This window comes from Callorhinus ursinus, unplaced genomic scaffold (genome assembly GCF_003265705.2).
Source record: "Callorhinus ursinus isolate GAN/ISIS: 27379988/994484 unplaced genomic scaffold, GSC_fseal_2.0 scaffold13, whole genome shotgun sequence".
Taxonomy (NCBI): Eukaryota; Metazoa; Chordata; class Mammalia; order Carnivora; family Otariidae; genus Callorhinus; species Callorhinus ursinus.
In genome coordinates this window covers 48,045,675-48,116,417 of record NW_027397075.1, presented here as the reverse complement: position 1 = coordinate 48,116,417, position 70,743 = coordinate 48,045,675, and the positions used below count along the sequence as shown (strand labels likewise).

The following is a 70,743-nucleotide window of genomic DNA, read 5'->3' as shown; positions in this document are numbered from 1 at the left end:
GTAGGGATAGGGCAGTCTCTGCCCTAAGCCAAACCACCAAAATCTCTTACTCAAAATACTGTAAGAACCATCTAAATGGGTTACCTGCTTCTGCTTTTACGCTTGTACAGTCCCTTCCCCACAAAACACAGCCATGTGATTTTTTAAAGATTTTATTTATTTATTTATTTGAGAGAAAGAATGAGATAGCATGAGAGGGGAGAGGGTCAGAGGGAGAAGCAGACTCCCCGCTGAGCAGGGAGCCCGATGCGGGACTCGATCCCGGAACTCCAGGATCATGACCTGAGCCGAAGGCAGTCGCTTAACCAACTGAGCCACCCAGGCGCCTGCCATATGATTTTTTAAAAAGACAAATCAGATTTTAATCAAATTTTAACACTGCCCACTTAAAACTCTCCAGTTGCTTCCCACTGTACTTAGTATGAAACCCCAAGTCCTTAAACATGAAGCTGGTTTTAAAGTTTTACACTGTCTGGTCCTTGCTTACTTGTTACCTCATTTCATACCACTCTCTCTTTGACTATGCTTGAGGTTTACCTACCTTCTTTCTGAACGTCAAAAATGCTGAACTTCTTCCTGTCTCAGGACCATTGAACTTGTGTTCCATCTGCCTGAAAGTTTTTTCCTACAAGTTTTCACATGGTTGGCTGATTTGCATCTTTCTTTCTTTCTTTCTTTCTTTCTTTCTTTCTTTCTTTCGTTCGTTCGTTCGTTCGTTCTTTCTTTCTTTCTTTCTTTCTTTCTTTCTTTCTCTTTTTTTTTTAGATTTTATTTATTTGAGAGAGCGTGTGTGCACGAGCTGGAGGAGGGGTAGAGGGAGAGGAGAAGCAGGCTCCCCGCTGAGCAGGGAGACCAGATTGTAGTCTCAAGCCTTCTTGAATCACTACATGTCTCCCTCCAGATCTTCTAAATGAAGATTTCTATGTGCAGAACATAGGAATTTGTTTTTTAACAAGGTCCTTGGTGTTTCTTATGTGTTCAGGAACCAATGGAATAGTGTATAGAGAGAAACGATCAAAAGACTCAGGATTGAGCCCTAAGATGGACTGTCTTTAAATGTGGGAGGAAAAAAGTGAAGTCCCAGATTGAGGTAGGGAATGCTATGCAGCAGGTATCAGGGAGACAATCTCAGTTTTGAAGGGGAGCCAAAATCACAGCTCTCCTTGACCGGTCCATTGCTCTACTCGGGCTGCCATAACAAAATACTACGGGTTACATCAACAGGAATTTCTTTTCCCATAGTTCTGTAGACGAGAAAGTCCAAGATCAAGGCTTCAGCAATGTTCGGTTTCCAGCGAGAACTCTTTTCCTGGCTTCAGATGGCCACATTCTTGCTACACCCTCACACCCTCACATGGCCTTTCCTTTGGGGTGCATGGGGAGGAGAGAGAGATCTCTCATTCTTCTTGTAAGGCCACCAGTCCTATCAGATTAGGACTCTACCCTTATGACTTCATTGAACTTCAATTACCTCCTAAAGATACTTTCTCCAAATACAGTTACATTGAGGATTTTGGGACAAAAGATATGGAAACTATGTTTTAATCAATAGAGGGGCGCCTGGGTGGCTCAGTCGTTGAGCATGTGTGTTTGGCTCAGGTTATGATCCCAGAGTCCTGGGATTGAGCCCCGCATCAGACTCCCTGCTCAGCCAGGAGCCTGCTTCTCCCTCTCCCACTCCTCCTGCTTGTGTTCCCTCTCTCGCTGTGTCTCTCTCTGTCAAATAAATAAATAAAAAATCTCTAAAAAAATAAATTCTGACTAGAAAGAGGGTCAGATATTAGTGACTCACAAATGGTTTTATATGTATAGTCCTATTAAATGGTAACCTTTTGTACACCTAATTTGAATATCTGTCCTCACAACAAAAACCAATTATGTATTTCTGTAACCTTGGTAAAAATCTCATGCGGATTCAATCAAACTAAGCACTCTGTTTCACCCTGAACTTTGTAGTCTAAAAGAACAAGAATTCAGTAGTGATGTGATGATACTCTTGGATCACATTACGTCAAACTGGTTTTCTTCACTGATCAAGGGAAACACCAATTGCTACAGACTGAAGTGTATTCCTCCAAAATTCATTTATTGAGACTCTAACTCTCAATGTAACTGTATTTAGGTCTCATTTTGCTTTTTAACTTCTCTAATAAACTCAGTATTTTGGTTTTATAGACAGGGAAGGCAAGGTGTATAGACATGGATAAGAAGCCCACACAAGGGGGCACCAGGGTGGCTCAGTCGGCTAAGCACCTGCCTTGGGCTTGAGTCCTGATCCCGGGGGCCTGGGATTGAACCCTGCGCCCAGATCCCTGCTGAGTGGGCAGTCTGCTTCTCCCTCTCCCCCTGCTCTTGCTCTCTCTCTCACTCATATAAATAAATAAATAAAATCTTAAAAAAAAAAAAAAGTCTGCACAAGTCCCAGAGATGCCTGGACCGCCCGAAACGGAGGAATTTTACTTGGTTTAATACCTTCTGAATATTTTCAGATGTATGTTTTAGAGATTACTGTGCTTCTCTTTCACTTGTTAATATTTGAGAGGATAATTGTGTTACATTTTATATCAATCAAAATCAACACAAAAGAAAAAAGAAAAGCAAAACCTAAGCCACCACTGATCCTAATATAGATCATCAACATCTTATTCTTCAGATGGCTATGTGTTTTCTTCTTCATCAAGATTTAAAGAAGCCATATGGATTCAAGTAGTGAAGAAGGTATGTTTAGTATCTTGTTAGGGTTTTTCCATTTATAAATTAGATAATTTAGAAAAATTCCTTAAAACTCCTCCATAACTTCTGTTTATTAACAAATTTCATTGAGAATACCCACTATGTACCAGGCATAATGGTAACCATGGTATAGTCCCTTCAGCCAAGGAAATTTTATTATATTGAGCAATAAAGACAAAGAAGTAGTCCACTACAATGCAAATGAATGCTATGACTTGGTATGCATGTGTTAGAGGACAAGGAAAGGCTTTGGAGAAGAAAATGATATCCAAATGATATCTAAATTGAAATCTGGAGGATGATTAGGCATTTTCCAGATAACCAGGAAAGTGGAATTCAGGAAGATTTGTTACAAGCTAAAGGAATTGCATGTGCTAACTACCGTTGACGTTTGGGTTTCTGATTCTTTCTCAGGTAATATGCTAACACTTGTATTTCTTGACTTATCAGTGGACTAATCAGAGTTCCTAGTTGTAAGCAAAGGAAACAGACTCTGGCTTATGTAAATAGGAAAGGGATATATTGAACGGCTACTGAGTAACTCACAGAAATGCCAAGAAACCCCGTGAATGAATCTCTGAATATAGACAGGAACAAAGTAAAAGTTGGCAGCTAGAGCCATAGGCAAAGGCATGCCACAGAGCCCAGCCTGGTAAGGGCACACCATCACCACTACCGAGGCTGACCGCCTCAGTCTGCATTGCCATGGTCACCAGTGCCCCACTTCGTCACCGCTGGCCACTGCTGCCACTAGACCACCTCCGCTGCAGAATGGACTCTTCACCATCTCTGCTTTTTTGTGTCACTAGCTCCTAGCAGTGGTTGACTGAGCCTCGATCACATGCCTGTGTCCTACCTGCTTAGGAAACTGGGAAAGCAAGCATTGGCCTTTTCAGCATTGATGGCAGGACGTGTGCAGAGGAATATTCACCAAACATAGAGAGAATCAGATACAGGGCAGGCAAAATAGTGAAAATAAAATAAATGTTGTTCACATTCAACTCTAGGCAATATCTATTGATTAGTTCACTTTAAATCGTTCCTTCGTCTCGCTTACTTTATCCTGTCAGTGTTTGTTACTTGTGTTATAATTACTTTTTCTTTTTGCTAATTTGGCATCACTAATATTATACTTGCAATTCTATTTTTTGTTCTGTCAACTATAGTCAGTTATTTTACTCTTTTTTTCTATAGATACCCCTACACTTTCCTCCATCTTTTTTTTAAAAGATTTTATTTATTTGAGAGGGAGAGAGAGCATGAGCCCGGGGGAGCTGCAGAGGGAGAGGGAGAAGCAGTCTCCCCGCTGAGCAGGGATCCTGAGGTGCGGCTGGAGCCCAGGACTCTGGGGTCATGACCTGAGCCAAAGCAGACGCTTAACTGACTGAGCCACCCAGGCGCCCCAGTTGGGCAGTTTTAACCTGGGGTCTTTCGTGGGACTGTAGTCATCTGAAGAGCACGAGCTCAAGGGCTGGATGACCAAGAGGGCTCCCCCCTGTGGATGGTAGTGGAAACTGACCAGCAGCTGGGAGCTCTTCTGGGGCTGTCAAGTCTACAGGTGCCCTGGCCAGGAGACTTGAGTTTTCAAGCCTGGTGGCTGAGTTCTGACTGGGGCGTTTCAAGAGCAAGCATTCCAGGCAGAAGCTGTAAGGCTTGCTTTGACCTTTGGAAGCTCCAGAATGTCACGTTTGCTTTGTTCTCTTGACCAAGGAAGTCACTCTAGTCAGCCTACTTTCAAGGGGAGGGGACTTAGACTCCATTTGTTGATGGGTTGTGACAAGAACACATTGTAAAAGGTGTTATGGCTGTGACCATCTTTGGAACATACAACCAAAAGATGTCGACCCCTGACCTTCTGCTTCCCATGTCCTCTTTCCTGCTTTGTTTTTTAACTCTCTAAGAGTACATAATCAATAGTACTGTATTTGTTGCCAATGATAAAAGTCGAGCTCTCAAGGAAAAATCAAAATTTTGGTAAATTTGTATACATTCCTCGTTTTCCTTCTTTTTCTTACATCAGGAATTTAACAGCTTCCCCAAACTTAATGACTTTTCTGATGAGATTAGTAGTGATGTTAATGAATATGAATTTTTTATATTGTATAATTAAGTGAGTTAACTTTTGGAAGATCTGCATAATTTAATAGACCAATATTTTTCAGATAATCAATGCATGATGTTACAAGATCAAGAATAGGTAAAAGCCATTTAAAGTGCAAGGCTGACTAATGGATTTTAGTGTAACAAAGTATGAAAATCATTGATATGATTTCAGATTCCACATTGCATCTAACTCTGTTTTGATCTCTGAATTGTCAGTAATTTATTTTTTTAAATTGTGGTAAAATGTACATAATGTGAAATTTACCATTTTAACCATTTTTTAAAGTGTGCAGTTGAGTGGCATTAGGTGTATTCATATTGTTGGGCAAGCATCACCCATTACATCTCCAGAACTTTTCATCATCCCCAACTGAATTTCTATATCTATTAAACAATAATTCCCATTTTCCTCTCCCAGCAGGATCTAAAAAAACTATTAAAATACTTTTCCCTTTTCTAAGTGCATATCTGTGTGAGGCTGGATTTTCTTTAGCTACTTCAGTTAAAACAACGTCACAACAGATTGAATGCAGAAGCAGATATAAGTGGTCATATGTATAGTTTCCCATTACTATATAGCAGATAACCACAACCATAGTAGCTTAACACAACTCCCATTTATATCAGTTTCTGTGGGTCAGGAGTCTGGATTCAGATGGGACCCTCGGGGTCTTTGCACAAGGTCTCACAGGCTAAAATTAAGATGTTGGCCAGGGGTTCAGTTTCACCTGAGGCTCAGGGGTCCTCGTCCAAGGGCATTGCTTGTTGGCAGAATTCAGTGCCTTGGAGTCATAGCACCAACATCCCTGTTTTCTGGCTAGCTGTTGGCCAGGGGCTGCTCTCAGCAACTCACGGGTCCCATCCCCGCCATACGACATCCTTGCTTTCCATCACATTGTAGCTTACTTCTCCAAAGCCAGCAGGAAAATCCCATTCTAGTCTGCTATGATGGAGTCATATAATATAACGTAATCCTAGGAGTGACTCTATCATCACCTTTGCCAGATTCTTTGGGCGAGAAGCAAGTCATGGGTTCTCCTTCACTCCCCAGACTCCCTGAGGTCATCTTAGGGTGTGTCCACTCCAGACATTATGGATGTACGAAAACATAAAACAGTGTCACTCTTCTAGCTATTCAATATATATAAATTAAGTAAATATATATAATTAAAAATATATTATTCATGTTCATGTGTAATGGGTTTCTAGCTATTATTTTAAATGAATTGGTAAAGATTGAATTTTCCAATTTTACTTTCTAATACAGTAAATATTGATAGTTATAAAGCTTATAAACAATAGTTCTTCGGGCTCCTTAATAAATTTTATGAGTACGAAGTGTCCTGAGACCAAAAATATGAGAATTGTTAATAAACCCCAATGGCAAACAGATTATAAATGACAAACAGTTGGCATTTTCCAAATGCTTTCTGTGACTCAAAGAAATACATTTTACATTGTGACCTAGTATACATATACATACGCACATACATATATTCATGGATATAGAACCAAGGCAAAAGTTTCCTGAAATAATACTTATTCTTATCTGCCATGCACATTGATATTTTCTACTCTATTGCTTTTCTTTTAAAAAATTCCTAGTCATAATCTGGGGTGCCTGGGTACTCAGTCGGTTAAGCTCCTGACTCTTATTTCGGCTCAAGTCATGATTTCAGGGTCCTAGGATTGAGCCCTGCATCAGGCTCTGTGCTCAGTGGGAAGTCTGCTTGAGATTCTCTCTCTCGCTCTGCCCCTCCCTACGCCCCCTCACGCTCTCTCTCTCTAAAATGAATAAATCTTGGGTGCCTGGGTGGCTCAGTTGGTTAAGCGACTGCCTTCGGCTCAGGTCATGATCCTGGAGTCCCGGGATCGAGTCCCACATCAGGCTCCCTGCTCAGCAGGGAGTCTGCTTCTCCCTCTGACCCTCTTCCCTCTCGTGCTCTCTCTCTCTCATTCTCTCCCTCTCAAATAAATAAATAAAATCTTTAAAAAAAAACATTAAAAAAAATAAAATAAAATGAATAAATCTTTAAAAAAAAATTCCTAGTCATAATCCAATACATGGATTTCATGAAGCACTCAATAGGTTAGGACCTGAAGTCTAAAAATCCTGGCCTATCATAGAGCTGCTTGAAAAACATTTAAAAATACAGTTTTTCAGGGCTAAGTACTATTTCCACCTAAGTGAACAGAAAAGGGAAAGAAAAGAGTGAATCTACATTTCTCCTCCCTTGAAGCACTCTTGTGATATTTATCTGGGGATTACCTGATTCTGGCCATGGAAGGACTGAGTCATGAGAGTACATATTCTGGGTTATTCCACACTAGACAATTAGTTATCCTAAGCAGAAATGTCTCCAAGCAAAGAGAAGGCATTACTGAAACGCCCAGCACGAAGCTTCTGGCAGCTGTGAGTGTGATAGGCTGTTCTTAGAGGACAGGATTTTTTTTTTTTAATTTTTATTTATTTTTGAGAGAGAGAGAATGACACAGAGAGAGAGATAATGAGAGGGCTGAGGGTCAGAGGGAGAAGCAGACTCCCCGCTAAGCAGGAAGCCCGATGTGGGACTCGATCCCGGGACTCCAGGATCATGACCTGAGCCGAAGGCAGTCGCTTAACCAACTGAGCCACCCAGGCGCCCCTTAGAGGACAGGATTTTATCGGAAGACAAGCAATTTTCCAGGAATCCAGAGAACTAGGTACAAGTCACTGCTTGGGAGGTGGGGAGGCCTTTGTAACTGATGAGAAAGAGGTTCAAATTCTAGTATACCAGTTACTTTCTTTATGACCTTAGAAAAGTCACCAACTACCTAAACCCCCACCTCTTTTTCTATAGAGTGGGGATAAAAATACCTGCTTTGCCATGTTGTTTGTGTGGGTAAAATGAGGTAATGTGTGCACCATGCTCAGCATGAGCCTGGCACACATAGTGAGTGTTCTAAGATGGCAGGTCCTTTTCTTGCCAGTGATTTGCTCTTTGATGTTGGGCACACTGGAAGAGGTGCTGCTGCCATCTACCTCCCAGGGTAAGTGTGGAGGTCAATGAAAAAAAATGGATCGCAGGACAAATGTGATGTGATATGCTGTTAGATGGGAAAGAGGTACCCAGAATGGGGCCTGGGGAAACAGCCTGCCCCATGGGGACAGCCACTGAGGACACAGGGCAGGTGAGCAGGTAGAAAGCAAGAGTGTGCGAAGCAAGGTGCCTCTGAGCATGAAGAGAGGGACTCAGAGTAATCCCCTTCTGGTTCCAGGAGCTGTATGTGCCTTAATCTCAGTGAATCCCCACAACACCAGCGTCAGGTAAATATTATTACTCAAATGAGAAAACTGAGACTCAACAAGCTTAAATAACTGGGCCCAGGTCACAGAAAAGGAGAGGATGCGATGTGGCAGTAGCAGCTGCTGCCTGGGCCAAGAGCCATCCTGGGCCGACATGTGGTTGGAGGGGAGAGGTGGGCTGGCTGTGGCTCGGAAGGCCAGCCTGCTGCACCTCACAGGGGGCGCACAGCCCACAGGACGACTCTCTGGCTGAGCCTCCCTTGACCACCAGGGGGCGCTCATGGGCCCTTCTGCAAAGGAGACCCCTCTTGGTTCTCAGGACTGGCTTTGATCTGAGGACTGCTTTAGGGCCCAGTGGATCAGAGTATCACCAGTGATGGCACCTCCACCTTCCCACTCACCTTTGCCAGCTGCCTCGTGGTCTTGCCTACCCCTCCACTTACTGGATTCCAACTCTGTCTCTCTCTCACACACACACACACACACACACACACACACACACACACACACACACGCATACTCAGCCTCATGAATAGTTTCTACAACAGATGCCAAATAATTGTCATCTACCGAATGGTATTCCTCCAGGTTTATACAAAACAGCTCAGAGTCCATCATTCTCTCCATCTTTCCAGTTGCTATAAAATGGTATTTTCAGCATTCTGTAAAAGATACATCTCATCTGCAAGCATCTCCTGAACACTGCTAAGCAAAGGTGATAAACATCTATGTGACAGTCTTGCAGTCATCCATCTCTAACATAAAATAAGGCCAATATAATAGCTCCAAAGTGCATTCATCTTCTATTGAAATGAAATTATTTAGTCACGTATTAGATTCAAATAGATTCAGATGTGACAAGAGAGAATTTCCTGAGTTCCCCCCCTCAAAGAGTAAATTAAAACAGTGGTTCTCAGCCTTGGCTGCACAATGGACTCACCTGGAGTGATTTAGAAAACCTATGCCTGAGACCCATCCTGAGTTTCTGATTTATTGAGTCTGGGATGCAGCTGGGCACTGGAATAAAAGCTCCCCCGATGATCTAATGTGCAGCCAAGGCTGAGAACCACAGATCTAAAATATTAGGGCAATCAGGTTCAAGAGCAATGATTAAAGAACTGGGTCTGGATATCCCAGAGGAAGGAAGGTGACAAATGATCTTCAGTGTGCCCTGTCGACTTTCCATTATCCGTACTAATTGAAAGGAAGACTGTCACGAGCAACTGTCAGATCTTAAATTTGAAAGTTCCTTTCTAGTTTGCAATGCATTTGATCTTATTTTAACCTCACCACAGCCTGGGAGGTAGACAGCATAGCTATACTTATCTGATAGATGAGGAACAGGAGCCTCAGAGAAGTGAGGGATTTGCAAAGTTGGAAGTGGGAGAACCATTTTGTGAAAACTATAACCCAGAATTTCCAGCAGCCCCAAAGTCCCAACAATTTTATCCACACTGTTAAACTCTCCTCCGCCCACCGAGGTAGAGCAAAATCTGTTCATGAGTCAAAGATAGGAAACCTTTTAAGAGCAGATGGAGTGGCAGAGAGAAAACCAACCAAAATGAAAAGTTCCTCAGCAGATAACAGTGAACATGGTTTCATCTCAGGGACTATGAGAAGCAGTTGCTGCTTTATTTTTTCCTCTGTATATCTACATCTAGGCTGAAGATTGATACGGCAACAGAAGGTTAGACTGTCAAGGGAACTTTCTAGGTTTCTCATCCATGTGACCTTCAGCTGGAGTCTTATATGTGGCCCGTGAAGCAAAAATAACGGGGGTCAGTCTCTGTGAATTACCTCAATGTGGAAGTGAAGGCGATATCAAGTTCTTTGAAAGAACTAAGATGATATTACAATAGTAATAGGGAGAACAATTTTAATATTAAGCTATTTAAATTTTCAAAGAATACATTCTTTGGAAACTTTGAGATTTTAGGTTGCTCTCTTATTCAGAGCTATTTGACAGCTGTTTTTTGTTTTGTTTTGTGGGGCCATGTGTGTATTTCCCATCCACTTTCCTCCTTCACTGCATGTGGTCCTAGTGGGGCCCCAGGCCCTTAGATGGGCTTCAGGTCCGCCAGCAGTAGTAACTGGTCCAAGGGTGCCTTGCATCCCATGTAGGGGTAATCACAGTATGTGTTGGGTACAGATCAGAAACCCTAGCATCTGCAAAGAGAACCCCCAGATCTCAATGGTTTTCCAAATAGAAGTGTATTTGTAATTCACTCTAAGTCCAATGTGGCCCTCCATGGAGTCATTCAGGGACCCAGGCTCCTTTCATGTTGTGGCTCCGTTCTCTTTCTGGACCTCAGAGTCTGTTCTATTCAGCCAGCAAATGGAGAAAGTGACTAGGAAAAGTACTTTTGGGAGGTTTCTATGAGCCAGGCCAGAAGCGGAGACTTTCATATCTGCTCACATTCCGCTGGCCAAACTCATTCACATGGCCACTCCAGAGGCAGGGGAGGCTGGAATGCCATCTAGTTGTGATCCCAAGAGAAGGAAGAAGCAGTTTTGGTGACTGACCAGGCAAACTCTGCCAAAAGGCCTTTCTCTGGGATTGGTATATGGATGTTGGGAGGGCCAACCTGGGGTCATACCAGCCTGCAGCACCAGTGGCCATCTGCCCCCCTCTAGAAGACAAGTAAACCACCACACAGACGGAGGCAGAGCCAGGAGCTGGAGCAAGAGAGAGAGAAGGGGAGAGAGAGAGAAAAGAAGGAGAAGGAAGAAAGGGGGGGGCATGGGTGGAGGAGGAGATGGGAAGGGGAGGAGAGAGCACATTCCACTGTATGAGAAGATTTGGGTAGTCACAACCCTGGACTCCCAACTAGGGGTGCCATCAGGACCAGCCATGTGAGTGCCAAAGTAAATCTGGAGCCCCTTGTTAAAAAGTTATTAAGAGTTTCAAGACAGGGGCGCCTGGTGGCTCATTCGGTTAAGCATCTGCCTTCAGCTCAGGTCATGATCCCAGGGTCCTGGGATCGAGTCCCACATCAGGCTCCCTGCTCAGTGGGGAGTCTGCTTCTCCCTCTCCTCCCTGCTTGTGATCTCTCTCACTATCTCTGTCTCTCTCTTTCTCTCAAATAAATAAATAAAACCTTGAAAAAAAAAAGTTTCGAGACAGCCATAGCAAAGCATTAAACCAAGTATGGGCCTTTCTGGGTGTGGGACCCTGTGTGACTTTAGAGGTAGTAAAGCTGACCCCAGGGGTCACAAATGCCCTTTGGTCTTTCTGCCAATCTGATCTGGGTTTCTCTCACCACCAGCTAAAACTCCTGATGAATACAACAACATTGCCCTAGACCCTGTCCCCAAGAGGTTGTAAACCCTCCACTTTTGTAAGTTATAATAAATCTGCGGTATGTTTACAAGTCCTGGCATGGAGTTCTGTATACAGTGGATGTCAATAAGGATTGATTAAGTCAGTTTTTCTTGGAGGCAGGAGTCAGGACCAGCCTGAGCTCTGGAGGTTTGTTCTGGTTGTAGGATCCTATGAATCGGCCTAGAGATGTACATGTCTTTTGGCAAGAGATAAGTCCCCCCAAGATTTCTCAGTATACTTTCGTTCTTTGTAAACTAAATCCTATTTTCAGTATTTACCCCTTAAGGAACTTCATGGGGAATTATTTTGTTGGGCCAAGAACTAACTGTTCCTTTCAAAAGTGCAGATTCTCTGAAATTGAATTTGCTTAAAGTGAGGTGTGTGCATGCTGTCCCCTAACCCCCTGCTCTCAGTTCCACGATAAATGCCCGCTCTGAGGAGCAGAAGCCTCCAACCCCTCTGCATACCACCGAGCCCTCACCTCCAGCAAAAGCAAGAAGCTTTCACAGAAAAAAGAGGTGAATCATCCACGTACCCCTATCTCTGGACCCTGACAGACTTGATTGGAGTTATGCGGCACTCTGTGGTTTACCTTAGGGAGAGCTTTCCCCTTGTTGGTTTCTGCGTCTTCTGAATCCCAGTAAGAATTAATTTAAGCATTTATCTGGTCTAGGCCTGAGCACTTAGGGAAGTACAGTCTTTCCAGAGTCCTTCTGGCTCTGTCTCTTCCCAGAGAACCTGTTTCTAGTAAGGTCAAAATGCTAAGTAGAAGTGTCTACCTCAGGGCCTACACTGAACAAGGAAAGGCATGGGCAGAAGAAGGGATGATAGCCATCTGGGTTCATTTCAAGACCATACACACTTGGGTCATTTTGACCAAACATGCCCTTGGGAAATCCTACCTCCTCCAGGAAGCCTTCCAGAGTAATTCAGAGAAGAGCCAAAAGCTCGGTTTTGTTTTATCCAGCTAGAACCCTTACAGGTAACCGCACCCCTGCCCCATCTCCTTTACAGTTACTACACGTACTTGATGAATAAATGAATGAATGAATTCTTAAGAAGTGTATTGACACGTACAACGTGCCAGGCATATTCTGGGAGATACACTCTCAAATCAGACATGGACCCTGGCCTCGTAGAACTGAATCCAATGAATGATGTGGATACATCCTAAATGCCTCAGTGTTCATTCGTTGGTGGTGACTTCCGCTCCACTGTGTCCCTGCCCTCTAAGTTGGTGTCCACATGTACCCATCCATTAAGCACATTTGTAAAGTGCCTCCTCTGTGCCCAGAAGGTAGAGACTCAGAGATGAAAGAGCTGGTTCCTGCGCTGAAGGATTTCACAGACCGTTGGAGGCAGCCGAATGGCCGGGAGGGGGAAGGAGTGACCAGAAACACCACCTAAGTTTACATCCCTGCGTGAGAGGTCCAGTGGTGAGGCTCAGCAGGGTGGTTCTGAGAGGGGATCCAGATCCTTATCTGGAACGCTGAGAAGCAGTGAGGCAAGTGAAAGGAGCCCTGACTTCCAGGTCTAGGCGGGCCCCTTGCTTGTCACCTGAGATGAAACAGACTGTGCCTTGCCTGAGGTCAGGATCACAAGGAGATCAAGTGGGTCAAGTGCAAAGGACCGTTCAAATGTTAATAAAGGAATTTTCTTTTTTTAAAGATTTTATTTATTTGTCAGAGAGAGAGTGAGCGAGCACAAGCAGGGGGGCGTCAGGCAGAGGGAGGAGACTCCCCACTGAGCAAGGAGCCCGATGCGGAACTCAGTCCCAGGACCCTGGGATCATGACCTGAGCCGAAGGCAGACGCTTAACCAACTGAGCCACCCAGGTGCCCCAATAAAGTAATTTCTTGAAGACAGAGCCATTTCTGTCCTTAGCAATATTGTTGGCCTGGCTTATGTGGATAAGAGACGTATTTCTCCAGTCCCTTTTACACTTCAGAGCAGTATCTTTGCCCAGCACCTTGATTTCTTTTCTACTAAGGACAGGAGAACCTCAACTAGATCTCCTCTGCCCTGTGTTCTGGAGCCTGGACACTTAGGGAGAGCCTAGCAGAGGCCCACAGCCCCGAGTAGGGGCCAGAAGTTGAATCTAAGCTGTGAACCTCAGGACTCAGCTACACAGAGGGGAATAGCTTGTTCCTGGAATGGAATTCTCAGCACACCAAATCCTAGCTGGGAGGGGAGACGGGGCTGGAGAACTTCCAAGTTTGCCTGGAGGGCTTTGGGAATGTTGCATTTGTTCCAGCAAGGTAATTGTAACTGGAATGCAGCACAATCAAATGTGCTAGAAAACACTCCGAAACACTCCTGTTGGCTTATGAATGCCTTTCTCAAGACTATAACAACTCTGGGGAATTTTTAGAAGCTTTAAAAAAATCATTCTGTTATTTTTGCCTTGAGTACGATAAAGTCCTGATTTTTAGTCCATATTTTTATTTTTAGATTAGCACCTGACTAAATATAATAATGCAAATTTAACACTCTATGTAATAACATTCATAAAAAGAAACAGATGCCAATTTCCCCATTTAACAAATGATGCAAGGTGTTAAACTGATTTAAAATAACTGTCTAAAAATGATTTGTCGATGACTAAATTTTGAAATAACATACTGTGTTATGTTGGGGAGCCATAGGAATATTAAGACAGACTGAGATTTCACTACATATTGAATAATGGCATCAAAAATAGACAAACTATTTTCATTACCTACTACTAGAATTCTTGAGATTCCCCCCACCCAAGTTATTTTGATACATTTTAGTGTTTTGTTTCTAAATGGCAAGAAAAGAGGAGGTTTTAGGTTGCTATTTGCAAGCATGTCTCAGAAAACAAAGCCCACGGACACGGAGAGCATTTTCATCAGATGAAAAGTCAAATGAGATATATTGCCACTATCAATTTTTAACATTACTTTTCAAGGTATTAGAGAGTCTTGGTTGCTGTGGAAGAATTTTAATCAAATGAAAATAACAAGGAGCTGAATAAAGAGCATCCTTAGGCTAATTTGCAGAATTATCCTCATTTATGTACTGTCATTAACTTATTGCATATTAACACTAATCTTCCATAAATACCTTCCATTTAAGCAATTCTTCATTGTGAAATTAAATAAACGGTATATGACCATGTATAAAACAAATTACAAATTTCATGTCAATGTGTGGGGCTTGATTAGGTCCTCAGTCAAAGAAATAAAACTGCAAAAAATCACTTGTTGGGAATAGCTAGTGAAATTTGAATATGGGACTAGACATTAGATGGTATTAAGAAATTACTGTTAATTTCGTTGGGAGTGATAGTACTGCACAGCAGTTACACAGGAAACTTTCCTTCTTCCTTTGCAGTGCATACTGAAGTGTTCAGGGCTGAGATGTCATGCTGTCTGGGATTTATATTAAAGTACTTCACCAAAAAATAGATTAAAGCAAATATGGCAAAATGTTAATAACTACTAAGCCTTGGTGATTGACATATGGAGGGTTCTTACACTTTTCGCTATGCTTTTCTGTTTGAAAATTTTTATAACAACAAGATTTAAAGAAAAATTCCATGAAGTAAAAGAAAATGTAACCAAGGGTTCCCACCCCCACTGGCTCTCTCTAGTGGCTGGCGGTGTTGATCTGAGGGGAGATGGACAGCCCTGCCCAGCCCTCAAAGGGCTCTACCCACCCCTCCAGCTGTGGCCCGTCAGCCACTACCACACACTTGCAGGGAGGCTCTCCAACTGTTTCGTTCTTTTATCTGTTCTTACTGGAGTTTTATAGATAGAAATTGAGGCTGACATCATTACTTCCTTAATGACTTGAATCCAGCCAGAGGAGCAACTTCTCACAGGTTTGAGGGTCACCAGTTGGAATTCAGTGCAGTAGGACAACTGTGTCTGAGGCTGGTGGGTTCTGTCTGTCTTGACTGAGGTGGGCAGGGAAGGCTTTCGTGGATGGCCAGTGACTCCAACTTAAAAAAGAACATGCTGTTGAAAGTCTCAGATCTCCCTTTTCTTTGGGGAGGGTAGGTTCATGTAGGGTGGTGGGGAAGGAGGAAAACAGTAGATATTCTCTTTTTAAAAAAAAAACATTTTTAAATTTAAATCCAATTAATTAGCATATACTTTATTATTGATTTCAGAGGTACCAGCCTGTGATTCATCAGTCTTATATAATACCCAGTGCTCATTCCATCACATGCGCTCCTTAATGTCCATCACCCGGTTACCCCATCTCCCCACCCTCCCTCCCCTCCAGCAACCCTCAATTTGTTTCCTATGATTTAAGAGTCTCTTGTGGTTTGTCTACCTCTCTGGTTTCATCGTGTTTTATTTTTTCCTCTCTTCCCCTATGATCCTGTTTTGTTTCTTAAATTCCACATATCAGTGAGATCATAAAATTTTCTCTGATTGACTTATTTCGCTTAGCATTATACCCTCTAGTTCTATCCACGTGGTTGCAAATGGCAAAATTTCATTTTTTTGATGGCTGAGTAGTATTCCATTGTATATATATATACCATATCTTTCTCCATTTATCTGTCGATGGACATTTGGGCTCTTTCCATGGTTTGGCTATTGTGGACATTGCTGCTATAAACACTGGGGTGCAGGTGCCCCTTCGGATCACTACATGTGTATCTTTGGGGTAAATACCTAGTAGTGCAATTGCTGGGTCATAGGGTGGCTCTATTTTCAACTTCTTGAGGAACCTCCATACTGTTTTCCAGAGTGGCTGCACCAGCTTGCATTCCCACCAACAGTGTAAGAGTGTTCCCCTTTCTCCGCATGCTCGCCAACATCTGTCGTTTCCTGACTTGTTAATATTAGCCATTCTGGCTGGTGTGAGGTGGTATCTCATTGTGGTTTTGATTTGTATTTCCCTGATGCCGAGTGATGTTGAGCATGTCTTCTTTGGAGACATGTCTGCTCATATCTTCTGCCCAATTCTTGAGTAGTTATTCTCTCAATTGACCTCCTCTGACCGCCTGCACCCCACAACTAGGTTGACATTGACACTCCATTTCCTCAGAAAAAACACCCTGACCCCCATCCAGGGTACCCAGAAAGCTCACAGCTAGTTGATCCTATTCTAACTCCCCCTAACACTTCTGCCCCTACCAAGTGACCTGTCTGCTTACCGAAAGTCACTTCTGCTTGTCCCGAACTTGTTTACACCAGCCGTTCTTATTGGTATGACTAAAGGACACACAAGCCAATAAAACTTAAGTGTGGAGTTCTCATCAGATCATCCACACATGTCACAGAAGAATGAACATAGCTTGGCAATTGAATGAACGTTTTTTTTTATGTCTTAAAATATGTAAGAAGTTTAAGGTGTATATTTTCATTTAAGTGCTTTTCAACTGCTACTGATTATGTAATGAGACAACTCCTTCATCCTGACTGTATTGGATAAGAGGTTTTCCATCATCTTATGATTTTCTGTCCAGACTTGAATGAAAATAATCCCAAACCAGATCATTAAAAATTTATTTTTTTCTACTGAGCTTGGTCAGGGAATATATGGATTTTCTTCCCCATTGACTTATCTCCTGGCATTTTATTTAGACTAATTATTAAGATCCACCTGCATTTTCTGAGCATGCACTGATAGTTGGGGACAGACACCTTCCCCACCCATCCCCCCGCACCCCACTTCAGTATGTGGGGAAGCAACCTGACCTTCCAGACATTGGAGCACCGCATGTGCATTATCAAGGTCTAACTGTATTAGAAATAGAAGGACAGCGAAGCCTGGTAGAGAGGCTCTTCTAGAACATTTCACTTGGTTCTTTGAGGCCAGTTAGGGATTTCAGTGTCACTTTCCTTGGTGTGACCAGTTACAGAAGAGACCCTAGAATCAGACCTGGGCTCTCCAGAGCAGTGAGGAGGAAGGCCCTGAAGCTTCAGCTCTGGAAGGAGCTGCCAGGTATTGGCCACATCCCACATGATGATACTCTTGGTGTAGGGTAATGGCATCCTACCTCTGATCCCAACTGCCTTAGACCTCCATGCCAATTCCAAGGTCAGAGATGTGTCAGACCACAGGCAGGTGGAGACATAGCCCTTGGACCTGTCCCATCATAGCCCAGGACTCAAGGACTCAGGGGAAGAGACTTTGCCTACAGAAACAATCTCACGGCCCATGGGGACCTGGCTGCAATTTAAGGTGTAAGAATCTGACCCTCTCTGAGCCTCAGTTTATTCATTTGACTAGGTGAGGAGAATGGACCTGTTGGCTTTTGTGGTTCCTTTCAGCTCTGCCTCTCCGTGGGGCGGTGACCTACCTGCAGTGGTGAGACCAGCCACCAGCAGTCACCAGCAGAGAATACACACTACCCAACAAGTCCCTCCTTACTCAGGGTGAAGGGGTGAATAGGACATCCCTGAATTGAGGGAGAGAACCCAGGTCTTGGCAAAAAGTCAGGGCAACTCTTCCCCTTCCAGACAGAAGCAGAAGATGCGGATGGGGCAGGGGTCTGTCTGCCAAGACCCCGAATCTCTGCAAGGCAGGGCAGGGGATGCTCCATCTGACTTGTGGGAAGGGGCAGGGAGGGGATTGCTGCTGCTCCAAGCCCTAACCCGGAGCCTCACAGCTGATGGGGGAGTGTGGGCCCGGAGGGTTTGCTCCATCTTACAGGACTGTCTTGGGATGGGGCCACCTCTTGGGTTCCAGGACTTGAGACCTGTCACCGGCCTATCATGCCCTCCGGCAGGTGGCTCAGCTCCTAGGCAGGGAAGGGCATGGGTCAGTCCTCTTTGGGCGCCCGGAACTCGGGCATGCTCCAGGTCCGGAGTGGAGGCGGCATGTCCCGCTCCACGTCCTCCGAGATGGTCCGGATGTCACTGGTGAAGGGGGTGATGCGCGCGCGGGTCTTGAAGGTGGCCAGCGCCAGGTTGCCGCGGGGCCGCAGGCTCCATTGCCGCGTCAGCTTGTGGGCCTCTTCCTCCTGCTTCATTCTCTCCAGGACCTCCTGCAGCACCGAGCGGAAGAGCTGGGACACCTCCTGCACCTTGGGCTCCTGCTCGGCCAGCAGCTGCCGGAACCTGTGCGCAGAGCAGGAGAAGTGCTATGGGTGAGTCATCTGGTGTGGCACAGAGCAGGTGTCTAACCGCCTCCTGCGCATGCCCAGTGGTCACTTCCCCTTTTCGCCACTTCCTCACTTCTGACGTCAATCAGAAACCACCGCACCTCCCTATTGCTCCAGCCAGTGCTGAGTTTAAAATCCCCGCTCTGCTACTTCCAGCCTCTATGGGCCTCAGCTTTCTCATCTGTAAACTAGGGTCATAGCTACCATTCTGTGGGGCTTACAAGCTAACATATGTAAAGATCCTGACATTGACCTCAGGTTATCGATGCCAGATTATCAATGCCATGACCTGGCCTTACCTGTTGGAGGCTTTCTGGCTAACCTCTCCCACCCTTCTTCCCCTGGTGGCCAGAGTGATCTCTTCAAAATGTCTGATGGTATCACTGCCCTGTGATAATCCTTCCATAGCTCTTGGCTACCTGCTGGGTGAGGTTTTCCTCTGCCTAAAATGCCTTCGCTGAGAGCTCAAAGGGAAGGATAGTTATTAGCAAGTCCACTTAATGATTTCCTCCACCATATTGCCAGTGAGGAATTCTCACACTTTTCAGCAGTGAGACAGGAAATGTGGGGGAACAATCATGATCATATGTGTGTCCCCAACCTCCCCTTCATTTATGAGGTTTGGTTTACCAGCCTGGATTCTCTCGTCAACACCACCCCTATGACTCACTCCCCCCCACCTCCCCCATCCCCAGGTGCTTCTGGAGGTAGGTACATTTTAGGGGGATTCCAAAGCACAGAACAAGAGAACCTGGAGAGGGTAAGATTCTCAGCCTGGAGGAAGAAAGGAGGGAGGGGGTGAAAAAGACTACAAAATCCAGTGGGGTGTGGTTAGGACTGGAGAAAGAGAAGGAGTTTAAGGAGAAGGAGTTTTAAGGAGAATTCCCAAGAAAAAAGGGGTACAATAGATGCTTACATTGGTTAAAGAGATGGGTGACTGAAGATTTGGGGGACGTTCAGATGTTTTATTGTGGATCCGTATTCCTTTACTAGTGTTTGAGAAGTGCAGATGAAGAACTTGGGTAACTTTTGAAATTATTGTTGGTTGTTGGACTACATTTCTTCGACTTCAACATGAACCCAACCGAGACTGGGTCATGTGGGTTAGAACTTTATTAAGGTTACATTTATATTCAGGAACACTGTGGTACCCAAGCCCTAAATCTCTACATGTTCAATGCCCCAGGCCTCTGAATACTTCACACACACACACACACACACACACACACACACACACACACACACACAGTGCCCTGAGGCAAATTATTATGAATGCTAGTGTGACATAGGTTAATGAAAAACTGAATTTTGGAAAGATTATCTGGAAAACCTTTCTAAGACAGTAATATAGATGATGAACTGATGAAGGAGAAAGAGCCAGCTGTGTTAAAATCCAGGGTAATGATAATCCAGGGAGAACAGAAACCTCAAAGGCCTGGGGTTCTCTCCCATCAAAAGTCATGTGCCTCCGGGAGCTGCCTCTAGGCTCCTTCTGAACTCCTAGCTCTAGCCTGGCATTCTGTGGGCTCTTGCAGAGCCCTCCTTCCGCCTTGCTCCTTTTAACAGATCACTGGGTCATCCAGGTGCCCCAGCTCCAGTCCTGGTGTCGTCAGGCCCCCACCCCTGCAGCCACATGCCTGGAGCCTACGGTGTACCCGCCGGGCCCCGGGCCTGTGCAGGGGTTACCTGAGGATGGCAGGCCCACAGTAGGATGGGTGGATCTTGGCACAGACGTCTTCTAGTTGCAGCCGCTCGCCAGGGCTAAGGTCGTAGGTGGGCCGGGGTGCACTGGCCAACCAGCTGTAGTCGACCCCGGTGCAGATCTTGCTGCCTGCATTGCCGCGCTCCCACTGCTGCCTCTCCGCCTCTCGCATCTGCCCCGCCAGCTCCATCATGAGCGTCTCCAGCACCGTGTCGGCCGGCCTCCGGGAGGACAGCCTCGGGGGGGCTTCATTCCACCGAAGCCAGGGGATGAGGGACATGCCCCCCCCGCAGTCCCTGCTGAGACAGGGCAGGAGTGCGTCCTTCTGGGGACTCTCTGTCAGTTAGGGTGGGGAGAGCAAGGGGGAAGGAGGAGAGCTGGGACCTGTTCCGCCCTCACAGCTGGGTGGCCTGGAGGAAGTTGCTTAACCTTTCTTAGCCATCATTTCTAATTCTGGAAGACAAGATTGGGCTGTCATGAGAAGCAGTTGTGAATAAACTTGGGGCACTCTAAGCACCACATAAAAGTACAATAGTCTCATGGTTATAACGATCCCTAATGCATCCTGATGTCTGAGCCCAGACAAGCTGCCTCCTGAATCCCCGCGAACTCCAAACACAGAAGGAAATATACTGTGGATGGCTTGAGCGAATCTTATCCCTACAATTTAAGGGGAAAAAATATATGACTACATCTTCTGTCAACCTAACAGGAAAACACCCTGAGTTTCTTAATGCCCCAACCTGCTGATAAAGGAAGCTTGGAATTGTATGGGGTTGACCTCAACCTGCAAAGGACACAACTTACCTACCACTCATTCATTCATTCAGAAGCATTAGTCAAGCACTGTGTACACATCTGTGGAGGAACACAAACAGGAAAGCATGTCAGGGAGATGTCAGTGGAAAGAGGTAAACGGGAGCAGTGAAGCATAGTGTGGGTACTGATGGGGAGGGGAAATAGTGACTCCAGGGGATGAGGAGGGTCATAGAAGGCTTGTGGACAAGAGCAGGCTGAAGGGGGAATGCCGGCTTCAGACACATGGACTGATGGGGAAGGTGTCCCAGGTGGAGGACCCAGCCAAGGTACAGGAGAGACGTGTGCAAGGAGCATTGGCTGCAGGAGCAGGGGCCTTAACTCATCATATTTCCACAAGGTCTTGCACAATACAGGTTTGGTGAATGGCTGACTGGATGGGTGGATAGATGGATGGATGGATGGATGGTTGGATGGATGGATGGATGGATGGATAAATGAACTGCCATCTCAGGCATACTCTGATGCCTGTCAGAAGTGGGTTTGTGCCTCTGACAGCAGTGAAGGTGAGGGCTGTTCCTGGGCCAAAATCTGAAGTGGGTCTTCCAGAAGGCCCAACTCCCCTGTCTATGCCTTTCCCCCTCCAGGGATCTCCCTGTTCCATGCACCAGTGGTCTCCCTGCCCATACCCTCCAGATGCCAAGAAAAGTGATCAGATGAACTCAGTCTCAACAACATAGCCGTGAGGCATGGAGACACACACATTTTCAGGCAACCCTCCCACCACCCTGCAGAGAAATGAACGGTTAATGCTGGAGAATCAGACACAAATAGGAAAAGTATTATGGGGTAGCAATAACCTTCTGGGGTGGCACCAATGAAACCTTCTCTTTACCCATGAACCACCAATTTCTTTAGCAACCGTTATATTTAGGATGTTTAAAAACTATCATCCTCCACTCAGCCTAAGCCCATCACCAGTAGGGCCTCAGATTACACCCTGACTCCTTCCTGGGAGGTTGGGAGGGAAGGACACAGACCATCAGACCCTGTTCTTGGCTTCAGGACAGTTAGGATCTTTTCTTCTCTGCCCTTAAAGCTGGGCAGTAATGTGGGGAAGGGTGGGGGATGGAGGTGGGCTGTGTTCTGTCCTGAGAGCCATGAGCACCAGGAGCCTCTGCCCGAGGCCAAGGGCTCTGGTTGAATCAGGCGGTGGGACATCTTGTAACTGAAGGTGCTACGTTTCCTACAGTAGGCAGGCATTTGTGTTTTTACAAGTACACTGGTCAGGTTGATGCTTAACAGCAAAAGAGTGAATGGTGTCATTTCAGGTGTTCATTCAACCCCGTGAGGGGCACTCCAAGTGTGGATGGGTTACCAGTCCCCACAGGGGCCGCTCATGGTGCTGGGCCACTCACAGCCCCATGCTCTCTCCAGTGTCCCTCCCTCCCCTGCCTGGGGACTTAACGCCAGGCTTAGCTCCTCTCTGGAAGCTTTCCCTGACACTATGCCTGACACACTTTTCCTGATGTGACCACTCTCCACTTTGTCCCCTGACTGCACTCCGTACAGACATTTTTCATAGCAGCAGGAACACTTTATGGAGCATGACCATCTACCTCCCCGATGCTTGTGTGTCATATGTGGGTGAGGACTGTGCCCTATTCATGTTTCCATCCCTGGTGCTGGATAGTACTGCTGTGGTGCTTAATAAATGCCAAACAAACGAATGAGTGAGTGAATGCCTGAACAAAGGAATGAATGATGAATGCGTGCATGTATGCATGATGGTGAAAAAGCGAGCCCCACAGATCGGACCTCCCCCAAATGAGGGGGCATTTGTCAGCAGCCACGGGAAAGACAGTCTCCTCTGGCCTCCATGGCTCCACACTCTCCCGTCACTCAGAGACTGCTCCTGAGGATGAGATATTGGCTGAGCTATGGGGCCATGAGGATATGTGTGGTCCCCCTGCTGGGATGGTTCCTGCCTCTCTACCCCACCGAGCCTCACCCTATGATGGTTCCAAACCTGGCCCAGGCCCTCCTTCTCCAGGAAGACATCTTTGGTTAACCTCCCTCAACCCCTCCACCCCAACATGCCCCCCCATCACCAGGCCATACTGCACCTGCCCCTCAATGCTGGGCACCTGTCCCTTGAGCTTCACCAGCCCGGAAGATAAATGAATGAGGAAGAGACCAGTGAGGTTTGGGGAGGGATGTGATGCCTTGGAATGAATATAACCTGCCTCGGACACCCTCCCCACTCCAAACACCCTCAACTCCCTGCCACACCCCTACTGACAGCACATATCCCAGCTAACCTGAGGCTTCCCAGTGCAACCCCACTGACCATTCCTTCCTGTGGAAAGAATCTTCCCTTGGATTCCATTAAGCCCCAATCTTTGGTCTAGGTCCCGCCCTGGTCTGCCTCATGCCTCGGTCTGCCTCCTGGGCCTCGCTCTCAGACCCAGTACATCCAATTCCTATTGATTCTTCCAAATTTAAATATTATAAGTCTCCTAATTCTGTCCATTCTCTGTCCCTCCTTTAGTTTCGGTCTTGACCATCTGCCAGATATAGTACAGCTGCTCCTAGCTGGCAACCCAGGGCTGGTCCTTCTGATCTAATCTTCACTCTAGTTTCCTTTTATTGTGATTAAAAAAAAAAAGCAAATAACATGAAATTTACCATCTGAAAGAGTTTTAAGTGTACAGTACAGTAGTGTTAACTATAAGCGCATTGTTATGCAACAGATCTCTGGCACTTTTTCATCCTGCAAAGTTGAAATCCCATACCCGTTGAACAGCTTCCACTCAATGATTTAGAAAGCGTGATCTTTTTCTTTTCTTTTTTTAAGTAGGCTCCATGCTAAGCCTGGAGCCCAGTGTGGGGCTTGAACTCACAACCCTGAGGTCAAATCCTGAGCTAAGATCAAGAGACAGATGCTAACCAACTGAGCCACCCAGGTGCCCTGAAAGTGGGATCCTTCTAAATCATAAGTCTGATCATGTCACTATTTTGTTTTCATTAGCTACCATAACATAGGTAGAGCATGGGGTCTGAGCTGTGAGCCTGTCACCCCTATACCTCCCACCCCCTGCAAATTTCACTGGCTTCAAAATATCAATGGAAATCTGAAAAATTGAAATTAATAAATTAATAATTCCAAATTAAAGTTATAAAACCCCTTTCAAATTTTTATTTAAAAATAATTGTTATGTGGATTCATTTTATGATGATGTTTGATGTGATGTGGGGGTGGGGCCTCCAGTAGTCAAATGTCTGTGGCCTGTGAGGGGCTTTAAATTGCCCTGTGTTTAAGCCTGGGGAATTAAAGGCTTTCAGTTGTTCCTGATGTCCTTAGACCCCTTAATATGGCTTCAGGGCCCTTTATTATGTGGCTCCTGTTTATATCATCAGCTTTGTGTCTCACCAAACTTCCCCTTTCCTCCAGTCCTACACACACACACACACACACACACACACACACACACTCACACTCACACTCTCCCTCTCTTCCAGAATGTGCCCTGCTTTCTCTTGCTTTTAGGCCTTTGCACATATCTAGAACACTCTTTTTCTTTTCTTTTACTGAGGTATAACTGACATGTAACATTATAGTAATTTCAGGTGTACAACACAATGATTCGATATTCATATATATTGTGAAATCACCCCAATAAGTCTAGTTAATATCTGTCCCCATACATGGTTACAGTTGTTTTGTGATGAGAATTTTTAAGGTCTACTCTCTTACCAACTTTCAAACATACAATACAATGTTATTAACTATCCCCAGGACTCCTTTATTTTACACCTGGAAGTTTGTACTTTTGGCCCTCCTGCACCCATGTCAGCCCCCTTCCCACCTGCTGCCTCTGGCAACTACCAGTCTATTTTCTATCTATGAGCTCAGTTTTTTGTTTTTGTTTTGTTTTCGGTTCCACATATAAGTGAGATAATACAGTATTTGTCTTTCTCTGTCTGACTTATTTCACTTAGCATAATACCCTCAAGGCCCATCCACGTTGCTGCAAATGGCAAGATTTCCCTCTTTCTTATAGGTGAGTATATATATATATATATATATATGTATATACCAGCTTTTCTTTATGCATAGAGCACTTTCAGCACTGTACTCAATAAATCCTACTTCAGCTCTTAGCTCATACTCCGCTTGTATGACACCCAAACCCTCCCTGACCAGGTTCTGGGGCCTCATCTCTCTGCTCCAGGCTGCTCTGTGCTCACCTCATCCTGGCACAGCCCCAGCACACCGTGACTGCCTGTGTGTCCATCTCGCTCTCCAGACCAAGTGAGAAACCAGGTCTTGGGCATCATCCTACCCAGCACCCAGCACCCAGCACCCAGCGGAGGGTCTGACCTACGGCAAGTGTGCGGTGGAGGTCCATAAGTAAATAGAGTCATACTTGGGTTAATCCCAGAGTGATGGACGGGGTTGCCATGTGGTGATTTAGTCCTCATTCTCTCTCTCTCTCTCTCTCTCTCTCTCTCTGTGTGTGTGTGTGTGTGTGTGTGTGTATACAGCTAGGCTAGAACTCTCCCTAGGGAGTCCCTTCCCACTCCAAAACTTCTCACCCTTCCTAAGATCCATTTGGAGGGACTCATCCTTGGATCAAGCATGGCCCCCTCAAAGGGCTTTTTTTCTTCTTCATCTGGATTTGCATTTGAGCTGGAAGGAGGCAGCAAGAGAATGGCTCAGCCATAGAGGGTCCTCCTGTGGCAGGGGAATACAGAAGAAAGATGGGAGGCACTGAAGACAACTTTTATCTCCACACCAAAATGCCCTCCAAATGTTGGCAGCAAAGCCAATCCAGGCCCAGTCAGGGCACCGCTCATTTGCTAGGAGACTAGGAGAGTGCCGTAAAAAGAACCTCACATCCATGTGTCTAAATATTTGTAAGTTACAAATTAGGTTAACAAACTATTAAATAAAACATGTTTTGCTTTTCCTTCCTTGTCAACTGTACCTTCATAACAACTTGGAGGCTCAGATTCAAACTGAGAATTCTTGGACTCTCAGGAGAGACTTCTTTGCTAGAACACGGAGGCATGGGTTGAGGCAGCTCTGGCTCTCAGCCTGTGCCCTTCTCTTCTCACACCATGAGGGGCCTGGCAAACATGTGGGGACACCCCAGCATTCACATCCAAGGCCCCTCCACATGCCTACCAACAACCTCTTCTTTGCCACGCTCAGATCTGGGACAGTTGATGTTGGTGATGTCGCCCACCCTGAGGAGACTGGGCCATGGAGGAGGCTTGCTCAGGCTCTGGCAGTGGGCGGGAGACTGTCTGGGCCAGGAATTCTGGGTCTTAGACTGTAAGGCCTGATCTGGAAGGGAAGTGACCTTAGGGTGTGCACGTCTTCCTGACCCCCAGACTCCTTGCCCCAGAGGGGTGAGGCCAGAAGAAAGCCGAAGTGTGGTCTAAAGTGCAACCTGGGGCGGGGCCGCCCTCCCCTGGGTTTAAGGCTGTACTCCTGACCTAAGCCGCCACGGCAGATGGCAGGGGCTAGGCAGGGTGACCTTACCTGAGTCCTGGGTTCTGCGGGCTCTCGGCATCTCCGGCCCAGGTGGTGGGGGCTCCTAAGGGCAGGGGGCAGGTTCTGAATTTTCTCTGTCCTCCCTCAGCCCTCACGGGGGCTGGAGCCTTTGACAGAGACAAGGTTTCTACTGGAGCTGTTTCTTTCTCTGGTGCCAGCTGCTGTCTGTGAGGCAGCAAGTCTGATTAAGTTCTTAAAAGGGCAAAGGAGGGGAAGAGGGATAAAGGGAGGGAGAGCAGGACAGAGGCGGGCCGGCCACACAGACACCAGACGTTATTGGCTTAGCCCATGGCATCCCCGGGGCCTGACCCACAGCCGAGACCCCAGGTGAGTCTTTGTTGTGACCGTCTGGGGAAGAGTGTGATGGCCAAACGCGGTCCGCTAAAGACACCCAGACGGCTCCTCAGAACAGCAAGTGTGGTCTTCTCTAGGCACTTGGCACAATTTGGATTCAACTCCTCCCCTCCCCCCAAATCTGGATTAACCCCCCCTCCCTCTGTGGCAAAGCCAAACTCGTCAGTGTAAGCTTCAGGTCCCCTCACACTCCTGCTCACTGCTGGGCCTTGGCAGCACCGTGGTGACTCTGGAACCTTCCCATGATGAACGCCTGCTTCCCATTCAGTCAACAGCACCTACAGTCTGCTTCCAATGCACAAACATTGATTGAATCCTTGTTTAAAACAATTAGGACAGGGACACCTGGGTGGCTCAGTTGGTTAAGCATCTGCCCTCGGCTCGGGTCATGGTCCCAGGGTCCTGGGATCGAGCCCCGCATCAGGCTCCCTGCTCAGCGGGAAGCCTGCTTCTCCCTCTGCCTGCCGCTCTCCCTGCTTGTGTTCTCTTTCCCTCTCTGACAAATAAATACATAAAATCTTTTAAAAAATAAATAAAACAATTAAGACATCAGGGGAAATTGGAATATAAACTGGAGGTTAGGGAATGAGTGTCGATCTTCTTAGGTATAAAAATGGTGTTATGGTTATAGGGGCATAGGGACAAATAGCCCAACTTAGAAGGCCATGTTGAAGTGTTCGTGGCTGAAGTATCACGATGTTGGCAATGTCTTTCATTCCAGTTGTTCAGAAAAATGTCACATACACATGCACACACACACACACACACACACACACACAGGGAGAGGGCAACTAGGGCAAGGTATTCACGGTGGTTTTCTCCTTTAAAAGTTGGGGGAAAAGTCTAGCTCAAAACTCACTTTCTGCAGGAAGTCTTCCCAGCTCATTCTAGCCAGTGGACTTGACTTGCTCCCCAGCACCTCTGCCCACGGTTTCTGTCACACTTGTGCAAAGTGCTGTGGCATTTCTCCACGGATGCACGTGGGTGCGGAGGGAGCGAGCTGCGGCGTGTGCTGGGCTGGTCTGCGGTCTGCGGCCCGAGGCTGGGCCTGCCTCCCGGCCCATCCCACCCGGCCACACACAGGTGGGAGTGTGCAGGGGGCTGGCCGCCGCGTGGGGGGCTGCCGTGCTGAGGTGCTGGGGGCCGGGGCACACATTCAGGAGGGAAAGGACAACAGGGAGACAAGTAAGGACTGGCCTGCGGAGCAAGGGCATGGCTGCAATCCGGAGTACAGTGCCACCAGGGGCGTGCCCGTCCTGCCCTCGGCCGATCACCAGCTCAGACAAGGCCGGCCAGTGTTGGGGACAGAGCACAGGCTTTAGCAGAGTAAACCTAAGTTCAATTCCTCTGCCTTTCTGTCCCCGCCAGATGCTGCCTGTGTGCAAGCCACCTTCACTGCTCCAAGCCTCAGTCTCCCTGTCTGTAAGCTGGGGTAAGTAGGGTACCTACTTCCCAGTACTGTGAAGATCAGAAAACGATGTCCACATAAGGGCTTTATAAATGAACAAGACATTGAGGTTTACGAACTCAGGTAGGAAAAAAAAACACCCTTCTTTATTTTCACTAACTTTAACTGAAATGTAGTATTTCTGTCAGTTATGAGTGTGTGCTACCGGCCACCGCAGTATGGGGAGCACCTGCAACTTTACCTCCAGCAGAGATCACAGGTATTTTCATAATACTTGAAAGCTGTTATTCTTGAAATATGGCTTCTGTTCATCGCTACTGTGAAATCATGGGATTAGCTCTGCCACTAGATTTCCTTATTTTACATGTTGATGGAGAGGCACATAGATGACTAGATCTTAAATTGATTTTTAAAAAATACATAAATAGCTACATTTCAGTACAGCTGGTTTCTTCCCTAACCCTATGGACTGAATTTTATGCATTTAGAAACATTTTGCTAAGAATGTGTCCAAAGGCTACAGACTTCCAAAGGGGTCTGTAGCATAAAAAATAAAGGACCCTGTGGTTTGGTACAAGCTTGACTCCAGCCTTGTTCCTGGCCTTGCCCTAACCCTGGCTTCGGGTCATGGCACTGGGAAAGCTGAGCCCCCCTGGATGAAGGGAAAATTCAGGTGGGGGAGCCTCAGTTTACCCCCACCGGCAGGAAAGCCCTCCCATGCTCTCTCTGACTCTTAGCATCACTCGGCTAAGCGCTCATTCATTCAGTGTTCTTCCTTCCCTTCCTTCTCTTCCCCTTCATTACCTTTTCCACCCCCAGGCTCTCTGAGCTCTTCCTTCAGCCTGTTTTTGAACATCCCTGAGGATAATGTCTTTTCCATGGCTCCCTGGGAGACACTATCACCAGCTGTGGCTCATTAGATACGCTAGAAAAACCATCCCCAAGCTCAAGGGCAAGAGGAATCTGGTTCCCGGCAATTAGCAGTCAGAGGGGAGCGGGGATGTCTCAGCGGTGGGAACAATCAGGGGTTGTGCCCTCAGAGTTAGAAGCAAGGCATGAAAGGATCCCCTGCCTCCGGTGAGCACCAGGCCACCAGCCCCGCGGCCATGCAGGCCACCAGCCCCGTGGCCAACCAGGGAGGGATGGCAGAGTCCTGACCAGGAAGTTGTTGTCTCAGTACAGAGGGAGGCAGGCCCAGGCCCTGCCTTGGAAGCAGGGCTCCAACAGCTGAACTGGGGTGTCTGCTGGCCAGAGCGACAGCTGCCTCGCGTGTCCCCCAGGCCCATGGGCATGGAGCGGCAACTTCGCTGGGCTCTCCCAAGTCGCCGCCTGCTTCATAGAGCAGGCAGGGTGGCTCTGCTGGAGCCAGACCCTCCATCTGGGCAGAGGCCTTGAAACAGGTGCAGAGAGTAAATGCTCCCCTCTCTGACCTTCCTTCCAGCCCTGTTAGAACCAAGGTCCAAGGTCCAAGACCCACTTCACAGATTACAAATTGACCTGATTTCTTTTGGCATCATAGAAAAATAACTAGTAAGCTACCAAGCCAGGTGTGACTCAGCCTGACCTGCTGACCTGTGGGCCTCCATCCACTTGACAAACACCTGATCATCTTTTAAGACACACCTCAAGGGTCAGCTCCCCACTGCCTGCCCCTCACTGACCCCCACTGAGGTAGAACTGGGTGTCTGCTGTGCGTGGCATGAGGGCCCGGCGCATCATGGCATCTGTAACAGATACATTCCTCACTTTTTGGTTGTTTCCCTCTCCCCATTGCCAGCTATGAGCTCTGGGAGGGCAAGAGCTCTAATTGTTAAATCTGCTGCCATGTAGCAGGCATTTCATAAACGGTTCCTGACCGTGTGAATGAATGAAAGAATGAATGGCAGTCAGTCCTCCTCCTGCTGAGGCAGAGGTGCAACCAGGAGGGGTCAAGTGCTTAGGCCCAGATGACTACGGTCGCAGTGCGGGTGGGGAGGGTGGCTGATCCCCAAGAAACTCTATGCTGATCCAATGATCATGGATCAGACGTCTCTTCCCAAGCCGGATCCCCTCCCTGGAGCACATCCACACGGCCACTCCCCTGGGTGTATTAGCAGGACTCACAGACTGAGGTCTACACACTGCCCAGATGTCTGGGTCACGGCTGTGTCCCAAGAGCCTGACTCTGCACCTTGCACTTAGTAGGTGCTTGAATCACAATTCTCAAATCGATGAGAGAATCTCCAGTGGGTTTCACCCCTTTACTCCCTGCCCGGGGCCTCCCCACCAGAGCAGAAGAGAAAATGCTGGGGCTTGCTGGTTCCAGAGCAGATGGACCTATGGCTTCCCACGGGATAGGTCACGGCCCTGAGGATCCTACGGAGTCCAGTGACTCTTTGATGAGGCCTCCTCGAGGCCATCTGGGCCCTGGGCTGAGACCGCTCAGTAGGCTGTCCCCAACCTGCCACAGCCCCGAAGCCGCCCCTCCCAGCTCCAGGCGTGGCCCAGCCTCTGCTCTAATGTCTGTCTAAAAGTTTTCAGGTCGGGTTGCTGCTTCTGGGGTTCAGGTGGGGAAGCCACAGTCTCCTGCGGAGACCACCCTCTTACCTGGCCTTCTGAGGTCAGCCTCTCCGGAGGTGAAAGGCCCAGCTGGGGTCCTGCCTTCTGCTTCCCAGCCTGGGAGAAGAGAGCGTCAGGGGAGGGTGGGTGGAGGGAAGACTACATTCTAAAGCTCTCCCTCTTCTTTCCCTTCAGCGGCTGGCTCCTGCCCCATGCTCTTCCCTCTCTCTCGCGGAAGTTGTGCAGAGAGAAAACAACCCTGGCCAGACGAGGGATCCAGCCTGGGCTGGTGTTTGTGGTGTGTGCGCGCACACGCGTCCCAGGAGGCTGGAAGCACAGCTCCTCCTGAACCTCAGAGGCGGCGGGCCAGCCCCTGAGCTGCGGTTGCCATGGAGACCCACGTAAGCCTCTTTCACCTGGAGCTGTGTTATCTGTAGAGGGAGCCCGTCTGACCTGACACAGGTGCCCCGGAAGACCCAGGTGGTGACCGAGCGCCCGCGTCCCGATGGCGTTCCTCCCTGCACTCGGGGTGGGGTGGCAGCAACAGGGGGCCAGAGCTGCTGGGGGCAGATGGTCCCATCTTGGTGCAGCTCCTCTCTTCCCGCCTACTTCCCTCCTCCAGGAGAGGGGGGGATTCTGGGTGCTGGGGGCTGGGGCCTGAAGAGACTTGTCTTCACCTTTGCCTCCCCGCATCCTTACCTGTTTTCCTCTTTGCTGATCAAAATTCTCTTTCCCTGAAGGCAAGCTCAAGGGCAGGAAGTGCTGCTGGCTTTCTGGAGGAGGGGACAGGGCAGAGGAAGGAGTCCAGGGAGAAGGGGGAGCGTGGGTCACGGTGATTGATTCTGAGGTAGTTGAGATAACGTGTGGGGCTGGCGGGAGCCTCCTGTTGCTGTTCTCCGGGATCCCACACTTGCCTGTGGGCCTCCCGACTGTCTCTGCGCTCTGGACGCTTTATCCCTTGCAGGCTAGAGGGGCCCCGTGTGGCCCAGCCTGCGCCCACCAGACATTAGAGGGCACTGACACAGACGCGTGTCGCCCTGTGAGCAGCATCGGCCCTACTGTGATGCTGTGCCAGCTACCAGATGATGGACGGACTGCTGGACACATCTCGTCCTAATTGTGTGCAAAATAAAGCAGAACGCATAGCCAAGGAGAAATTAAACTATGATGAACTGGCTTGGCCTGCCCACCTGCCTGTTGTGATTTTTCCCTGGGAGCTCTGCCACTCTGTGCTTGCTGGGTGCTTGCTTCTGCTGGTGACTCTGGCGTCCTCGTCCAGTTTTTCAAGCAGGGGTCCTAAGCCAGGATCTGAGCCATTTCTTCTCTTAACCAGTTCAAGGCACAACTGTTCCAAAGGCTGGGAGAGCCACTGCGTATGGAGGACTGCCGCATTTTGGGGAGCTGAAGCTCACTTCCTCTGACCCACAGTTCCCAAGTGGCCCCCACCCCAGGGCCAGCTGAGGTCAGAGCAACCTGAGGCAGGTAACCAGAAGTCCCCATCTCTGAGCATCCCACCTCCATCCTGGTTCGTCCTCAAGGGCAGAAATTCTAAGGCATTTCCAAGCTGGGGGTGGGGGGTATGGACTAGCAGGACAAGAAAGCTCTGCCCTCCTTTTGGGAAAGTTACTAGAAGTGATTAGAAGTGACCAAGTCACACACTGATTCATGCCACTTGTAGGTCCAGAGCACCGTTCTTTGCGGACGGAGGCTGAGTAATCCCATTCCCTTCTCCCTCCACACGTCCCAGCCAAGCCTCTGGGAGGCGGGTCAGAGGAGTAAGAGATGGAAATCTTGCAGGAGCGTGGGGAGCAGGGACAGTAGTAGGGTTCAGAGCTAAAGACTTCTGTCTCCCTACTGTACAACCTTGGGTCTACTACTGACCATTCTTTTTTTTTTTTTATTTATTCATGAGAGACAGAGAGAGAGACAGACAGAGAGAGGCAGAGGGAGAAACAGGCTCCCAAGGAGCAGGGAGCCCGATGCGGGACTCGATCCCAGGACCCTGGGATCATGATCTGAGCTGAAGGCAGAGGCTTAACCTGAGCCACCCAGGCGCCCTACTACTGACCATTGTGTTTGAATGAAAAAATTTATCCCTTTTCTAGAGCCATGCATTATTCTTAATACCTCACCCCCAAACACACACACACACACACACACACACACACACACACACACAATTAATGTAAATGAGATCATATCATACGGGTCAGTGTTGTCAGCCATCAGAAGGAATATTTCACTGCAGCAAGGGGTGAGCTTCTGGACTCCTGACCTGTGGCTCTGGGGAACATGCACACAGATGACCGAGTTTTTTGTATCTTCCTTCCTGACACAGCTGGCTCTTTTCCTGCACTTTTCAACGATGCCTGTGACCAGGAGAGTGGGTTATCCCCTCCCCCTTCCCTCCCCTGCCTGCAGCCTTGACACCATAACTCAAAGAGGGCTTGGCATTTGTGTTGACTGCTAATTTATTTTGATTTGTTAGCCTGTGGAGGCTTTGTGATTATCCATGATGAGTGTGAATTTGTACTAGAGAGAGAAGGTGGTTGTTTTTTCTCTCATTTGACATCAATGGGAGTTGCTGAAGCGTAGTTAAATATTCTGCTGCCATTCAAAGGGAGAGACACCAGTGGGGCCCATGACATTGCCTCACAGATGGTGCTTGATTAATAAATTGGAGATGTGGAATTATGAAGCTGTTGGGTGCAAGGCTAGATTAAAAACCAAGGGGAGATTGGAGAAGATCCCTGACCCCAGATGTCAGGTTGCCCTTATGGGGGTTCTCTTCCTGCTCCCTCTTCCCTGGCTTCCTTCCAGGTGGTGGGGATGGCTCCAAACCATTTCTAACCACTCGGTCATGCATTGGGCTTTAAGAGTCCTGCAGAAGGTCTGTGTAGCCCAAACCCTGAATGAGATGGCATTAAACTGACGTAATATTCATTGAGACAGATCAGACTTGCCTTTACCCATACCTCTTCTCTCCAGGCAGCCCTCTCTCTACTCCTGTGGCCACATTTTCTTCTCCAAGTGAAGGCAGCATTGTATCTGATGACAGACAGGAAAAACGAGAATGCTCACCTTCCTCCCAGCTGGCTTGCTTAAGCCCCGGCTCCCTCTCTCTGCCGTCCTTTCCCTGCACCCCCAGCCTCAAATACATTCAACTAAAGGGAACTAAGGAGAGAGGCATAATGCATTTCTCATTCATTCATTCACAGAGTGTTTATTGACTATCTACTCTGCTAGACAGATGGCTCATTTCCATAGAATTCACTCACTACCAACTTCTTTTAGATTCTGCCCTGTGTTTTGTTTTGACAAACTGACCTGAGAGCCTGTGGCAGAAAAAACTAGCTGTCCACCCAAGCTTCGTGCCCCCTTCCTGAGTGTGGACACGTTTCTGGGAAGCAGCTGTCCACACAGGGACTCCCTCACCCAGCCTCCCTGGCATCTAGGTAGCGCCACGTGACGACAGAATGCCGGTGGAAGGAATGCGCACCACCGTAAGGCCTGGCCTACGACAGTCTCCAGAGTAAGTCTTCACCTTCCATCTTTCCCCACTTGCTCGTAGGCAGCGAGGACTCAGGTCATGGAGCACAGCGGAGCCACAGTTTGGAAGGAGCCAAAGTCTAAATTACGTGGAAGGCCATCTGCCAGTCACCCATGCTGAACTCTAATAGTGCAAGAAATGTATTGGGTCAAGCCATTTGGGGTTTCTCTGCCACAGCAATTGGCCCGACCCTCACTAGTGGAAAGCCCTGTGGGAAGGGGTGGATGTGGATCAGAGCTCTTCCTGACATGTTCCCTCCCACATCCCCCGTCTTCATCCCAAAGAAATGAATCACCTCACTGCCCATTGTCTCTGCCCCAGGTGCCCTCCCGCCTGGGGAAATCTTACTTACCCCTCGAAATTTAGCTCCAGTGGTAAAATCCTTGTAAGTTTTCCTGTCTTCCCAGCTGTTCCCTCCTCTCCCTGAAGCTTCATTCTTAATTCTGTACATATAGTCGATCTTCATTACTCACAGATTCCATATTTGGCAATTTTCCTACTCGCTAAAATTTGTTATCCCCAAATCAATGCTCACAGCACTTTTGGGGTCATTGTGGACCTTTACAAAGCATGGGGAAAATTTGACTTGCCTGGCAAGCACATTCCTAGCTGAGGTTGAACAAAGCGACCCTCTGCCTCCTTGTCTCAGCTCTCATGCCGTACGCAGGATCCTTTTCACGGTCTGGCTAGTGCCACACTTTTCGCACTTGGTGCTCTTTATTGGTGATTTCTCCCTTTGAAATGGCTCCACGCGCGGTGCTGGAGTGCTGTGTGGTGTTCCCAAGCACAAGCAGACGGTGATGTGCCCCACGGAGGAGAAAATACGCGAGCTTTGTCCAAGTCTGAGTTACAGTGCTGTTGACCATGAGTTCGGTGCTCATGAATCAACCATATATATATGTAAAGTGTCTTTAACCAGAAGTGCACACAAAACAGGGTTATGGATTGATTGGTTGGCAAACATGTCATGACCAGAGGCTTTTGGGAAACTAACCCTGTATTTCCCCCAGGAGCAATTGTTCAGTTTTTGCTAACTCAGCATTTGCAGCGACTTTTATTTTTATTTTTTTTAAAGATTTTATTTATTTGACAGAGAGAGACACAGTGAGAGAGGGAACACAAACAGGGGGAGTGGGAGAGGGAGAAGTAGGTTTCCCACCGAGCAGGGAGCCTGATGAGGGACTCGATCCCAGGACCCCGGGATCATGACCTGAGCCGAAGGCAGGCGCTTAACGACCGAGCCACCCAGGTGCCCCATGCAGGGGCTTTTAGAACATTACCTCAGTGAATGAGAATGAGCTGTGCCTGGTGCTGTCTCCTGGGCACGTGGTTCAGCGTCCCTGGCAGAGTGAGAGCTCCTCACGGGCAAGGAGCCCAAGCCCGGGCACATGCTACATACGTGTTTGTCTAGCAAGAGCAGCCTGAGCCTGGCGTCTGTGCTGAGCGGATGTCCCAGACCTGCCCCTGGGCTCTCCCTGAACCTGAAAGTGCCCCGCAAGATGAACTGTCACAGCTCAAGGACCCGCAGGCCACAGACATGAGCCAGGCAGGGATGGGCTGTGAGGTGCTAAGGTGCACACCGCAGGGGAGGCAGGTGAAGCGGGGGGCCGTCAGGGGTGGCCAGGGATCCTGGGCATGCTGCACCCAGGCACAGGCGGGGTGGGCCTAAGAAAGCAGGGGAGCCCCTTCTTCTCAACCTGGAAATGCTTCTGGGAGGAGGCCGAGTAATGGAAAACCAATGGGAAGAGGGGGCCTGGCATATGACACTGCATTAGAGAGAACAAAGCCCGAAGTAACACACACTGATGGGGGCCCTCTGGGTGGGCACTGGCGTGAGACCTGGAGGGGATGCCCTGGGGCCGGGGAAGAATGATGTGGGAGAAGATGCGACTGCGGGATTGTTACACGTGGACCTGAACACTGTGTGTGCATCTTAATAGATTCCAAAAACAGGTCCCAAGGAAGAACATCAGTGGGTGCAGAGCAATGGGGACAGCCGGGTGGTTAGTACGATGCTGCCTCCCAGGAGGCTTGTTTGGACAGGACGTGGAGAAGGAGGGAGAGTTTGGGTTGTTTGGGCACTCTGGCTTGGATGGTGGTGAGACTTGACTTCCATGGGGAAGTGGGCTCAGCTCTGGTAGTGTGGACGTGGAGCCTCCTCAGCCACCACGAGGTCCCCCTTTCTGATGCCGGGGCCCTCTGCCCTGCTAGTCCTGGACACCTGTCCTCCACATAGCCGGGCCGCCTCTCACAGCCACCTCCCTGAGGGCCAGGCTCACTCATTCGATGACGCTGAGAGGTGAGAAGCCTCAGGTCTGAGTGACCCTGTCGTCTGTGGGGATCCCACGTCGGCAGGGTGCCTCCTCCCACAGTGGCTTTTTACAGAGAAGACATGCCAAGCACAGCAGGCTGGCTGATCTAGTGCAATCTTTCCCCACAAGTCAGAGCAGATGCCTTACTGTCGCATGCAAAGGACTGAGAACAATTCTTTCTGGAAGTCTTTCCCCCAGGGTCCTTTATGACAGACTCATAAGTGGCTAAAGCTTACATGAGCCCTTGGGGAACTCCAAGAGCACTGTTTTCATTCACCACATCTGGCCTCCCTGCACGTCCTGGCCCCCATTCATCTCCCCAGCGGAGGTTCACTGAGCACGGACTTTGCGCCAGCCCCAGGCCCCCAGGCCCCCAGGCTTGGCGCCGCGGGTGGAGGTGGAGGAGGCAGCCTCATCTGTGCCCTCGGGGGCTTCCAGCCAGAGAAGGGGAGCACGGCTGTGTGCTGCAGGGCTGGAGGCACTGCAGAGAGCCAGGGCCTCCCAGACAGCAGCCCCTGGCTTCCCAGCTCCCACTCTCTCCTGTACCACACACACGCCTCTCTTGTCCCTGGGTTGCTCAACCGAGAATCCCGGAGCAGCAGGGGGCTTGGGTGCCCTTTACTCCCACACTGCTGAGATAATGAGCTCAGAAAGGGCAAGCAACTTTCTCACACAGCACAGCAGGTGGGTAACGAAGCCAGGACAATAACCTATGCTCATTGCTTCCAAACCTCCCCTTGTCCACTGCTGCCTCGATGGCATCCACAAATCAGATAGAAGCCCCTGGGCACGTACACCCTAAGCTTTGGTCATGAGCACCAAATACATCTCATTTTCTCATTTTCTCTGTGTTACAAGTGCTTTATCTGGAGGGGATAAGGAGGTGGTGTGTGTGTGTTTGTGTGTGTGTGTGTGTTGGGGGGAATTCCATGTTACTTGCTCTTCTCATAATCCTGGAAGGCTGCTTGGAAGAGGAGGTATTTCAGCAGTCTTTCAAATAGATAGATATACTTGGTGGGTTGATTAAGGAGGGACCCCAGGGATGGGAGTAGGGATTGAATCTGAAATCCAGGGCTGGTGAAAGAGTCAGGATGTCAGCTAAGGCTGAGCACCTGTCCTGTGTAAGACCCCCGACTGGCTGCTGGAAATTGCCAGAAGGTGGCAGCAGGTGCCCCAGGATTTCTTTCACCTGTGCCCTTGGTTCTCTCTCCTCAGAAGATAAAACACAGGCACTTTAACCTCCTCCTGCCAAACAACCAGTCAGGAAAGAAAAGGAGCGGAGCCGTCCAATCGACCACAGTGAAGCAACGGCCCAGGGGGCCACAAGCCGTGAGGCCTCAACATGCTTCCCACTGGGGCAAGAGGCCCCTTTCATTTCTGGGTGGGAGCCACCAGCTGTCTGGAATCTCTGGAAACCCCATGGGGAGGAAACTGGAAACAGGCATGGAAAAGCCAAGATCCTAAAGCTCGTTCTGACACATCCTGGAAGGAATCTAGCTGTCCGCCAATGGAGTGGCTACTTACAAATCATGCCACATCGACAGCCCAGGCTTCATCCACCCGTGAGACAATAATTATGCCAAACTTCGCTTTCTAGCTTCCCATCCTGTAGTAACAGCAGGACCCACCATGGTGGGTGTACACGTGGATAAGGGCGGGGAGAAGTAAACTGCATCCCAGAAAACCTTGGTGTCAGGCTGGAATTCCTGTATTAGCCAAGGTGAGGAATAGAACTGCACGTGTGCTGGGATTCTCCTCAGGGTGTTCGACTGTTCGTCACATTGCCCTTGAAAACCAGAGTCTGACAAGAAAGGACTCTTGCAGGAAAAGAGAAGTTTAGTGATTTCCTAGCTACTAGCTTTTCTGTTTGCCTAAGGTCACTTGATTTTCTGGATGTATGGGAAGCTCAGAGAGAACTGTAGAACTTCTCTTAGCTTGCACATTTCTTCAACGGGTAAGCCAAATTCACACCCCCTGCCCGTCTGGGTTTTCTGAACAGGCTGAAAGTGACTTGTACATAATAGTTCACTCTATAAAAACAAAAGTGTCTGCTTGGATCTAGAGTTGGGAAAGATCATCTTAGGGGATGTGTAACTGTAAACGATCTATCTGGTCCCCACTGTTCTGGGTGGGCACAAGTCGTGTAAGACTGTGCTTGTGGGGCTGGATGAATCTGCTGTATGACTTCACTAAAGAAGGATTAAACATAGAAACCCAACCTCCTCATTCGTTGGAGAGTCATGATGCCCAGGAGGGAAAGTAAGGTGCAATCATTTTGCATTTGCATATCACTTGACCATGTACAAAACACATTCACTTCCTTTGTTTCATTTTATTAACAAATATGGGTCCTCCTTCACCAGAGCCCACGGAGGAGGGCATGACAGATTCCTGAGTGCTGGGGCTGTGGAGAATCCTAGCACTCATTCTCTGAGTCCAGAAAGTCTTAGAAACAATTTGCTCTCTGGTGTCTGCGATGAGTTGCCCAGAACCATTCTCGTCCTCGTGGGAGCTCGGCATAGAGGCAGCAGGGCTTTATGGATGAGGAGTGGGGCTCTTCAAAGACCTATACCTCTCGAGTTTCAAACCTAGACTCAATACTTGTTTGCTGTGTGATCCCAGCTTTGTGTCGGAACTTCTCTGAGCCTCAGCTATGATTTGGGGCAAGAATATCTTCCTTTGAGAGTTGTAAGGATTAGAGGAGATATGTATGTAACATGTCTTGTCCAGTGAGTGCCCTGCTCAGAATAGCCCCCTCAATACACAGCAGCTAGTCCCAGGTTTGGGGACCCCCAGAGTCAGTTTCTCCGTGTTACCGCACCGGCACATTCAGGGGCGGAGCGCATGGCCCCCATCTCCTTAGCTCTAACAAAAGACACCCCAATACTGCAGACCTGACCTCTGTGAGAGGTAGCAGGGTGGTGAAAGGGCTCTCTCATCCTCCCTTATTCCAGACTCTCCTGCAGCCCTCAGGACAGCCAGGCACCTCCAGAGCAGACCCAGACCTGTCCCCAGGGGCAGGTTTCTGGCTGTGGAGAGGGGCCCAGCCAGGGTCCCATCTTGCCCTGCCAGGAATCAGTACCTCTCACCGAACTCCAGACCAAACCCCGAGGCTCCTGGTAGTGCAGTCGGAGACAGACTTGGCTCCCCGGCGGGAGAGATGCTGTTTTCAGGGCCCAAGCTGGGCACTCTGTGGGACCTGGGGCAGAAGAGGCTCAGACGCACCCTTAGGGTTTTCTGGAAACCCGGGGACACCATCACGTTGGCCCTTGTTTGCTGGTGCAAGCCCAAGTGTAAAGGCAACACCAGCGGAGACTGGCAGCCATACCTCGGATGCCGCTGGACCCGCGCTCTCCACTTGGTTGCCTCCTTGTCTTCTCGCGGTGGCTGCTTCACACATGTGGGGGGTTTGCCTGGCTCCCGGAGGTCTTTAGGTTTCCAGGCCCTGTGTAGACACTCATGCCCATTGCACGGGTTCTTGGTTTCCCTAATGTCCTGAGAGGAGAAGGGGCCTAGTCCACCACAGGCAGGCCTCTGCCAGGCCCCTGACAGATCACCCCATCTCATTCCCACAGGTGCCCCCAGGATGGTGTTCTGAGTGTCTCCCTTTGCCATGGAGAAAACTGAGGCTCACGCAGTGATTGTTGAAAGTTTCAGAGCCCAAACTGGCAGACCTGAAAGGCCAGGCCCTTTGCATCACACCAGAGGACAGAGCTGTCACTTGTGGTTCTGGTGATGGCTGCCCAGGGTCGGAAGCCCCCTCAGGCTGATGGAACAGGGAAGGAGCCTGGTTCTCATGAAGCCTGGCCCCATAGCTGGGGCCCTATTCCCATGGCTTTTGAGAAATGAAGCCAGCCCGGGGCCCACACCTCTCACTCCCAGGCACCCTGACCTAGAGCTCTACTGTGCCCAAAACTGCCCAGTGAGAACCCCCCGGGGCTCCTGTGGGTGCTCTACCTCCTATCCTGTACCTCTTCCTCAAGCCCCCCAGCTCCCTTGTCTGATTGGCGGGGGCAGAACAACATCAATTACAGTGCTCAGAATTCTCTGTTGGCCCCTGAGACTTCTACCTGTTTATGCAGGTCAGGCACCACACCTGAGGGGCTCCTTAGAGAGGTTGCCAGAAAGCTCCACTCTGCTCCTCCTGCCTGCCCTCAGTCAGTCCCCAGGGCCACCCGAGCCAGTAAACATGGCAAGAGGAGTCACCTGCCCTCAATACCTGGCATCATCCGGAACTCAAACATCTCTCCCTCACCAGCCAAATAGACACTGAGACCTTCAAGCTTTGGGCTCCAACTGGGAGACCAGGTTATTCTACCCCTCCCGTGCGGTGACGCTCTGTCCCCAAGGAGCTACTGAGGCCTCATTGCACAAATGCCCTTGAATGGCTTTCTCCACTTCTCTTAGGGTCCTGAAATTTGGTGGTAATAAATTATGCTTCTTTATAATCCACCTTCTCCCAGAAACTGCCTGATGCCTAGTAGGCATTCAATACACTGGTTAATAAAATTATTTACTTACATATTTTTAAAATCCATGCAATACATGATCAAAAAAAAAAGGATACTAAGGCCCAGACTGTGGCCTTGAAATGCCATTTATCCCTGAAACTAATGAGGGTTTCTTGGAGAAGAGGCTGATTCCAGGCCTGGGCAGGAAATGTACAAGACGAACCTGGAACTTTTTCTATCGTGAAGCAAGGAAACCATGGAAGACTGCTACAGTCTACAGATCACTGCCACAGTCTACAGATCTGATGGCAATGTTGAATCAATGCTGGTTTGATGACACACCCAGCCTCGTTGAGGAGGTGCGTGTAGCAAGAGGTTCAGTGCTTCAGCTGTGATCACAGAGCTAGAAAGTGAATCCACACCCAGTGTCCTTTCCGCCCCTCCACATTGCTGCTCACCAAACAGGGGCCCCGGAACCATGCTTTAGGGGCAGCCTTGGGTAGACCTTGAGAACATGAGCTCTGTGTTGGGCTGCCTGAGTTCATATCCAGCCCCACCACTTGCTAGCTACATGATTTGGGGAAAATTATTTAATCTCTCTGTGCCTTAGTGTCCTTATCATCATCCTTCATAGCACCTATTTCATAGGGCTGTGTAAGGATTAAATAAAACACACGAAACAGGGTCTAGAACATGGGGAGTGCTCAATGGAAGTTGAGCGTTTATTATTGGGCTGTATACTGCACTAAGCATGGCTTTCCCTGGGTCTCTGAATGGTGATTCTGGGTGGGGAGAGAAATAGGGGTGTTGAGCGAAGAAAAGAGATATGATGGAACCCCAGAACCAGCTGCATTTCAAATGTTTGGAGCTGGTCGTGAAGGGAATAAAACAGCAAGAGTCATGACACACCTGTTAGCATTGTGATCTGCCTCTGCAGACCCATTTTCAGACACTGTCTCATTTTGGCCTCATAACAACCCTGTCTGGTGGATACTATTAGCCCCAATTTGGCAGTAGGGGAAATGGAAGCTCTGAGCATGTAGGTCCTGCCCAAGTTAGTTAGCAGGGTGGGAACTCCAGGTGACAGGCTGAGTTACTCTGGCCATCTGCAGAAGTGCAAGACTTCAGGGACCGCAGGTCCTGCGGGATGACCTATGTCAGTGGTTCTCAATCTTGAGCATGAATCAAAATCCCCTGGAGGGTCTTTTAAAACCGTAGAAGCCTGGGCCCACCCCCAGAGTTTCTGACGCCCGAAGTCAGATCTGGGGTTGAGCCAGCCGCGTGCCCTCTAACTGTGAGCAGCAGCGACATCTCGTGGCGAGGAGGGGGACGAACCTTGGGTTCCCCGCGAACCTCAGCCTCCGCGGTGCCCACCCGTCCAGGAACTGATGCTGGTCAGGGCAGCACCTCCCAGATGGATTCTAATAGGCCCAGTCCTTGCCTCGGAGCGTGCGGGCGCCTGCGTGCCTAATTGTACCCTAGGGCCTGGGAGACCTAATCTTGCTTCCTGGGGCGTCCAGCTTCATTTTAGAATACTTTTATCCTCATTTTTGGAATGAGTTCCTTCCCTGGTCTTTCCACCTGTGAACCAATACCTTGAAGTCTCGGCCACAGATGGGATGGCTGCGGAGTCAGCAGAGGGACTTCTCGGACGGAGTGTCTCACTTAACAATTGCTTTCAGCCCATAGGAGCATTTTATAATGGAGCTTGACATGAATCTTTGGCAGGATTGTGAGCGGGTGGGGAAGGGAGCCTGAAGGCCTGGGCAGTGCCGCCCCTGATTTCCTCTACTCCTGTAGTTGTTCACTTGGTAGACTGGGGTGTAGGCATCTCCGGGGTTGGGCAACTGTGGGGACAGAAAGTGACGCTGGGCCTGTTTCTGCAAGACCTGGATTCGGTTCTGCGCTCTGCCCCTGAGCTGTGACACGTCGGGCACCTCACTGCAGCCTTCTGAGATTGTTCATCCGGCAAAGGGGGAAGACGAAATCAGCCGTTTAGGCGGAGGCGCCCTGCGGAGTCCGGCACAGGGAGCGGGCGCTGGATGGACAGTCGGTAAGAGGTCAGCGAGTGGCGCCCCGAGGCGGGGTGGCCTGGGAGGGGGGACCGGGGAGGGGGCGGTGTTTGGGGCCGAGGAGAGGAAAGAACATTACCATTCCATTCGCCACCCAGCCCCCACCCCCGCCGCCGCCCCGCCCCCTCCACCCCCAAAGGCCGCCGCCTGGCGCCGGTGACTTCGCCCTGCCCTGGCCTCTGCTTTCTGCGGCAAAATGAGCGGCTGGTGCCCTTCCGAGGCTCCCTCCCCGTCTGAGTCCCGTGGAACTTCCGCTTCTAGCCGGGAGAAAAAATTAATAATTAATCGCCAGGTTAACGGGGACGGCTGGGGCGCGGAGGGAGCAGAGTGCTCCCTGCTCGGGGAAAGAGGGGCGCAGGCCGCCCTCCGCAGGTGTCCGGTCGCTCTGCGCTGTGCTCGGCCTCGGCCAGCTCCACCCCTCCCCTGGGACCCGGCTCCGAGCGCTCAGCCCGCCGGCATCCTTGGCTAGTTCCCCTCACTCGCCGAACCGCGCCTCCGTCGCCCTACGGCTCCCAGCCGGCAGGGGGCGCCCTCCTGGACCGGGCCCGGGGCGGGGTGACAGTGAGTGGGGAGGCGGTGCCTTCCCGGCAAAGCCTGAACCCTCCTGGCTGCGATGACCGGGCCGGGCGAGCCCTATCCCCCAGTAGCCCACCCTCCGCCCTGGACATGCCCCGTTTCCAAAAGGGGCCTGCGAGGTTATTCAGGGAGGCAAGGTCAGGCTCTTGCCCCGCCCTGTCCAATGGAACTTTCTGCAGTTAGGGAAATGTCCTATATCTGTGCTGTCAAATACAGCAGCTACTGAGCACTCTAGCTGTTCAAAATGTGCAACTGAGGAATTTTGTATTTCATTTTATGAATTTGAATTGAAATTGCCACATGTGGCTAGTAGCTTTGGTCATGGCCCATCACACCTTCATCAGCTCCCCCCACCCCGGGAATTGTTCTGGAAAAGATCAGAGAAATTAGCTGACGACGAGAAACATGTAATTAACCTCATTACCCTCCTCCACCAGGTTTGGGGCCTCATGGCAGAGGAACTGGTGCACAGGAATGGTAGTGGGTTTTGGAGCGGCAGAAGGCTCCCCAGCACGTCGAGGCTGTCCTGGGTGAAGTCCGCTCCGGAGGTTAAAGTCTTCTGGGTGCCACAAAAGCTCCTGGGGTGGGGGGTTGCATGGAAGTATTCTAGTGTCTCCCACCTCCAAATCCCAGGGAATCCTACTTTCTCTGATTCCCCCACAGTCCCGAAGTCAAGGAGGTCACTTACCAATGAATCTGGCCCCTGCCTGCCAGCAGGTCAAAGGTCACTGCTATGTCCAGCCAGGTTTCACTTGAACTGCAGTGGAGGTTGTGACGTGACCGTGCCAGGCAGGCTGAGCCCAGGGGAGAGGAGCTGCCGGATGCTGTGGACCCAGGGAGGAGGCCTTCAACAGCAAGCGGAGAGAGCAGCCCAGACCAACTGTCCCCACAGGCCAGGGCCAGGGTGCAGATCAGCCCACTCGATCCCTGCACCTTCCCCCAGGCTGGCTCTCTGAACCCCAGGGAGCGGCTGAGAGGGCACAGGGGGGTGAAAGGGATAGGCTGTGGGTCTGGAATTGTGCAGTCGTGGGTACTGGGAGAACAAGATTCCGACCCCAGTTGGCCACTGCGTGCCTCTGTGTAGCATATAATTTCTCTGTGTCTCAGTTCCCCCAGCTGGAGATGGCACTAATGGTAACTCTCTGGGTTGCCTTAAAGGGTTGCTGTGGGGTTCAAATCAGATAACAGGTGTTCATTTGTTAATGCGTTCATTCATTAAATGTTTATTAAGAACTTGCGTGCAACAGGGGGCGCCTGGGTGGCTCAGTCGGTTAAGCTTCTGCCTTCAGCTCAGGTCATGATCTCGGGGTCCTGGGATCAAGCCCTGCATCGGGCTCCCTGCTCAGTGGGGAGGCTGCTCCCCCCTGCTTGTGCTTTCCCTCTCTCTCTCTGACAAATAAATACATAAAATCTTAAAAAAAAAAAAAAAAGAACTTGCCTGGAGCAGGACAATCTGTCTTCTTGGTGGCAGCAGAAAGATCAAGAAGGACCCCCGTGGGAATGCCTGCCAGTCTTAAACACCAAACACTGGCAATTAACTGTGCAAACAGCCGCGGCACCAGCCTCTTCTGTGTGGGCAGAGGCCAGCTCAGGGGAGGAGGCAAAGGCATGACCCAGGAGGGAGCAGGGAGAAGTGTACTGCAAGGCGGGGCACAGAGGAAGAGAGGGGGCTGGCTCAGCCGGGTGGCCGCATCAGGCCCCAGGAGCCCACTGGTGGGCTGCTGGTTCAGACAGTGCCAGGCCCGGGTTCTCCCGGAAGCTGCCAGGGAAGGGTCCAGCAGGGTGGGACTTGGTATTCCCACATCTGCCTGGAGGCTCGGGGGCTGCTCAGCACTGTCTTCTCGGATTCAGGCCTCCATCTGCTCTTACTTCCTCACCCCCGGCTCTCTGTCTGTCTCTTTCTCCCAGCCTTTTCCCAGCCTTGCTGCTGAGTATTTGGAAATGGTGCCGCCTACAGAAGACCCCCCCCCCCCGCCCCAGGAGGCCCGTGCGGGAACCAACCTTACTCCTCATTTTGGGCTCAGGTTTCCCGGGGCCTTTCCCTCCGGCAGAGATTCCACCAAGAGAGCCTGTACCCGCCTCGCCTGATGGTGCCTTCCAGGCAGATGAGGGGCTGGGCCAGAGTGAGAAGGGAGGGTCTCTTGTTGGGGGCAGGTGCCTTGCCAGGGCTCCTGCGGGCAGTGGGTCGTGACCCAGGCTGTGTGGTCAAAATGGGCTGGAGCCACTAGGGCAGAAATAATCGAAGGGACAAGGCAAGCAAAGACGGTGGGGGGCAAACCCAGTTCCTGGCACAGAGGTAGCTAGCTAGCATGCTGTCCCTCTAACAGGGACCGATGCATCAAGCTCGATGCCCCAAAGTACAGCCTCAGTCTTGTCTTGTTACTTTTCTCTTGTCGGGCTGGGAACTTCCCAAACACATTAATCATGTTTCCTCTTCATCCTACACCCTCAACAGAAGAGGGTTGGCTAAGAGGTTTATCCCTTCGAGCCTGATCTGCCCTTACTGAGCCCCTGCCAGCCTGTGGGCCTGGCCTGCTGGGAGGGGAGCAGGCCACCAGGTACTCCCAGCCATCCTGAGTGGCCTGCTTAGCCAGTGTGGGCCCCAGTTCTACTGGTTGTCAAGCTGGGCCTCCTGGGCATACGGTGTTTGGAGAAACTCAAGGGCAATTTTCCAGACGACTTGGCAAACATCACTCTCCACCTCCTCATCACTTTCTGGGACGTGCATAGACTCAGAATCCTTCCCTCTGGATGTTCAGCTAAGACTGTTGGCACAGATGGAAGTCGATGGAGGTTCAGCAGCTGATGTGGGACCTGGTGAGGTCCTGCTGCCCGATTCTCCACTTACCTCCCTCCCCAGATGGTTCTAGGGTGAGGTCAGCTGGTCAGTGCTGTGGGCTGAGCACATGCTGCAGGCAGAGCTGGGTGCTCAGGGTGTGCTGGTCACCTTCTGTTTTGCCTGCCCATCACCCCTTGCCCCTTCTTCTGGCCAAAGCATTCTAATTCTGAACCACTCACTGGTAGTCTGTCAGATTCCTGCAGGTCCCATGGCCAGAAGTTAGCAGCTGGCCCAGGCCTGGCCAGTCAGAGACTTCACCCCACCCCCACCCTGGCCACAGCTATCGGTGCAGGGATCGGCATCAAGACTTTGGCCAGGGTGGAGGGGTACTCTCTGCTGGTAGGACATGGGAATCTGGGACTGCTGGTGGGCATCTTGCCACCGTCGGGAGGAGAGCCAAGGCAAGAAACAGAGAAAGACCAATCCCTTGAGCTCTGAGAGCTACCATGCCTGGAAATGTCCAGCTATGGAAGCATCTACATTTCCTTTTTTGCCTAAATCAATCTGAGTCGGTTTTCTGGTGCTTGGAACCCAGAGTGCTGGCTGAAATGGGGGGAGGATGGTGCAGGGAGAAATAAAGAGGGGAAGTGAAATGGTTTCTACTTTCAGAAAGGCTCCGGGCTGAGGGGAAATATGGTTTCCATTCTTGGGTATGTGAACACATGACCTTCCATTTTTTAAACCAGTGTGTGTGTGTGTGTGTGTGTGTGTGTGTGTGTGTGTGTGTGTGTGTGTATACATTCAGAAAAGTTCTTAATACTTTTTATTTCTCTACTGAGTAATACATAATGGAGAATTTACCAAAAAAAGAAAAAAAGGAAAGAAGGTCACTCATATCCCACGATTTGCTGCTGTTCGTTCTCAGTGCATTTAAAAATGGCAGTAGAGTCCTAATGTACATATCGCTTTGGTCTACTTTTCTTCCCGCTTACCAGACATGGCGATCTTCTTTAGGAAAATATAAAGGGAACTATTAGGACGTAAGGTTTGTGGCACAACCAAATTCACATGCATCTCACTATCTAACCTCCCATCTTGTTTCAGAAAGAGGCACAGGAGGCCATCTGTGGACAGAAAGTGGTGATTTTTCTTCACTGGGTCATCTTTGGAGAAAATCTGAGAAATGGAGCATTCATTAGTTCACTCGCCCAAGGAGCAAATGTTTCGGTGCCTCCCACGTGCCAGGCACTTAACTATGTGCCTAGGGCACGACTAGACATGGTCTTTCCTCTCGTGGGGCTTATAGGACCGTGGGGGAAACGCCATGCGCCAAATGCTCACAAAACACAGGTAAACCATGAGCTGTGACGGGCGCTTCAAGAACCTAACATAGGAGGGTTTGACCCACTCAGGAAGGGTTTCCTGAGAAAAATGGAGTTTGGGCTGGAATCTAAAGGACGAAAACGTGTTACCCAGGCCAAGAGAGGAAGGGGCGCATTTCGTGCATAGGAACAGGTGGATAACCTTGAACCAGGGCTATGGTGCGGGACTGTCTGAAGTCAGTGTGGCTGGTGTGGAGACAGGAAGAGCATGTGTCCTGTGACATGAGAGCAGGTGGCAGAGCCAAGTAGGAGCCAGGTGATGCAGGACTTCAGAAGTCACATTAATACGTTGTCTTTATCCTAAAGCTGAAGGGAAGACACTGAGTCTTCCCCAAGCTGGTGTGTGTGTGTGACACGACTAGGTCTGTGCTCTGTAAAGGTCATGTGACTGCATTGTGAGGAATGGTCCAGAATGGGCTCAGGTGCCCCTAGCAGGTTGATGGCTATTGCACTAGTTAAGAGGCGAAAGGTCAGGGTACCTTGCATCAGGGTAATGATGTAGGAAGTGGAGAAAAGGTGTGGAGGGATTAAAGAAATATTTAGGAGATAAAATCAGCAGAACTTGGTAACCAATGGAATATAAAGGGTATGAGAAAGGGAGTGTGTGTGGGCTTCCTCCTGGCTTGCTCAGCCAGGTGGGGGAGTTGGCACACACGGAGCTGGGAACCAGTATGAGGAGAAGATTAAGCGTTCAGTCTTAGACACACTGAGTTGGAGGAACCTTTAAGACATTCAAAAAGAGATGTTAGGTAGGCCGTTGGATGTCTCAGTCAGGAGCTCGGAGATAATATCTGTGAGTCGTTTGCAAATTGTGTGCACTGACCCCTGAGATGACCAGCTGGTGTGGGTTCTGGTCCCAGCTTCACTGATCAAATCCCTGCCTGCCCCTGGGACTCTGTCCTCAGTGTTCGATCTGGGATGGACCAAAGCTTCGTCCAACTATAACATTCTCTGAATCCGTGGGCATATGAGGATGAAGCACTGCCCAAACATCCCTGAATTTTCCCTCCCCCCGCCCCCACCACCAAACAAAACCAGGGAAAGAAGTGTTCCAATTTGGGGAGTGTTCCTGGCTCTCTTAGACTGGCCATTGGGAAGTTCTCATTGTGACCTTGGCTGTCCCTTCCCTGGTCAGATCGAAGACCATCCTGAGCATCCTGGATTCCTCTTCTTGAGTGGGAAGCCCCTCATCCTTGTTTGAACGCAAGAGTGAACTACATAAGCTGCTGGTACACAGTGAGACAGATTCTCTGATGAAGTTTAAGGTCAAAGGTGTGAACTGTGGAACAAGGATGTTTCTTGCCACAGACCCTCCAGGGCTCTTCCCCCAAGGTTTTCCTCTTCTTCTCTGCCCCCAGACTGGTCTCTCCTGAACTTTCTGCTCTCTGTACTCTTTCCAGAAATGTGTTGCTGGGTTTCCATGTGTTTGCTAGTTTCACAAATGACCCAGTTCCTGATGATGTCCCAGGTTCTGTTGCCCTTTCTTGGCCAGAATAACCCATGGAAGAGTGTCTTCCTGGAACTGCCTGCCGCCCAACTCTCTCTCCTGGGTGCTGGCCAAGGGCCACGAACCGTTCATTCAGGGCTCACTCGTAATGTCTATTATGTGCTTAGACACTGGGGATATAAAATGAGCGAACGAGCCCCCTCCTGGCCCTGGAGACACCTTCTTTTTAATTGTTTTGAAGTATGGTCTGGCCGACTCGCCCCTAAATTTTATTACCAGCCTCTTCGCCGTGGTAAAGCCTCTTTTTGGCTCACTCACTTAGCTTTTGAGTTTGTCCCAAAGATCACCAACACTAGTGCTTATCATTTACTGAGGGCTTCTCATGCATTAGTCTGGATGTCAAGCACTGCACCTTCTTTATCCCAGTTCATCCTGGAAAACAACAATCAGTGTCTCCCACGTTGCTCCTGATGACCTGAAAGAGACGAACTCACTTGCCTGGGTTCCAATAGCTGGGATCCGAGCCCAGATGTGGTCTGACGTGGAAATGTCGTTTCTCACCGGAGCACGTGGTGTCAGCCACAAAGTGCCAGTTTAATTTGACTGTAGCCTGAGGAGTGCGGGCGCCCTGCCTTACTTCTGCCCTCAGCCCCAAACACCTGGAACGGTGCCAAGGCAAGTACTTGTTGAATCCATCGGAATGAATGAAACAGTTTGAAAAACTCCCTTCCCCACCTGCTATCCTCAAGCATGGCTTTGGCAACCATCCACCGTGGTGCACTCGATACACTGATGACACAATGGGGGTGAATCTCAGCTGGGGGGCTTGGGGTGCGCTGCAGGTCGAAGGCCCAAAGCAGTAATTTATTACGCTGTTAGTAAATGGGTAGGTACTTGCATTTCTCAGGTGTGTTTGAATTTCTTCCTTTTACACCAAGGAGCCTATAAAGGCAAAAGGATTTTTAGCAAACAACGAAGCAACACTTTGAGAAGAAAAGAGTCAACTGAAGCAAAGTTCGTTATTTTCTAAATTTGCTTTTCTGCTGAGAACTTTGGGTGAGCGCACATATCTATTTTCAAAGCCTCCCTGGCCCTTCAGGCCAAAACCATCCTCCTTCGTCCACACCAGTCCCCTCCCTGCGGCCCCTCCGGGCCCCTCCAGCCACATCTGCTGCATCAGACTTGCTGTGGCCCCCGGGTCTTTGTCCTTACCGTTCTCTCAATGAAATCGAACCTCCTTTCCCTTTCTCCTTGCCTGGGTAAGTTTTATTCATGCTTCTAATTCTAGGAAATCTTCAGTGCCCCATCTGGACCCCCACACGCACCACAGTGCCTCTCTTCTGCATTCCCAAGACTCCAGTCCCAGGACACACCAGTTTTTCTCATCTTACCCCATGTGCTAACTCCCCAGACACCCCCAGCTGCCCTAGCCTCCCCAGCAACAAGCATAGAGAGCCTGGCCCATGCTAGGTGTCATGAAATAGCATTGTGATCGATGTGGTTCACAAGCCTGGCGACAAGCTTGCAGGGTAGGCTTGATGACTCTTACTGTAAAGCAAAGGGAGCTGGAGCTCAGAGAGGTTTAGTAACTTGTCAAAGGGCACACAATTAGACAGAGGCTGAGTTGGACATGAGGTCAAGCCTTTAGGACTCAAAAGCCTGTCCCCCTTTCCTACAAGTCCTCCCCGGCTTTAAGTCACCCCCCCCAAATCTCTGTCACCTCCAAACTCTAAACTCTGTAACTCAAAAGAAAATTTGCTTGTCAGCTATGTGGCCTTAGATAAATCACCCGATCCCACTTGGCCTCACTCTTGTAAGGTGTAAAATGGAAGAGGGGTGAGCCACGTGAACTCCAAGGTGCACTGTAGCATGGGGGGCCCCCTAATTGCACAAATTAGGACAAGATGGAACTTCACCTGAAGACAAACGACCCTGGAGCATGACTCAGCCAGACTCTGTGGGTGTTTTCTAAACTGTGGACACACAGAGCCTCTGCAAGTGTGTACAGATCCCATGCATGCCTTCCAGAGCCTGTGAGTGTGCACACAGCCCGTGAGCGTTCCAGACTGCGTGTGTGCAAAGAGCTCTGGGTCTCCTGCGGGCAGGCCAGGCAGCTAGGTTGTTTGTTTTGTGGAATAAACTGTCTCCTGCCTCTTCTTCTTTTTTTTTTTTTTAAGATTTTATTTTTTGACGGAGAGAGACACACAGTGAGAGAAGGAACACAGGCAGGGGGAGTGGGAGAGGGAGAAGCAGGCTTCCTGCTGAGCAGGGAGCCCGATGCGGGGCTCGATCCCAGGACCCTGGGATCCCAGATGCTTAACGACTGAGCCACCCAGGCACCCCTCTCCTGCTTCTTCTAGGCAGGTCTTCCCTCAGCAGAGATGAACTCAAGCTGTTCCCCAGGAGTTGAATCAAAAGCCTTTGAGACACTCTTCCCAGGCTTGGCTTGACCATCCCTTCTTTCTGGGCCCTGTGGAGGCCTCACCAGTGTGTCAAGCCTTCCCCAACCAAAGTGCTTTCTCCTGCTGCCCTCCAGCTGCCCAGCTGCCCCCTGTCTGCTCCTCAGGTGGTGGAGCCGTGTTTCCAAGAGTGTAAGGTAGAAGGTAGATGTCCCCCTCCCCACCCTGAACAGAGTGAGCCTGTGGGCAGCAGGTGAAGAGTCTGGGATTATCAGTGGGGAAGCGCCCTGGGGAGGCTAACAGGGCTACCGGGTCATAATTATATGTTCGTGATTTAAAAATCACATAGATGGCGAGAGGGAGCAAAGAAAACTGAGAGACAGAAAGAAAAAGTGCAAAGACGTAGGATCCTCACAGCCCGGGGTGGGGATGAATCCCTCCCAGGTTACCCAGAGTCCTGCCCCAGGGCACTCAGGAAGCAGCCACCCTTGAACAGTCAGAAGCCAGCTAAGGCTCAGGCACCTCAGGCCCACCCAAAGCCCTCTCAGGACCCCTGTTCCTGTTTGATCATGGGCCCACCCAGCCCCTGTGAAGGCACAGGGCCCTGTTGCTGATGGTCCCTCCTTCTTGCCCGCTCCCCCCGCCCTCCCCCAGGGTTGAATACAGAGATGGTCTAGGGCTGAGGCTGAAGCAGGACCCCTGGGAAAGAAAGGCATTTGATGTCAAAGCTGGCTTCGCTGCAAGAAACAAATCTTCACAAGAATTCAGAAGGAGACGCCTCATCTGGCTTCCTTCCTCTGGGGCTCTGGTCTAGGAAAAAGCATGCAGTCCGAAAGCTCCTCATCCTCAGACCTCCTGCATCCCTGCACCCTGCTCCTCCGAGTAGGGGTGCTCCCCCGCCACAGGTTCTCCCCCTAGCCCTGGCTTCCCTACCATGGGGCTCATGAGCAGACAGGGCTGTGGTGCAAGGGGAGCCCAGTCCACGGCTTCCCCTCTGGGCCTTGCAGACCCCAGCACCTTAGAGAAGGAGGGAGGGGAGAGAATGGGGCCAGGGGGCACCTCTTGGGGCTGTACTCTAGACAGTCCATGAAAAGCATGCAAATGCCGTGCAAAAATAGCATGCAAATCAGCACATCTTTCACCTATTCATTCTCTGTCCCTCCACCCCCACCCCAGGGTCCCATGATCCTTTAGGCCGTGAAGGGGGAGGCTGGCTTCTTCTCCCCACCTAACAGCCTCAGCAGCCTTTCTTCTGTTTTGTCTCCCCCAGCCCTCGCCCCATCCTCCCTCATCCCCACCCCGCCCCGCAGGTGCACTGCCTGACATTTGGTAGTTTGAGAAATAAGTGGTTTGCTACGTTGGCTGCAGCATCTTCAGGAGGGGCCTCTCTGTGGGTTCAGACCTTAAAACAGTGATGGGGAGGAAGGACAGAGGAGATGCCTTGCCTGGGAATCCACCCTCCAGCCTTAGATCCCTTGGCACTTTGCGCGAAAGTCCAAAGACTGTCCAGACAGGGAGAGGGAGTGGCAGGGCGTTCTCTGCTTCTGGTGGGATCACCTGGCCGAACCGCTATTATCATGATTATACTGCTATTGCTATTTTATCATGAGGGAAGGAGCCCCTGGAGAGTGGGATTCATGATGAAGAAGCAGAGTGGAGGGAGACTGATCGTGATCAGCAGTTCACAATGGATACTCCTATCGAAATGTCACATTGTACACCTTAAATATTTACAACTTTCATTTGTCAAAAACAAAACCCAAACAAAACAGAACGAAGCAGCAGAGTGGTATCAGTCCTGAGCTGATGGCTAAATTTAGAACTTAGCATTTGGAGAGTTAAATGTAAAGCGATTGCTTAAAGCTACCTACGCTGGTTCTTTTAGTGAGCTGCCGTGGGTCCTGCACCCACAGGGAGCGATCTCGGGCTGCCTTAGAGGGACAGTTACCGAGCTCTGTGCCCCTGTTCTCAAAGTACCGGGCTGCGTGCCTCTGTCCCTGTGCCTGATCCCTGATCTGAGCCTGACCCCGGCGGGACATGCTCAGCCCGGCCCTGCCTCCTCCCCAGCCCCTTCCCTGAATTGGAAGGAAGACCCCCACACCTACTGCCTTCCCAAGCTTGGCCCAGGCTCAAACCAGGCCTGCCCCAGCAGCGGGCTGGGGAGGAAGCCCGACCACCCGTTCGCCTGACTCGGCCTGGGACAGGAAATGCCTCAGCCAGTTTCAAAGGCTCTGTAGCCAAGGGAAGGAAGCCACTTGAAGTGGGTCCCCAGGGCAGGCCGAGGCCTTCCAGGGGCTGGAATAAATGAGAATGCCAGGCCTGGAGGCTTGGGGGAAAGGTCGCAGACCCTTCGCACGGCTGGGCTACAAAGTCCAGAGTGAGCAGTGAGCTGGACCCAGGTCTGCCCCTGAATCCAGTACTTATGGATGACTGGACCTTCTTCGTGGCCTGGCCTCCAGGGCCAAAAGACCAGGGGCTCTAAGTGACCCTCCCCTCAGTATGTCATTCCTGTGGCAACAACTAGAACTCTATCCCCAAACGCGAGGGATGAAATTCTCGCTTCCTTGCAAAGAGATTCTGCAGCTTAGCTTGGTGCCCACCCCCCAGTTTACGTCTAACTCTGGTCCTTTCGGCTGGCCTCCAAGTCCCTTTTTCTGTTTGTTCTTGGGAAAGAGAATGCTGAGTCTGAAAGGCGTCTTGATACAGTCAGGCAGATGGTCTCCCCTGGCCCACATCGACCACCTCCTGGGTGAGCCCAGGCAGGGGCTCCCAGGGAATCTGGTTTCCTCCGCACACCTGACTTCTCCTCCCTCCCAGAGAAGGAGCGCCCGTATGCGCCCAGCCTGTGCCCTTTGCCAGTGTTGTCTCTGCCCGCCCCATTTAAGCAGTAGACCAGCCACATTTTACAGACGAGGAAAGTTAAGACCTGGAAAGCTCCAATATGCTCAAGGCCTTGCTGTTGGTAAAGGACAGAACCAGGACTGGAAGGCACGTTTGACTGACTCCTTAGGGACCTTTTACTTCATTCTCCCAAGTGCTCCTTGGTCATAGTGGCAGAAGGGAGCCCACCAAGTGAGGACTACACTGACCTTTGCTTTTTTTTTTGCCTGTGGACACATTATGGGAGACATCACATCACATCAGTGGCAACAACAGGGGAAGACACCTCTTAACGCTACACTGTTGGTGGGAATGCAAGCTGGTGCAGCCACTCTGGAAAACAGTATGGAGGTTCCTCAAACAGTTGAAAATAGAGCTACCCTACGATCCAGCAATTGCACGACTGGGTATTTACCCCAAAGATACAAATGTAGGGATCCGAAGGGGTACGTGCACCCCAATGTTTATAGCAGCAATGTCCACAATAGCCAAACTGTGGAAAGAGCCAAGATGTCCATCGACAGATGAATGGATAAAGAAGATGTGGTATATATACACAATGGAATATTATGCAGCCATCAAAAGGAATGAGATCTTCCCATTTGCAACGACATGGATGGAACTGGAGGGTGTTATGCTGAGTGAAATAAGTCAATCAGAGAAAGATATGTATCATATGACCTCACTGATATGAGGAATTCTTAATCTCAGGAAACAAACTGAGGGTTGCTGGAGTGGTGGGGGGTGGGAGGGATGGGGTGGCTGGGTGATAGACATTGGGGAGGGTATGTGCTATGGCGAGTGCTGTGAATTGTGCAAGACTGTTGAATCACAGATCTGTACCTCTGAAACAAATAATGCAATATATATCAAGAAAAAAAAAGAAGAAGAAGATAGCAGGAAGGGAAGAATGAAGGGGGGAATCGGAGGGGGAGACCAACCATGAGAGACGATGGACTCTGAAAAACAAACTGAGGGTTCTAGAGGGGAGGGGGGTGGGGGGATGGGTTAGCCTGGTGATGGGTATTAAAGAGGGCATGTTCTGCATGGAGCACTGGGTGTTATGCACAAACAATGAATCATGGAACACTATATCCGAAACTAATGATGTAATGTATGGTGATTAACATAACAATAAAATTTTTTTTAAAAAGAGAACAATAAAAGTATAAAAGTATATACAATACAGTATTATTAAAAAAAAAAAAAAGAGTCCTTACCATATGATTCCATTTCTGGGAAGGTCAAGAACAGGCAAAGTAAAATTTAGCAGTAACCTCTGCCCGGGGGGAAGGGTGTTTTCTGGGAGAGTGCATGAGAAAGCTCCGGGGTGCTGGAAATGCTCTATGTTTATCCAGGTTGAGGTTTCACAAGTGTCTACATACATTAGACATGTAAAAATCCAACTTGCTGGACACTTGAGGCTTGTAAACTTTATTATGTAAGTTATATCCTTCACCTATCCCCCCCAAAAAAACCTTCAAAAAGAAGACATTAAACATATTAGATGATATTGTATTGGTTTACTTTGGTCTTGGTTTCTGAGTAATTTCACCGCTGGGAAAAATCAGCTGGCTGGCTCATGTCTCACTTAAGGCCACCTTATTATAGATGAATACTATTTCATTGTATATGGCCAGGTAGAGAATAAGTCGGAGCCTGGCTTCCTGTGAGCGTGTGTGCATGTGTGAAAGTGTGTGTGTGCGTCTGTTACATTATGTTCAGTTAGATGATGAGCCGCCAGAGGGCAGGGATTGTATGTGTCAAATTCCCCTTAACACTGCACTGGCCCCAGAGATTGATTTCAACAAAATTTACTGTATCCCTACTGTGTGCTATCCTTTATTCTGGGGCCTGGATATATAGCAATCAAACAGACAAAAATCCCAGTTCTCGTGATACCAGTCAAGACTTGTGGATTATAGGATGGAGGAAAGACCATTTTCGGATTCTCTCCAGCTTGCTCTGGGATCTGGGGCTGGCCTTACCTCCTCCTGCGTTTTGCCTTTTGCAATGAAGAGCTCCAAGCTGCTCCTCTGTGGACTGGACAGGGGATGGGATGTGCACCAGTGGGTCAGGTGACCACAGTCATGTCACCGATCAGTGCTTGCAAATGGCTGACCATGGTTTCAGCCCATTCTTAAGGTACAAAGGACTCCCCAGAGCAATCAGGGACAATCCCTAAGATGTCACGTCATTAGGAAGGCAAATGCAACGAAAGGTTCATGAGCTACAGAGCAGACCCATTCTGTTTGATTCCTGGTCCTACTGCCTCTTCTCCGGGTCACGGTGGGCAGGTCACTTAATCCTTTGAGACTCTGTTTTCTCATCTGTAAAATAGGATGGTCGTATCTACCTCCAAGGGCTATTTGTAGGGATAAAATGAGATAGATCAGTGCTTTTGTGGCACACAGTGATTGGGAAATTCGTAGTAGCTATTAAAATCTATTAGAGAGACAGAACATACACCTCCAAATTGAATCGTTCACCCACCTCCTACTCCAACCTAAAGTATGCATGTTCCCATTCCTCAGCCTTGCACACAGCTCTTCAAACTCCTACACCCTCTGCCAAATTAGGATACTTTCCACCTTCAAAACCAGAGACACGTTGTCTTCAGCAAGGCTTCCCAAACGAACTTGTTCCTTCGTGGCAAATACCCCCGCTTCAGACCTGCACATCTCTGCTGCCAGTGGAAAGCTAATCTCATGGTTGAACTCCCTTGTTTACCCCTCAGACAAGGAGATGCCTGTGGGCAGGGGCTGTGTTTCCCGATCAGATTAGGATCCCGACACCAGCCAATATGGAGTCCCTGATGTGTGGCCTGCAGAGGCCACACTCCATTCCACTTCAAGGTCTTAGCATGGGCCACTGCCAGGGCCTGGAAGGCTTGGCTGCTCTGCCCCTCTCTGCCCCTCAATTCTCAGCAAGTTGCCAAATGAACTCTTAGGTACCCTCCGGGATTCAGCTTAAACACCACTTCCTCCAGGAAGCCTCCCTTGACTCCCAGACTGAAATTCCTTATTTTACCCTATTAAGGCATCTGGTAATTCTCCTTCAGAGCACTGACAGCTAAGAATGATTAAGTACCAGCAAGATTCCTTTAATGTTTGTTTCCTTTGAAATTGAAAGTTCAATGAAAACAGGTACATTCTTTCCCTAGTATATTCTCAGCACTTAGCTCAGGGCTTGGCGCATAACAGAAGTGCAATAAACACTTGAATGAGTGAGTGAATGAACGAATGAATGAATGTAGCCTCTCCCCACCGTTCCCTGGTCTCAGCATGAATCTGTCCATAGAGCACCCCCTCAGGCACCGAGGAAAAAGACAGACATAAAGACCGTCTGCTTCCCGCTGAGGTGTATTTCTTCCTGGGAGCTTGTTGCCTTTTCTTGGTTGAGCCACGAGTCTTTGGGTTTTCTGTACGTTACAACCCCCTGCCTTACATACACACATGCCCTGCCACCGACTCTGCAGAACACATTCCTCAGTCAGAACAGCTTCCAGAGGGTTTTCCCCAGCAGGGGGGACTGGGCAGCAGGCGGGACTGGGCAGCAGGCTAGAGCCACGGGCTAAATATACCCGGCTTTGCATCCTGTTTGCTCTAAAGCGCACCTGGCAGACATGCATCACAGCCCTGGAATTGTACCTCACCCGTTCACCCACTCCAGCTCCAAGAAGCAGCCCCCGCGTGGCCCCACTGTAAGAGCCTGGCTGGATCCCCCCTCCCCGTCCTCCCCCGCAACACATACCCCGCACCGATATTTTGCCTTTGCCCACTTCTGACATGTGGTTAGACAGGTGCCCATCAAAGCCTTGGGCATTAGCCAGAACCCGTGGGGCTCTAAAGTGTGGATTCCCCACCCCAGCGGGCTATGGCTGGGTGGCCTGGGGGCTGGTTACTCTCTGTTCTTCCTGGGGCAACAGATCATTTCCCTGAGACTGTTTCTTCGCTGGTAAAATGGGGGAGGGGGAGTGATCATACCTGTGCTTCCCACTTCCCAGGGTTATAGTACAGACCAATCAGGAACACAGAGGGTAGGCCCTAGAAGGGGCTGGCCACCGTATAGAACACCGAGCGCACAAAAACGAAGGAGACTGGTCCGTGCCCTCAAAGAGGCGAAGTCAGCGGTAAACAAGCAGAAACATTGGTCATCCAGCAAGTCAGAGGAGCGGGAGGGGTGCCACCACGGGGCCATGATGCACACCAGAGGCCAGGGTCACGGACACCTGTAGGGTGCGTAAGAGATCGTCAACCAGGAACTCAGGCCAACCCAGACCACATCTTGCCCACTAGCTGTGTGACCTTGGGCAAGTTACTTAGCTTCTCTGTGCTGGCTCTGTGCCTCATAGAGGTGTTGGGAGGATGAGGATATGTAAATGAACATATGTAAAGTACTTAGTTCTGGGGCAAAGGAGGTACAAAATAAATGTTGGTTGTTACTGTCCTTATTAGCTTTGATTCATTCAACCAGTATGTACAAGGCTCTGTTCCAGGCACAGGGAACCTGTCGGTAAACAAAATGGACAGGGAAAACCTGCTCTCTTGGAACTTACATTCTGGAAGGGGAGAGGGACGACAACCCAAATAAGCATCCTATTTAATATATTTGATGCGGGTGCTTTGGGGAAAGAAAAGGCAGCAGAAAGGGGGAATAAGGAAGTTCTAAGCCGGTGGGGAGGACTCCCATTGTAAGTGGAGGAACAGGCTCACTAGGAAGGGGAAGGTGAGCCCAGACCTGCAGGAGGTGAGAATGAGCCATGACCATGGGCCCGAGGAACTGGGGTCCATACAGAGTAGCCTCGGGGGCCTCCTCCTATGCTGCTAAGAATGCATCTTTAGTTGCAAAGGGGAAATGAGCAGGCCTGCAAGGATTAAATTAGAAAACAAAATGCCAGGCATACACTAGGCCCAGAATAAATGTTAGCCCCTCCCTTCCCCCTTTGTATCCCACAGGACCCCTCTCCAGTCATCAGGGAACTCGAGATATCCAGACCAGAGCATGTTTTCTTCTCAAACCTTTCTATGGCCTTGGCACCCTTGCCCAGGACGCTGGCAGGCTGGGTGGTCTCAGGTCCAAGGAGTGTGCAATGGGCTTCGAGTGTTCTGGAGGAGACAGAGGGCCTGAGCCTGGAGTCTGGAGGGTGAATCCCAGCCCTGGGGCCTCTGGCTGTGGGACCTCAGCCAGGGACAACAATAACAGTTGTCACTTACCCCAGCCAAGCATTTTATCATATCATCCTTCTGTCAGCCCAATGGGGGGGGGGGATGCCAACGAGGAAAGTGAGTCTCACACAGCGGCGACAAGTGGAGAAGCCAGGGCCAGAACCTAGCTGTGGGACTCCCATGTCCCAGATGTCAGTCACTGGGGTTGCCTGATGTGCCAACGCCAAACAAAAACAAAATCAAAGCCGGAACACTGGATTAAATTTGAATTTCAGATAATCAAGAAATCACTTTTCAGTTTAAATCTGCCCCAAATATTGCATGGGACATATTTATAGTAAAAACTGATTATGTTGCTCATGTGCAATTCAAAGGTAACTGGGCGTCCTGCATTTTATCGGGCAGTCCTGGCTTTCAGCCACTCTATCACATCTCCCAGCGTCGGAGGTCACTGCCTCCCAGGGACGTTGGAGAAACTAGAGGTAAAGGCTCCAAGGAAGCAAATAAAGGTCCTGGGACACCTCTTGCTTGAGGTGAGCTCTCACTTGAAGGGGGGCTGAGGCTTATCCCATACAGCCAGTAAGTAGTCAAAGGGGCCCCTGTTCTAGCTCCTGAGTTTTAGGAGATCCAGATCTGACACTTCAATGGCCAGAAAAGTCTACAGGGCCAAGATGTGCCCACCCAGAGCCTACGTTCCCCAACCACACTCTAGTACTGGGACTCTGAAAGTCCCTGCCCAGTGGGCCCTAAGCCAGCTTGCAGGGCCTGTGAGGGTTTCTACCATGGGCCTACTGAGGCTGGCCTTATGGCTGGGGGGGACGCCCCTGGTTAGGACTGCCTGATAAAATACAGGGAGCCTAGTTACATTCGAATTTCAGATACACAGGGAATAATGTTTTATGATAAGAATGTCCCAAACATTACAACCCTTCCCTGGGCCCAAGGAGTGGCTAGGGATTGTGGTTTGGTGATGTGTCCATGTGCAGGAGGGGGTGTCTACACAGGCACTGGAGACACTGGTGCTCCCTCCCCCCCAGGACACAGGATGGAACCAGAAATGGGAAGAAAATGTGGGTGGGCCACCTTCTGGGAATACATTTGTTCTCCTACACTGAGCCCTGTAAATACCGGGGCCTCCCACTTATCTATGCTGTCCCCACCCACCTCTGAGTTGCCAGCCCTGCATTCCCCAAAAGGCCTGCTCTGAGTGCAGCAAGAGGGGGCCGGCTGGCTGGGCCTCTCTCTCCGCCTGGGGAGCCTCCAGCCTCCCAGCCTCGGACACCACCGCCAGCCCCTCCATCCCTACCCTCAGCCTCACTCGGCCTCTACCCCTGTGACCTCCCCTGTCCTCCCAAGGTTTGCTTTCCCCGGGAGGCCCCGAGGGAGTCCGTGGAAGAGATGGGTTGGAGAGATCGGGTGACGGGCGTTCTGGTCTAGACAGGTCTGATCCAGCCAGCCCCAAACGAGGGAGAGCAGCGGGTCCAGGTGGCGGTGGGAGTGACCGCTGCTGGGAGTTCAGAAGCCCTCCGTGACCTGCGCGAGAACCCTGCGGAAAATACCACTCTCTCCTCAGGAGGGGCTTCTCCTCAGGGTGGAGGTGAAGAGTGAGGACGATGAACTTCTGCCCTTGGGCCCCGGGCCGCAGCAAGGGCTCGTCTCTGGATGCCTCCCGTGCCCCATCTGTACCTCAGCCCCGGCACTGAGTATGTGCAGAATGCTTACGACAGAGCCTGGGACGTGCGGGACTGCGGGTCCTCATTATCGTCATTATCAGATACTGCCTGAGAATGATCCCTGACGGCACTTGATGCTCATCTTACTCCTCGGACGGTGAATTCCTAAGGACCGGGCTGGCCGCTGTTTAATTCATGGTAGTGGTCCCCGGGTCTCAGGAGCTGTTAGTCTGGTAAAAACAGTGGATCGTGTTTAATTGTTCCTACTGTGTGTACCTGCTTCCCCCCAGCCCCCTGCCCCGTCTCCGCACGCTCTGTGCCCTCGGACCACAGTACAATGTCACTGGCTTCTAGTTTTCTTGTGTTTCCTTTTTACAAGGCCTCAGACCTCTGCCAACTCTTCACGCACCCCCATTGCCTGCCCCCACCCCCAGATGCCCCCACCAGGGCTTCTGCCTCCCTATTGCACCCCACTGGATGCCACCAGCCACTGCTGCCAACTGCTTGGAGCTGGGGCGTCAGGGGCTCTGGACTGCGATGTCTCCCCTTGGTCTTACGCTTGGTTGGAGGGTCAGAGTCTTCGAGGGAACATCTGCCCATTTTATTTAGAGTCCTCTTTCTAGTGCTCAGAGTGTCAGGCTGGGCCGTCCCCTCCCCTGATGGGTGGCCGGCCACTTGTCCCCCTAACGTGGGGGAGTTTGGTTACCCACCTCCTTCCCGGGCTGAGTCTTTCTCATAGCAGCTGCAGGGACTGGAGCAAAACTTGCGCAGGGCAGCCCGTCGGCCAGGCACGTCTAATGTGGCATGAGGTCCGCATGGGACCCCACGACGGCCAGACTGTGTGCATACACACGCACACCCTCAGCGCCCCCCCCCAATCACACCTTCACACGCAATCACACAATCACACACACGCACCTCACACACAATCACACACTCACCCCTCCTCACTGCCTCCACTGTCAGCAGCTCACAGGTCAGCTATGATGTGACCAACCCACAAAGCACATACTGCAGTAAACGCGTACTGCTTAGGAGCCCCAGTGAGTAGCGGACACCGAAGTTTAAAAAAATCACTCTTTTTCAAAACTAGCCCTTTTTCAGAATCCCTCTACCTCCGCTTCTTCCAGACCTCGGCATCCCTTCCGCTCTCCCTCTCTCTCGGCCCAGAACTTCTTGCTTGTTGCACCCCATCAACACCCCCAAAGATCCGGAGCTAGGGAGGCCCCGCCCCCACCCCTGCTGGGGAGGGTCAGAAAGGCTCCGTGTGACCCCTGTCATCTAGGGACGCTTTGCGGGACCTGTGAGCCCACGGGGCCCCAAGGGAGGGCAGCAGAGGGCCTCCGGCTCAGGGGCAGGGCTGAGGGCTCCGTCTGCTCCGGAAATGTGGGCGGCCTGTGAGTCCCAGCCTGAGCTGCCCACTCATGCAGTGATTTCTCAGTCTCGGGCTCAGCCTGGGCGCCGCTGGGGGCCCGCCCTCTGCCTCCCTCCCTGTCTCTCCTCGGCCCTCCTCCTCCGTCTCCTCCTCATCTCTGCCCAGTCCCGCTCTGACCAACCTGCAGGTCCCAGTTTGCTCCCCCACCCCCACTCCCACCGCTCCCTGCACCTGCTCCTTCCTATTTCTCTCTCTCCCTCTTGCTGGCTCCTCTGAGTCACTCGCTTCTGTCCCGTCCTCTCCTTGCCTGACAGCTGGTGGCCCCTCCCTGTCCCGTGAAGTGCGGGGCCTTTCAGGAATCCCCTTCCGAGAGCCCTGCTCAGGCTCAGGGAACAGGACGGGCGCGGCCCGTGGGGGAGGGGGAGGGGGAGGGGGCAAAAATAGCTCCTTATCTGAGCCCCAGGGAGGCCAGAGCCGGCAGGAGCTGGAAGGGTTCCACCGCCCGGAGGTGGAGAGGATGAAGAACCTGCCTCGTGTGGCGCTGTCTTGCCGGGAGCGGCTCTGTGCAGGGACTCCCTGGCCTTCCTGTGCTGGGACCTGCCACGGGGCTGGCAGGGCAGTGGGGCCACCAGGCACCTGGCCTCACCCCTCCTGCCGGGCGTCTGCAAGAACCAGCGACAGGCGCCAAAGACACGGAGGCCGGCCTTAGACCAGTCAGAACCGGGGTCACAGATCCCGTTCCCAGTTACCCTGCGCCCGAGAGGGCTGGGTGCAGTGCTGCGTGGGGATCTCCCTGGCGAGGTGGCCTGAGGGGACCCTCTCCCTCAGCATGCATGGGCACTTCATACTGCCTCCGGGGAGCCTGCAGTCCAGGGGCAGAGGACTAATCAGGCCTACTGCAGCTCGGACGGATGGAGGCTGTCGAGGGAAGGTTCGGGGCGTACTGGGACACAGGGCTGGGCGCTACCCTAGGCTTTGGTGGCCTGGTGGTTGGTTTACAGAATATGGTCACTGTGTGTGTAATCGGATGCCGCCCTGCCTTTTTGCCGAGAACCTCCCCACTGTCCCTGTTCCCCCAACACACAGACACACACACACACACACAAACACACACACACACACACACACACCCCAGTCCAAGCTCTTCTAACCAAACAGGTCCCCATTAGTCCCTGCTCTGTACCTCCGAGAAGCCCTTCCATTCACGTGGATGTCTTTTCCCTTCCAGGCACCTGAATCTCCCCATCGTTGTGGACCCAGCCCAGGGACCAGCGTCTGTGAAGTCTCTGACCGTGGGAAGCCCTTCCTTGACCCTTGGGCCTCTCCATTCCAGCCTGGGCCCCACAGGTGCTGCTGGCTGCCCGCTATTCCACGGGAGTCCCCCCCCCCCCGCCGCCCCGCCGCCTATTACTACTGACAAGGGCGTTCCTTAGACCTTTCTGTCCTGAGCCGTATATAAGCAACATCATCGTGGTCGTTATAATTTTCTTTTTCTTATCATTATTATGTGTGTGAATTCTCCTCCAGGAAGCAACTCCCGTTCGGTGAGAGCTTTCGAACACCCTTTCCTTCAGTACATTATTTCACTCCATCCTCATTGAACCCCTCCAAAGTGGCTACTGTAGCTCGGGCACGGGGGAGGGGAATGGCAGCTCACCGGCAAAGGCAGCTACATGGGATTCAGCACCTCCCCACGCGGCTGGTCCTCCCCTCCTCTCGGAAGCTCGCCCTTCACTTGGCCCCGAGGACACCCGCCTTCCCGGCTCTCCTCCTCCCTTCCAGCTCGCTCCTTCTCTTCTCCTGGGCTTCTCAACACCGCAGTCCCCAAGGCCCAGCTCCCTCTCCTTCCCTTGGGCCTCACGCACGCTCTTCATGACCTCATTCAAGCTCATGGCCGCCGTCTAAAGGACGACACCTCAAACACAGTTCTAGTCCAGACCTTTCTCTTGCCTCTGATTCACATGCCTACCTGCCTGCCCGAGCCGTCCAGCCAGAGTGACAGACATCTCCAAGATTAGTAGGTCTGAGGCTGTACCCCAGCTCTTCCCGGCCCTCTCCAGAACCTGCCCCTCCTTGTCCTTCCCCAGGTCAGCCCCTAGAAGCTCCCACGGCTCCGGTCAAATACCCCCAAGGCCTTCTTGGCTTCCTCTTTTTCTCTCCTTCCCCAAATCCAATCTGTGGGAGAGCCCTCTGGCTCTTCCCTCCACTACATCCAGAATCAACCTCCTCCGCCACCTCCACTGCATCCCCCCTGCTCCAAGCCGCCCTCACCTCTGCCTTGGGATCCCCCAAGGGCTCTAGCTGGTCGCTGTTTCTACCTTCTTCCTGCCCTGCCGTGGGAGGGGACTTTACACCTAGACGTCAGATCACATCCAGTCTCTGCTCAGAGCTAGCCTCCATTCTCTGCCCAGATCTGCCAATCCTCCTCTCTTTCTGCTCCCACCACTGCCCGCTCCCCTCTAGCTCCTGCTCAGTCACAGGGCTGTCCTGCCTCAGCGCTTTGACCTGGCTGTTCCCTCTGCCTGGAATACTCTTCCCCTGGAACTACATGGGTCACACCTTCACTTCTCCTGACCACCATGTTAGGGTTACAGCCAGAATCAACCCAAGCCCCGGTCGCACACAATACTGCTCCCCCGTTTTATGCTTCGCTTTGTCTTTGTCTCACAGTCTTTAAGATCTAATTTACTTATTTCTTATGGTGATTATGTACTGTCTCCCCCGTCCCCCCGAGAAGCTCCATAAGGGCAGAGGTGTCTGTTTTCCTGGCTTGCGGCTGGATCTCAAGTCTCGATGGTGGCACCCAGCATCTAGTAGGGGCTCAATAAATATTTGATGACTTAATGAGCAGATTATTCCTTTCTCCTCTCTCACTTGTCTGTGTGCTAGAATTTCTTGAGGCTCCAGCTGGGAAGCTGGCCAGGTGGACGTTCTATTTTCTTAGCCAGTGACTTAGGAACGAGACAGGGAAGGCCTGAGGAAGCCAGGAAGCTGCTAGGGCAAGTCTGGTGGGTCCCGCTGAAAACAACCACAGCAATGACTGCTCGGCCTGGCTGAGCCCAGCCGCGACCTCTGCACGTGGCCCCGCCCTCATCGCCCTCCTGTTCCAAACCCCAGGGGCCCAGAGGAGCAAGTCATCCAGTCTGTCCCTGTCGCCCTGCCTGCCCCTACCGCCCTGACCTGTTTCCCTTCATTCACTCCTCCTCCTCACAGCTTCGGCAAACCCCTCCCTGCCAGGGGAAGCTGCCTGGCCAGGTCCACCCCCGCACATGGCTGCTTGCTCTGATCTGGATACCCTCAGTACTGGGGACAGGCACCTTAAATCTCCCCGCACCTCCACCACATAGCCGCCCCCGCCCCCCGGTGGTTTATACCACAGGAACTGCTATGGAGGCAGATTAATTCCATTCAAATCCTAGCTCCTCTGCTAAGTAGCTTTGTGAGTGTGGGCAAGTCTACCGTGCTCCTAAAACCTCAATTTCCTCATCTGTAAGGTGGGACCTGCTCCTGCGTTTTCGGGCTGCTGTAAGGGTTAAAAGAGAATATGTCGGCAGAGAAGCTGGCCCAGCACCTGGAGCCCAGTGGGTGATAAATCATGGCTACTCCTCCACGGACACCCACTTCTTGAGCGGCCACCCTGCACCACACACTGTTAAAGGGGTAAGCAGCTCTGCGGCCCCCTGGGGGGTGGGGGAGGGGAGAGCGCCCCTCTTCCTGGACAGCATCAAGCTGAGGAGGTGCGGCCCAGAGCTGCTGCTGGTTTTCTGCCTTGGATGGTGAGCGGAGAGATGACGCGGTGTGTGTGACTTGGGGCCGGGTGGTGGGGGGACCCCCCAGAGACTGTCCTCACTTCCTTCCGTCTGAGAAATGAGTAACATTTATTAGGCAGAAATATCCACTGGTGGTGTAAAAAGACTTGAGGCTCATCTGTAAAACTCACGGAGAGTGAAAGGCTTTGGGGTCAGGCAAGTCCTGTTCAAAGCCCAGTTCCATAGAAAAAAGACTGGAAGGATATTCGGTTCTCTGTGTAGGGCTGGCTTTCTCTCTCCAGATCTTTTGTGAACATGCTGTTGCCAGTGATGTCCCAATAGGCCGCCACCTCTGCATTGCCAGTGTCACTGGCATCGGTGGGCAGTGGGGGAGGATGGCTGGCCACCGGTGAACAGCTGCAGATTGAGGCCATCGGCTCCGGAGGTGACTCTGTGCTCTATCCGCGCTCACCGGCACCACAGCCCAAACCTTCGTGCTGCTACAAAACTTCTGGCTTCCCGGCTGGCTGAGCTACATGAGCTCGGCCTGGAAAAAGATCAAAACTTCCAAATGTCTTTAAAACAAACCAAAAAAAAAAAAAGGGAAAACAGGGTAGTCTCTGCTGCTGTGAGCCTCCAGGCAAATTTAGGGAGGCCAAGCCGCCCTTCGTACCGCTCTCTGGTTTCCAAAACTATTCTCCTCACTCTCTCCATCCCCAGGCTCTGCATTTATATCACATATTTAAATAGTCACAGTTTTGCCTGAAATAGACGAGAATCATGAAGCTTGTAATGTTTCCCAAGGATTACCGAAATCTCTTAATCCCCTTCTTTCCTGTAATACCCTATAGGGAATCTGATTTTAACAAATGCATTTTTAAATTGCACAAGCGTTTTCAAAACCATGGTTCTAGGGCGCCTGGGTGGCTCAGTCGGTTAAGCGTCTGTCTTTGGCTCAGGTCATGATCTCAGGGTCCTGGGATTGAGTCCCACATCGGGCTCCCTGCTCTGCAGGGACCCTGTTTCTCCCTCTGCCTCTGCCTCTCTCTCTGTCTCTCATGAATAAATAAATAAAATCTTAAAAAAATACATTTAAAAAAAAAGCATGGCTCTAGAGTATAAGGAACATCTTCCATATTAAAGCATCAATGGGAGTCATATTTGTACCAAACTGTGTGTGCGTGTGTGTACGTGTATATTTTAATCCCAGCTTCCTCACTTACCCGGGGACTTATCCCCAGGTGTTTAGCTCCCTGGGCCTGACCCCTAATGCCCACTTGACATCCCTTCACTAAGAATCCACTAAGCACTTTCTGTGGCAGGAGCTTCTCCAGGCCCTGGACACAGAGCGAACAGAACAAAAGAGATTGAACCTGTTGTGTGAAAGGAACCAGACAGTCACTTATGTACGTCGGATCATTTTAAGCATCTAGAAGACAAAGCAGAGGAGAAGCACAGCAACGTGCCTCTTGAGCTGCACTGTGGACCATACCAAAGCACCAGGCCCGTGTAGGAGCCTAGTTTCCTTGTCTTGCCCCAACATCTCTTACAGCACCACCCACACTCCTCACATTATGATATATTTTCTTTTTTCTCTTTGTCAGCAGAAACCCAGGATAGGAATGGCAGTGGGCATGGGGGCGGGTGTGTGAGAGGACTTCAGCGATACTTTTCTATTTCTTCCACAATTATTTATTGAGCCTACTAGGTTCCAGGCAGTTGGCCTGCACAGCCTTGTTAAAATTGGAAAGTTTTACATAAACACCCTGAGTTCTAGATCCTCTTAAAAAATTGGAAGCTCTAGCAGCACTGGGCATGCCTTCCCTAGGACAATAATTAACCAGTGCTGAGAGGTGGCTGGTTACTTCCAAGAGCGCAGACATTCTCTGGTTCACTAGCCCTTAATGTGTCTTACACCTGGCCAGTAGCTGTGGGAGCCGTTCATTTGAGTGTGCAAGCCCTGACTTATGTTCTCATCATAGCGAATATATACAAACAAAGAGCTGAATACTGAAAGAGACAAATACTCGGTTTTTGACACTCCTCCCATGGAGAGGAAGAGTCTATGTCCCTCCCCTTGAGTCTGGGGGCTCATGCTTGCTTCAGCCAGCACAGTCCTATGGAAGTGCCAATATGTGACTTCAGAGGCAAGAACATAAAAGTCCTTCTGCTCTGTTCACTGGAACTCTCACTTCTAGAACCCTGAGCTACCATGTAAGAAGTCCAATGGCCCTGGGCCCACCATGGTGTACGGAAGTCCAAGCCATGTGGAGAGGCCTCATGGGGGCCCAGGGTCATTGGACTTCTTAGTTGGCAGTCCCAGCTGAGCCCAGCCTGTGAGCCATCCCAGTCCAGGCACCGAACATGTGAGTTAAGATGTCTCTAGATGATTCCAGTCTTCAGTCAGCCAAGTCACCCCAGCCGTTCACACATCTCCCACACTGAGGCCCCAGACATGTGGACCACAGAGAAGCCATCCCTGCTGTGCCCTGTCCAAATTCCTGACCATAGTAAAATGGTTGTTGTTTATACATTTTGTGGTAGTTCATTATGCAGCAATAAATAGCTAGAACAAGGTCGACTAGGAAGGATCAACTGAGCTCTGAGCTGAAGGATAGGTAGGTAAAAAAAGGGGCATTGGAGCAGAGCATTTCGAACGGGGGGTACGGGGAAGGCAGCAGAGACAAAAAACCGTCTGGTAGGAGGAATCTGGTATATTAAAAAACAACAAAGAAAGAAAGCAACCAGAAACCCCTCCAGGTATTTCAAGCACAAAAGTATTCAATATAGGGAGTTAAATGTTTAAAAAAAAAAGAGTGAGGGCTGAAAGACAAGTCAGGGAAGCTGCCATAGAATTCAAATTTGATACCAGCTTTCAGAGAGTCAGGAAGTTACAAGAAACACAGGGCCTCTCCACAGTGACCTAACTCCATCAGGAAGGCAGGTGATGTGACAGAAGGCACCCACAGACCTCTGCAAATCTTCTATTGATGAACCCACAGCTCATGTACTTGTCCACCACTGCCCTGCTGGAGAAACAATAATATTTCTGCTTCTCTTCTACTTCCAAGTCTATCATAAGTGCCTCCTGGTTTGTGGAAACAAACTCAGAAGCTTACTGGCAGGGGATTCTGGGTAATGCAGTTTCTCACTCCTAGCCCCAGCAGTACTGGGGAGAGCACAGAGGGGAAGGGAGACTGAGGTCAACAGGCAATCTGGCACACCTGGCCTATTCTTTGCCTCTTCACTACTGGTCATCTTGTCTTCCTCTTCACTTCCGGTGCTCACCCTCATGGTCATGCCCGAGAGCTGTTATTACCACTAACTCCATAATCTCAATTTCACACCTCCTATCTTCCCAGTTCACTCCCTCTGGTACCTGAACTCCAATAATTCTTGCATCTCCTGAAACTTACCTACCCTTCCCTTCCCTTCCACCTCCCCAGTGCCCCTCTCACCCAGTTTAGATGATCTGGTCAATCATTATAGCCACTCTTTTGCATGCCCTCAACTCCCTTGCCCCCTTGTCCATCACTGTACTCTTCTAGAAAAACACCAACTTTGGTTAAATCTAGCTCTCCACCTATTTAACACCTCCACCACAACAGCTAAACATGCCTAAAAAACATCAACCATGCTAACTGCCCTTACTCTAAATTCACAGCCAACTAAGGTTAAGTGGACACTTCGGGCTCCCCAGCAGTCCTACTTCATTTCCCTTGTTCATTTGCCCTCCCTCTCTCCAAGAGGGCTTGCAAGAGAACTTTCATACGCTCCCACCACATCTGCCAACTCAAGTGTGGATCCGGATATTGCACTTTTCCTCCTGTTACTGTGGATGAACTGTTCATGCTCCTCTCTGAAGCCAAACCCTCTACTTAGAAACTAGGGTCCATCCTCTTTTGTCTACCCAAGGGCCTTAGTCCAATAGCGTCTCTCTCCTTCCTCATCACATTTTCACCGTCTATCAGATCACTCCCGTTAGCCTACAGATGCAATACTATTCCTCCTGTCTTTCAGAAATAGTCCTCTCCTAGTCCCATGTCCTCTATCAGCTCCTGCCCCTACTTCTCTT

The 70,743-nt window shown here is 50.3% G+C and overlaps 2 protein-coding genes across 2 annotated transcripts; both read right to left on the bottom strand.

Annotated features, from left to right (window-relative positions):
- Positions 1–15,691: 15,691 nt before the first annotated feature.
- On the bottom strand, positions 15,692–20,670 carry RD3 (RD3 regulator of GUCY2D). Its single transcript, XM_025878139.2, has 2 exons — positions 20,221–20,670; positions 15,692–18,490 (listed from the first exon to the last, which is right to left on the bottom strand). The coding sequence occupies exons 1-2, from the start codon at positions 20,514–20,516 to the stop codon at positions 18,193–18,195; spliced, it is 594 nt and encodes a 197-aa protein (XP_025733924.1). The 5' UTR covers positions 20,517–20,670; the 3' UTR covers positions 15,692–18,192.
- Positions 20,671–41,894: 21,224 nt separating this feature from the next.
- On the bottom strand, positions 41,895–47,003 carry LOC112828487 (uncharacterized). Its single transcript, XM_073900273.1, has 4 exons — positions 46,986–47,003; positions 44,505–44,932; positions 44,241–44,394; positions 41,895–43,497 (listed from the first exon to the last, which is right to left on the bottom strand). Exons 1-4 carry the CDS (start codon positions 47,001–47,003, stop codon positions 43,156–43,158), a joined length of 942 nt encoding a protein of 313 aa, XP_073756374.1. The 3' UTR covers positions 41,895–43,155.
- Positions 47,004–70,743: the final 23,740 nt, after the last annotated feature.

What these genes read in the sequence shown, in the direction of transcription:
- LOC112828487 (XM_073900273.1), bottom strand. An exon ending in GGCAGGGGCCAGATTCATTG is followed by an intron (nt 44,395 to 44,504) that starts GTAAGTGACCTC and finishes CCCCCACCCCAG; the next exon opens with GAGCTTTTGTGGCACCCAGA. An exon ending in CCCAAACCTGGTGGAGGAGG is followed by an intron (nt 43,498 to 44,240) that starts GTAATGAGGTTA and finishes TCTCCCGGCTAG; the next exon opens with AAGCGGAAGTTCCACGGGAC.
- RD3 (XM_025878139.2), bottom strand. Translation starts at nt 20,516, where the DNA reads ATGTCCCTCATCCCCTGGCTTCGGTGGAATGAAGCCCCCCCGAGGCTG. An exon ending in TGTGGGCCTGCCATCCTCAG is followed by an intron (nt 18,491 to 20,220) that starts GTAACCCCTGCA and finishes CTCTGCGCACAG; the next exon opens with GTTCCGGCAGCTGCTGGCCG.